The sequence below is a fragment of the Toxorhynchites rutilus genome, chromosome 2, assembly GCF_029784135.1.
Source record: "Toxorhynchites rutilus septentrionalis strain SRP chromosome 2, ASM2978413v1, whole genome shotgun sequence".
NCBI lineage: Eukaryota > Metazoa > Arthropoda > Insecta > Diptera > Culicidae > Toxorhynchites > Toxorhynchites rutilus.
The window spans coordinates 45,613,481-45,685,569 of NC_073745.1; the positions used below are offsets into that span (position 1 = coordinate 45,613,481).

Here is a 72,089-nt window from a genome sequence, read left to right on the forward strand (position 1 = left end):
CTCGACTCGAGGAATCCAGGATAGAATGGTCACTAACCGGCGCAATCATCAGTTCATGTAGAGTTGTCATGAGCGGTACAACCTTTGGCTCTTGTTGAATGATCAGTGGACTGCACAACCTTTGGCCCGTGTATCTGTAAAGAGTGTGTGTATGTATTGCCGCGACTAAGTAAAAGTTTATCGATCGGATAGGAGGGATATAACACGGGGACACAACGAAGGAAACATCATTAAACGTTGACATCGGCGTTCCTGAGGAACAGGTATAGATGAAGCAGAAGATCAGGATCACGGCTACCTAAGATATCCCGGACGGGGATCTCCGATTGTCTACCTTGTGCTCTCAGTGCTCTAGAGAGCTGAGAGCGAGCAGTATGGAACCGGATACACGACCAGACAACATGCTCGATGTCGTGGTAGCCATCGCCACAATCACAAAGATTGTTTGCTGCGAGCCCAATGCGATAGAGATGCGCGTTTAGGTTGTAGTGATTGGACATAAGCCGAGATATCACGCGAATGAAATCACGACCTACATTCAATCCCTTAAACCAAGCACTCGTTGAGACCTTAAGGATAATCGTGTGTACCCAACGACCCGAACTCATCTTCACTCCACAGGCGCTGCCAACTTACGAGCGTATACTGACGAGGAATGTGGAAAAATTCATTATAAGCAATTTGCCTTTCAAAAAGTGTGCCTTCTAAAGCGCCCACCTTAGCAAGCGAGTCCGCTTTCTCATTCCCCGGAATCGAACAATGAGAGGGAACCCATGCTAAGGTAATCTTGAATAATTTTTCGACCAAAACACTCAATAGTTGTCTTATTCTTGTTAGGAAATAAGATGAGCGTTTATCAACTTTCATTGAGCGGATTGCCTCTATTGAGCTGAGACTGTCTGAAAAAATAAAATAGTGGTCGATGGGCAATGTTTCAATGATCCCCAGTGCGTAGTATATCGCACCCAGTTCAGCGACATACACGGAACAAGGATCTTTGAGTTTGAAAGAGGCACTGGAATTTTCATTGAAGATGCCGAAGCCAGTAGACCCGTTTATGTATGAACCGTCAGTAAAGAACATTTTATCAGATCTAACTTTCCCATATTCTGCCGAAAATATCGGCGGAATATAATCGGAGCGTAGATGATCTGGGATTCCATGGATTTTTTGTCGCATGGACAGATCAAAAATGACAGAGGAATTGCAAAAGTATGGGAAGCAAACTTGGTTGGAGATGCCTGGTGAAGGGTGCACGTCGTGGGTAAGGTACTCATGGTATATAGACATAAAACTTGACTGAGGAATCAGTTGGAGTAGATTTTCGAAGTTATCAATCACCAATGGATTCATTATCTTTGGAAATTGTACAGGAAATTATTCAGAATTGGTGAAAGTCCACGATTATGAAGTTTCTCTGTGAGAATTTCCATGGAAACTGAATTTCCATGGAAACTGAATCAAATTGTAATATAATTGTCATATTTATATTTTTTGCTGTAAAATTTTCATTAAATATAATAAACGCTTACTTTGAATATCAGAACTCACAATAACGCATTGAGTAATGTAGCATACCTGGAGGCTATTTCTATATACTTCGGGTCGAACGGTACAAATGTCATCAAAACAAATGCAAGCAAGAATGCAAGCGGTTGTGCGTCGCAGGGATGCCAGGTGATTTTTTTTTCAAAAGTCTTGACATGGTACGAGAAAATGTCTTCACCATAATATCGGAGGAAAGTTCTCCACACAAAAACGGAACTGTGATAACTCTATTTGTTTATTTCAGCTTTGAAATTTTGGTTGTAACTGAAACCATATCCATGAAATTAATTGTAGAAAAGGTATGTAATCGGAAAACCTTCGATTTGTGAAGTGGTCGTTTGAACGATCTAGGTTAATCTATTGTATAGTAGGGCCAAAATAATAGAAATTCAATGTCACAATAATTCGAATTTTCGAGCGCAAATGAACTAATGTCTACTAGAGACATATGTATTCGGACCGCTTCGTTCGCTGAGACTAAAGCCCTACTTTTTTGACGATATTTTCGCCCAATAGTTAGAATTTCATGGAAATAATATCTTTTAAAAATCCACGTACGCTATCATACTGAAATGTATTCTCATATTTCATAATGTCTTCAAAATGAAGACATGTCTCCAAACCTGGCATCTCTGGTTTGCCACAAAGTGGAAGAGAGACGAAATCGCTAGAAAAGATTGTCTGACTAATTTTCAACGATGAGAATTTGAAATTTTCATTAATTTGTTTATTTTACTTGCTACATGATATTATATCACTGTTTTTGTTTTGATTGAATTAATTTATTTATAATGAAGGAAACTTTTAATGGAAAAACGCTTATTATTTGCTCAAAAATAACATGCCTATTATTGACCAATTTACCCCGTGTGTGGGGTTAGTTGGTCAATTTATTCTGAAATATAAAGACGTTAAATAAAAGAAAAATAATTGATTCTCTGGTTATTTTTTATTGAAAGGGTAAAAGGTAAGCTTCATTGTGGTACATAACATTCTAACGCAAAACTTCGTACTACAAAGGTATAGCCAAATTTATTCAAAAATGACCAACTAGCCCCGCCCTACCCTACTTGAAGATTCAAATGCAGAAATTTAGGTAAGTATAACATTAAAAAACACAATTGCTTCTCTTTGTTCATCGTGTACAGAAAAATAGTAATTATATGAGCAGCCTTTCAACGGTTTCTTGTATTCATCTATTAGGAAACACTAAGTAATAAGACACTATCGTGACAGACATTTTTGGACTCTACAAATAGTGTGATTCAAATATAGATTTAGCTTATAGCACATAATACTGACAATTTTTGATTTTCGAACGATGTATGAAAGCTGTATGAAACTACATGCGGACAAACAGTGATTTTTCGGAAACGTTTTTTTCAAAATTGCTCAAATGTTTTCGAACAAACAATGTTTGTTTGCATGTTGAGCAAACGTATTACATTGTGTAGAATGCGAAACAGTGAAAGAGTCGATTTTGTTCATTTTGTCGTTTACGTCTCCTATACAAATATGGGCATGACATGACATGACTACATTCAAGGCGTGTTATTCAGCATAGAAATATTAACTAATAAGTACAAAAAAACCAAGTAAAACTACGTTCAGACAATGGAGTTCCTCTATTGCCAACAAAGTACCTTTATTGCCATTAAAGAAGAAGTTTCTCTGATGCCAATACAGTTCCTTCTTTAGTAGAGACCAAAAAACCAAAAACTGGAGTAAAGATTCAGAGGACACTGTCTCATTTAATTGCGAGAATCTTGGATTTTACTACTATAGCTAACAACCTGGATTTGAAAGCAGCTGTTCTCACTGAAACATTAAGAGTATGAACAAGGGTGTGTTACGATGAAAAATAGGTCGAACAATAATGCGTGTAGATAGATTTATTTTTTTTAATTAGAAATATAAAATTATTTCTTTTTTTGAAGTCGAATAAGTATAACAAACAGTAAAAATATTCAGCTTAGTTATTTATATTTTTTACTAAATATATTTGAGTTTTTTGTATACCTTATACATACGACAAATACTGAGTGACTGATTTTTCTGCATTGACCGGGACCTGTGCAAAACTTCTCTCGACTATTTTTACTTTGTCGTTGCATAATTTGATATTGCTACCCCTCACAAAGTAATAGTTCGTCTGCTACTTATGCAATAAAAATAGTCAATTGAAAAAAGACAACAATGTGATCATATCTAACTGTGATGAAAGTCGTTTACTTCAATGAATGACTCATACATCTATACATCTCAGTTATGATAATCAAGGCGAAGCTGTCAACAGATAGAGCACCCATTCGTGAAACGTTTGCATATTCGTTAATCTCCAGCCGAGTTAATTGTATATCACTTTTCCGCTGACTGTGTTTACTTAGCGTTTACGTATACATCACATGGATGTGCGGGGCATCACGCTGGACAAGTGCTATCGGTGCTAAATCCGAACGGACCACCCAGCGCGAGTGTTGATAGCCGTTCGTGAGTCGGATACACCGGATGGGATGGCAGCTGGATAGCCGTTCGTAAGAAAATTCATACGAATGCATTCCTTCGAACCGATGAAATGCTCAGCATAAGCAGATGAATCCGATGCCTACAAATCTCAATTTATTGGCTTGATTTCTGCTGCTGCTGCTGCTGCTGCTGTGGCTGTTTAGTGGCATCTTAGCCCGGATGGTGGAGCTTTAATTCAACTTATTCAACTTATGCGCGTCAACAGGATAATCCGTCTTTCGGCCCCGGTCTCTGTCTTCCGTTCTGAACTCTGTGCAGCTCGAATAACTAATTCAAAGTTTTAAATTGGAATACCTCAGAAAATCTTCACAGCACCTGGCAGTTCTCGCTAGTGGCAAAGTTTCCATTTCACGTCCTCCACCGGGAAAGGGGTTGGAAACTACTGAGAATGTTCCCCATCCAACCCGAAGGTATCTTGCAAGTTTTCCCAGCATCCGTCGGAAGATCATCAAGTGCATATTTCGCATTTTATTCCACCCCTGGCTAATTTTCTACTGTTTCACCTGAACACTTGAGAGCTCGGATAGCGTGTGCTGTTGTGTCAGCAGGTTATCTTCCCGGAGGAAAAATTCCGCACGCCTACCGAGACCCCTATCGGTGACGGAATCGGTTATTTCTTTTTCGGGAGAGACATTTTGCAAATGATTAGTTTTTCAAATTTATATTTTAATCTTCTTAACGAAGCCCAGTTTAAGCTGCTATATGAAGAGGCCGAATGTCGTTCGTTCATGCTAAACACGAAGAGGTAATAAATCAGAACGTCGAGTTCAATGCCCGTAAATCTGGGCCATTCGTGGGGTGAAAATCCTCCATCTTTAATAAAATCCATTTCGGAGGAACACATTTTTCTAATTAACACTGTTCAGAGGAAATATCCACATGTCGTTTCCATTTATGGTTGCTAATATAGGCGCGGAATCGTGCATTATTTATTGTATTCTCGCGCGGCATACCCTCCCGAATGGGGCCCATAAATTACTCCACCGTGATACGCTTCTCGTATGAATATTGAAAGCCTCGAATTATGATCAATACTAGCCAGCGAGCTGAGAGAAAGAAAAATTAAATTCAAACGCCCGATAGCTCATCGGAATATGCCTCCATTAAGATAAGCCATGAGCGGTTACCTTTTCTCCTGCGTTCGGCGCAACAGCACGACGACTCAGGCTCAGGTAGTCCTGCAACCGAATGCTTAAGACGACAGTCGCAACCCATGAATTATGGACCCATTTAGAGTAGTTCTGATCGGATTTTTGCTTCCCCCCACTGTTTCCCTCGCCTCGGCCGTGGCCGCTAATCTGCCAATAAATTTCCGATTGAAAGCGTTCTTGATAGTGATGAATGGGACTCGAGTTTCGATTATGACCGTTTTCTGGCCGAGAAGGTTACGTGCCTTTTTTGTTGGAACTTTCTCGAGAAAGATTTTAATAACAGTGGCGTGGGATTAAAAAAAATGTTCGAAAGATACAGTTAAAATATTTGCCTGCTGATAACATGATTCCAAGATCATTCCACCCATCATATCTGTCGCACATAATTTGGAGAGACACCAGCAACACTATCCTAATTGAATTCACTCCAACCGACCGCAGTCGAACACATGTCGTTGTGAATCCGACCGAGTGGACAAACGAAGGATAACTCTGGCAGCGGGGTCAGATGTTATTCCCTATTTTTCCACCGTCAGAACAATACCTTCAGATGACATAGTTTTCCTCCCCCTTTCCGAACATGTGTGGCATGACATTCCGGAAAAATGTTAATGGATACCACCGCCTTTGTGCCAGGCTCGTAAAGTGTAACTTCATTTTTATCATAAAAGTGCAGCTATAAAGATGTGTTCTAGCAGATAAAATGGCTCGGACCCCGTGTAATGTGATTGCGATGGAAGTAAATAGTTTAGCTTCCGAGTACAGAGATACCGTGGCTAGGAGGGTACTTCTCGGAAGAACATTGAACGCGACCTGGGAGGGGGTTTCACGTTAGGAAGCACACACTTGCACATACACACTCTTCACAGTATTCTTCCATTTACCTATTGTTTTACGAGCTTCTAGATAAGGATCCAGTGCTACATGAATGACGTAGAGAGAAATGGTTTGTTGGATGGAATTAATGTGCATTAAAACGAGGGGATACGTTTAATCAGGAGTTTAATCATTAGTTTATAAGCTTGCTTGGTATAGATGACATTAAATGGGTGTAGTGTTGATGAAACAGCGTTTGTGAACGTTTTGCGCAAATAATTAAAATTATGTTATTCCCAAACTTAACACATCCACTAGCCATAGGGCCTGGCCGGGTAAGGGAGTAAAAGTGCCCCCAAACCAAATCACCAGCTGTATGGCAAATATTGTGTATGATATTAAATGAGAAATTTTGGCGGTTTAACTGAACCCCTATGTGGTTTAACATAGGATCTATAGTGAAAAACGTACTTTTTCGTTTATTTCACGCCTCAAAAGCTCAAAAGCTTCGAGATAAAAATTTGAAAAAAATACTGAATATGCATCTCACCACGGTGTATCATGAAAAAATATCAAAAAAAAATTTCATCGAATATTTAAGTACTAAAAAAAAATGTTTGAAATTTTGAAGTTTTTTTTAGGTTTAGTGATTCAGTACTACTCTAGTTCATATTTAAATGTGTTCCTATGGCTTTTCTAGATATGTGTGATTTTTTTTCAGTGTTGCGCGGTTCAAAAAATATTTTTTTTTATATTTCCAAAGGGTCTGGCTGGGTAAGGGAGTAAAAAGTCCCCCAAACCAAATCACCAGCTGTATGGAAAATATTGTATAGGGTACTAAATAAAACATTTTGGCAGTAGTATCATATATTTGAGTCCCATATATTTTTCACCATAGGATCTATAGTGAAAAATGCACCTTTTCGTTTTTTCCAATAGCTTTGAGAGAATAATATGAAAAAATACTGAAAGTACATCTTACTAATGTGTATCAATAATTATCTTCAAACTATTTTTTCATCAAAAAATCTCATAATAAAAAAAAACGCAGAACAAAATAATTTGGCATTTAGAAATTTTGAAAAAAAAAATATAACTTCGAGACCCACTTCTGCTCTAATTTTTATTTAAATGCTTTCGTATGTGTCTTTTTTCACATGTGGCGTAATTTTTTCTGAATTTTTAAAAGCATTGTGAGACACAAAAAATAATTTTCTTCATCGTCTGCATCATTATTTTTTATTTTTTTGAAATCGATTATTTTATTGTATTCGTGGTTTTCAATTGTAAGATTAAAATAAAAAAATAAAAACAGTTCGGATTTTTTCAAGTGTTCTTCTCATTAATCCGAATGATCTTTCCACAAGGAATTAATTTTTTTCTCACAGAGCTCCATCGTACTGCTGACTCCTATGAATTTGGTAAACCATCTAAATCCAATGTAAATATAATCTCATATATTTTAAGATACGAGAAAAAAAATCTTTGTACAGCACAATACTCTAGATATACCGACAAAATTTAGACATATGAAAAACAAAATTTAGAAAATATTAGAGCAGTATTTTTTTTATAAATTCGTTTATTTTTACAGGCTCAGTTACATAAGTTTAAAGGAGCCGAAATCTTAAATATATTTTTAAAACTATATATATGAACAATTTTCTTAAATCTATGGTTAGTAATGTGGGAAACCGATTACTCGCGGTGGACTCGAGATTAGAAGGGTGACATATTTTTCTCAGGAAAAGGATGGGGTATAAGGAAATTATTACAATGTTGATAATCACACACACTCAATTCTTAAATCTATTCGTACATCTATTGTGAATTTACATTTCATTCTCCTGTTTATAGCAAGCGGACCAATTACTCAAAGGAAGAAATGGAGGGTATAAGGATATAAGGATAATCACACACGAACATCGATAGATTTAAGGAAAACATATAATTGGGACATGTAATCAAGGTCTAACCGAGCCAACACATCTCTCACCGGCACATTGGGCTGCCTTCCTCTAGCCCGAAGGGAGTTCTCTAAATTCGATCTGGCAACAAGATACACCTCACACGACCAAACAACGTGTTCGATGTCGTGGTAACCTCGGCCACAAACGCAGATATTGCTGCCGGCCAGATTGAAACGAAAGAGTAGCGCGTCTAACGAACAGTTATTGGACATGAGTCGGGAGAAGGTGCGAATAAAGTCCCGACTCAATTCCAGGCTTTTGAACCACGGATTAAGGCTATCCTTAGGGATAATCGAGTGAAGCCACCGGCCCAATTCATCTTCGTTCCATTTGTGTTGCCAGTTAACTATGGTATTTTTGCGGACTAAAGAATAAAATTCATTGAAGGCGATTTGACGCTGATAAATATCGCCTTCAATTGCACCTACCTTTGCTAATGAGTCAGCCCTCTCATTACCCGGAATTGAGCAATGAGAAGGGACCCACACAAAGGTAATGACATAACAGCGTCTGGATAAAGCACTCAAAATTTCTCGTATTCTCTCAAGGAAGTACGGCGAGTGCTTTTCCGGCCTCACTGAACGGATAGCTTCGACGGAGCTAAGACTATCCGTTACAATGTAATAGTGTTCAACAGGTCGTGAGGCGACGCTGTCCAGCGCCCAGTGTATCGCTGCCAATTCAGCAATATACACTGAGCAAGGAAACTGAAGACTATGGGAGGTGCTGAAAATTTTGTTGAACACTCCAAATCCTAATATTAGAGCAGTAATGGGTCTCTAAATTCAAAATAAATTATAAATGCCCAAGGCCAAAAAAAAATTTTTTTTCGCGCAATCCCCTTAAAATTTCAAGAAAAAAATACGCTACATGTGGAAAAAACAACACATACGAACGCATTTAAATAAAAATTTGAGTAAAATTGGGTCTCAGAGTAATTTTTTTTTCAAAATTTCGAAATGCCTGTAAATATATATAATGCTTTTAGTACCGCGAAAAACACTCATAAAATTCTGAAAAAAATCACATATACCTAAAATAGACGTAGGAAAAAATTTGAATGCAAATTAGAGTAGTACTGAATCTCAAAATGAAAAGAAAATTTAAATTTAATTTAAAATAAAAATAAAAATTAATTTAAAATTTTTTTTAGTGTTTGATTTGCTGATGAAAAAATTGTTTGAAAATATTGATCGATACACCTAAGTAAGATGTACTTTCAGTATTTTTTTTATATTTTTGTCTCAAAGCTATTGAAAAAACGAAAAAGTGCATTTTTCACCATAGATCCTATGTTGTACCATAGAAGAACTCAAATATATGGTACTTCTTTCCAAATTTCATATTTAGTACCCAATACAATACTTCCATATAGCTGGTGATTTGGTTTGGGGGACTTTTCACTCCCTTACCCAGCCAGACTCTTTGGAAATATAAAAAAAAAATTTTTTGTACCGCACAACACTGAAAAAAATCTGAAATTAATCACACATGTCGACCCCCTGGGGTCGATATCAGTTTCCCGGGGGTCGACATGAACCAAAACTGAATTTGGGGGTCGACGAGGTCTAGAAATCGACCCCTATTGATTAACACAAGTTCTTATTAGAAATATTCAAGATACTGTGTAAGTTGTGTTACGTGTTCCAACTGGTTATAAGAATGACTAATATTTTAGTAGAAAGTATTATTCTTGAACTTTTCAAACTAAACAAGTTGATGAGCGTACACAAGTTCGTATAATATGGAAAGAAGTGAGAAGTAAAACAGGGTGAATAAGTTCGTGCAAGATAATGTGTTTAAGTGTACATGTCCTTCAGGAAGGTTTTGATTTGATCTGTATTTGCCACACATATGATTTAACCCTCTGTATCCGGCACGGTTCTGGTCGCAGGCTACCAGCTACTCGACGCTACTTTGCAGAGGAAACGTCGTTTTATCCTTTTACAACCCTCGCATTATTCACTTCAATCTTGGTACCAAGCAACGTATTATGATGATATTAAACTTTTTTTTGGGGTGAAATCGGTGACATCGAGGAAGTATATTCGCAAAAAAAATCAAATTTTTATCTTTTATAATTTTGTATAGTGTGATTAATCTGAAAACACCTTCCAATGTGCATTGCAGTCTGATTAATGCACGTTTGGCAATAATACGTTGTTTGACGCCTGCCATAAGGTGTTTTGGTGTGTGTGTGTGTGTGTTGTAAAAAAAACTATACAATCCCGTTATCTTTGTTCCACATCGGGATATGTAAAAATCCGGTGTTTTCAAAAGAAAAATAATCAGACCGTCGCTAGCATGTCTCTAGCGTTCTCGTCTGACACAAAACCCGCTGTCATTTCTTCTATACATCTTAGTAATTTTATTATATTTTGATATGACTTCTTATTTCATTTCAAAAGGAGACTTCAAAGAAACATTTATGTTATTTTAATTTGCTCTGAAATAACTCAATTCCCCGTAATCAGTAAAAAACTCATGGGATATGAGAGGGGACAGCCGAGTGTAAAAGGTCAATACAAAGAAAGTCATGATCGAATACATATTCAAACATGCTCCAGATATTTTACTGTATAACAACCTTTCATTTAGGTTCCAAGTTCCTTTACACTCTGGAATTCATTGGACCTTCAATGATAATACACTCATCTAATAATTATTAACGTGCTTACAAAACTAAATAAAGTAAACTAAAATAAAGTGACTGAAAATAATTTACAAAATACTTAGTTGCCGACGCGCCCTAGCCTAACCTTACATTTCTGCTGTTTATGAAACAAGTTGCAAAGTAGATACCAAAGTTTGTAAGTTTTTTTTAAAATTATTTCAGGAAACTTGTCTCTTGGTTCTGTTTTTACTCTGATTGGTAACTAATGTAAATTTTAAATATAGACTATATTCTATAACTATAAGTGTCTATAAGTTTATCTAAGGAGTAGGTTAGTGAGCATACTCAAAAAAACACCCAGTTCAAACATTGGTAGAATGTACACAAATGTCAAAATTGTCAAGATGGGATTCACCGGATATTACGTTCAGCAGCATCACTGCGGGAGGAATCCTAACAATTTCTTCTGTGCAAAGTTCTCCCTCTCAAAGTACGACTGCTGTATGCTTGAAGTGGAAAAAGTGAAAGATAAGCTCGACAGCATAGCAGCTGCGAAAGGCCTACACCAAAACTTTTTGATCAGGAGATTTTCGAATCTACCGAAGTCATCTACTTCGACGACAACAGAGATACAGTCTTCCACGAGTTGAAGGTGAAATCGGATGTTTTGTTTTCTCGTCGCTTTTGCGTTTCAGCTCGAATATAAGCTCGTTTGTAAATTTAACGGTTTTATTACTTTGTTTTTAGTAGTGTCTTAAACAATTTCTTTAACGTGCAGATTTACTGCGAATTTTATGGTGGCAGATACGAAGAAAAAATTCAGACAATACAGTTTGGACTACTTGTAGTCCATCTCTATCGAACCAACACTTGCCGATGTGTCTCATATGTGAAAAAGTATTTAGTAGCGATGCTAAGAAGCCTTCAAAAATGGAGAACCTTTTATCAAGAGTACATGGTGATAAAAAAAGCAAATACTTGTCATTCTTTCAAACACTCAAAGAAAAATTAGAGAAAGGTTCATCCATAAGATCGATGTTTGCGAGCATCCTACAATATATCTTTACTAATTGCGAAGTCGGGGAAACCATACACATTTGGAGAGCAATTTATTTTATCAGCCTTTGCGGAGGTTTTCAACAATTTATTGCACAATCCCGCATATGATATTATGAAGAGAATTCCTTTGAGCAATGACAGATTCTCTCTTCAGTTGGACGAGTATACGTTACCCGGCGATGAAGTTCTGTTGTTAGGGTATGTTCGATATATCAGAGATGGTGATATGTGCCAAGAACTGCTACATATTTAAATACTGATACAAGAAGAGAATCGATCTTCCAGGCCGTGCAACAGTTTTTTTCCGACAAAACTATTCCATGGAAGAACCTTGTTTCTGTTGCGGCTGATGGTGCACCATCTATGGTTGATCGTCATCGTTTTATAGCTCACTTAAAGCGACAACTGCCTGAGGTACTGGTCATTCACTACGTGATTCACAGACAGTATTTAGTAGCATTAAATTTGAGTCCTAGATTACATCAGTCTTTACAATATGTTATAGATGCTGCAATTCTTTGAATTCTCGGTTATTTACTCAGCTATGTGAGGAAAACGAAGTCTTTATTCGGTTACTTCTGCACACTGAAGTTCGCTGGCTATCGAGAGGATCTTGCTTAGAAATATTTTCAGCTATTCTTGAATCTGTATTTTACAATTTGGTATGCTGAACAAAGGTCATTTGCAGCTGCAAGGTGACGATCTCAACTTGATTAAAACTAAATCAATAATATCGGCATTTGTGAGGAAATTCGTTCTTTATAAACAAAATTTAAGCAGAAAAGAATGTTCCCAGTTTCCGCATTTGTTAAAATATATATTCTATTCTATTCTCATATGTTGCTCACTTGTATGCATTACACAAGGATTTTACTGAGAGGTTTGAGGAAATCCTAAATTTACAAATTCCTCAATGGATAATAAATCCGTACAGTATCTCAGCCTTGGAAGAAGTCAATGTGATAATGCAATAGATTACCGAAGATCAATCAAGGCTATCAGGAGTGCTGGTTGCAACGTAACATTGAAACACAGTATCCTGCATTGTTGAACGTTGCTGAAAAATACTTTATCGCTTTTCCATCATCATACCTTGTCGAAAAAGGCTTCAGTGTAGTAGCAAACATTTTGAAAAAAAAACAATGAAACTGATTGAAAATCAACGAACGCGGAGATTTAAGGCTTCAACTCATCAATAATGAGCCGAATTTAAAGAGATTGGTAGAAGGTCATCAGGTTCATCCATCACACTGAATTTTTGTATGTAATTTGTATGAATAAATATTAGTTACACTTGATATTTTATGTTGAATTTTCATCAAAAAAAGTTGACAAGTTCATTTATTCCAAAAAACGCAAAGTTTTCAAATTGGTATGTATATTGTGTGTATAAGAAAAAAACAAGAGATAGAATTTTTACACAAAAATTTGGCTATAGGGGTCGATGGTATCACTTCATTCTGGAAAAGGGACCCCTCTCACCCAAAATAGTTTGAGAATCCCTGTAGATCATATGTTAAACCACAAATAAACCGTCAAAATTTCTTATTGAATATCCTATACAATATTTGCCATACAGCTAGTGATTTGATGTGGAGGCACTTTTGACTCCCTTACCCGGCCAGGCCCTTTAAAGCAGTCCGATTTTCCACGATATAACCACTGATAATGAAAAATATAATATTCGTGATAACAAAATACAAAAAAGAAAACAAGTTAGAGTGAGAAAAAACATGGAATATTCTGATATAGATTCGTTTTCCTTAAATGGAGGTGAAAACCGTTTCAATTTCGAACACATCTCTGGTTTGAAGTATTCAGCCAAATTATTGTTGAAATAAAACTATTCAACAATTCGTTCCACCTGTCTGAATGTGCTGAATTATTCAATTGAAGCGCCTCTCAGCATTATATCCTGCCCAAAGGAGTAATTCATGCCAAGCGTATAATGGAAAACAAGCCCACGGCAAGACACAGGCTTGAATACCACATGTGGCGATCCTCACAGCTGGAGTAAAATGGCACGAGACGTTGGTCCAGCCAGAACACCTCATCTACAGTTGAAACCTGTGTTGTCCACACTGACGTCCTTTCGCGGACAAAGCCCATCGAATACGGCTTATAATAATCACGCTGCGCAAAGTGCAGATTGAATTCCTCGGCACGCAGGTACTGTAAAATATTGTTATTATTTAATTGAATGTGAGGTGATTTCTCCCCCATCGTCCGGAACTCCGGGGAAAGATACTGGAAATAAATCGGAAAATCACTGGAAGCTTTTTATTTGCGTTTTTTTGTCTCTTGTTGTTCTCTCGCATTGGCAAGCTCTTCAAGGGAGGGCCAACGCGTTCCTCGAACCGTCAAGCCGCGCTGCAATTCATCAAACGAAAGTACCACCATCCAGTGGGATTTTTAATTTGAAAATTGTTTGATGATGAAATATGGATCCTATCGCGTCCGGTCGATCTTTCTTCCGCTGGGCGCGGTCTTGAGTGAGGGGAGAGAAGTGAAAAAAAAAGAATCCGCCTCCAGACTCCCGTGTGGCCAGGAGGAGCCGGTCGGATTCTGATTGATGTCTGCTCGCACGGTCGGTTACCTATTTGGCACGGCTCGCTTTGTGGTTTATTCTGGACAAACAGGCTTAATCCACAATAAGCCGTCTGGTTTCATTAAGGTATATTCACGTACGGTTTCGAAACAGTGGAGCTGCGGCGGTAATAGATGTAAAGTTGCGGAACTGCCTAGCGCCGAAAATGGCAAATTTAGGAACTAAACCGAGAATGAGGGACCGCCCAGGACCGCAGAGAAGCCGACGACGCCAGCAGCGGTACGTGATTCAATCAATGTGTAAAATGTGAGCAGATTTTACGCTTGATTGAACTTGAAAATCATTACCGATGCGAGCAATTGGAACTGAAGCGAAAAAAAGTGTATCATGTGAAAATTGTTTCCCCGTATCGTCGCACTCCAGGGATGGAATTTGCTGGAGTCGGTCTTCCGCGGAAACGTCCCTAATGGGTAGGTAGCTGTGTGTATGTGAGAGTACGTATGCCAGGTACTTTTGATGTGCAAAAATAATATACAGCACAAAATACGGCGTTGAACAATTTGCTATCAAGCGAAGCGAGTTCACACGGTTTTATGGAAATACTAACTCACTTGAATGCCATACGAAGGGAGGGGGTAGGTGGATCGATTGAACCGAGAAACGGTACATGTTCCCAAGAACAGGATATAGACATCGTTTCCGGGTGGCACTCGTACAGTTCCAAGAACACATTACCGATTGATTGGTGAAATATGAACACATCAGTGTTTGTTTGCTTTACATCGATTAATTAAGCAAAACGCACCACATATCCATACAGCGAAATCCTTCGGGGGAAAAACCGGCGATTAAGAAAAGGTTTCCCACTTCTTCCATTTCAATTACTGTACAGCATCCCAGCTGGAGTTCAGGAAGGATTACCGGAAAAGGTACCGGTCTCACCTTTTTCCTGTCTGCTGATGCTCTAGCGTGGAAGCAATGATTTCCAACCACCGCAAGATATACCTCCTTAGTTCCGTTTCCCGTCCCCACGACCACATACACTTACATGCACAGCTACACGTTTGTATTTATTTGAGAAAACTCACTCGAATGAATAAATTATCATTTTGGTTGGATAGATTTACGAAATGCATAAATCAAAAAAAAGGAAGAGTGAAAGAGGAACGGAAAGAAAATAGGATTTACATTTTATAAAACGTGCTACAATCCCCGTGACTCTCGGGAAGCCGGAAGTGCAGCGCCCTCTTTACTCGGTAGTGTGTGTGGCTGTGGGTATGGAGAGGGAGGCGAGGGAGACTTTTATATGTCGACGTTGAGATAGCATCTGTGTGTCTTCGTAGACAAGCGAGCGCCATCCGAGGCTCTCCTCGTGTGGAGGTACTGCCGTAGCGATGTTCTGGTGTGCCGACTGCCGGAGGAATGGATGAGGAACGATGAGTACAGAAAAAAAATGAACGTGTGTAGGCGAAATGCAAATTCTGCACTAGGGAACAGTAATTCTATTACACGATAGTAAAATCGTTCAGGTGAAATAGGTGACTTGAAAAGGATCATTTGGGTGAATGTTATTAGATGAAGATATTTTCCGACCGGCGTAGCAATCTGGTTTGGGATTATGTGCTCTGTGCCCATAAATCTGTAGGCCGGATCCGGGCGCTTCCGAATGGTTCCTAATTTCAAATGCATATTCGTATTTGATAAATAGATTTGCTGTTGCTGTAGCTGTGGGTAACGGTTTTTAGAGAGCAATCTCACTTTCCTATTTTACGTCTGACTAAAATTATGTGTTTTTTTTAATAAATTATTGATTGAAATCGTGAAATCGTGAAGCCAATCCCGTTTCGATTCTACACCTATGTTGTACAAACATACGTTTTGATAGATAAAAATGCATTCAGCTTTGCTTCTAACAATCAAGATCTTTTCTAGCATAACTAATAAGCATAACTTTTGAATGAAAAATAATGGAAAGTGAAGGCTGTCGCAGGGCATGTTTTGAACGACTGGCGGAACTGTTCACACAGTTCACACCATCACAAATTTATCACAAAATTATTATCCATATTTATCTTGCCTCATTCGGAGAACCGAGTGTAGATTATGAAGAGGAGTTAGTTCCTTGAATCATATTCTTATAGAGGGTGTTACGATCAAAACATGGCCGACTTAAACTTGATGCATTTCAATATATCGTGCATTTAAAAAACTTGAACACCGTAGGCGTGTGCGTTCAAAATTATGTTTTTTTGGCTTTGGCTTCAGTTATTAAAATAAGATCTTAGCAAGAGGATCATCGTACCAAAATTTTTCGCGCGCTCCAAGAAAATCCGAACTATTCGAAACTAGTCATTTGAGAAATTATTAAAAGTGGGTAAATCGATCGCAACCAAGGTAATAATAGTATTCGGGAAAGGTTATTCGACAACCAGGAAACCTGGACCGGGAGCGAACCGAAAGTAGAAACAAACTGCGGGAAACCATTTTGATGAGGTGTCTGCACAGAATAAGAACAGGCCTTTCGTTCAAGTTCTGCCAATCTAATTCGGTAAACCGAAAGCTAATCTGAATTTTTGACGTAGGACTACGTCTAACCGGAAGATATAGGGGGTGAAATGGAAATCTAGGCACTGAACAAGTAGGAAAAAATGCAAGATTTGGAACGCTTATAACTCGAGCATTTCTCAATAGATCGCAAAGGTTTTTGCATCAATTGATAGGAAATATATCTACGCATCTATCATAATGAATAACATTTCATTTTTCTTGAGATAAATAATTGAATAATTGTGAAATATCAAGCATTGTCAAAATGCACTATGTGCCCATTTTCGATTGGTCCATTTTGTGCTCCTCAAATCGAACCGACCAAAACGGGCAACCAGAGCAGCAGCGAAATAGAATGAACCACGATTGGAAAGGAAAAAGAAAAAAATTAACGAAACATTGGTCGCAGTCTCACACATGCGTAATTCTCGAGCCAGCCAGTCAGCTTAAAAAACCCCGCTCCGCTGCCGTAACGATCATTCTCATTCAAACCGTACACCACATCGGTTCGCATCACAACACATCAACAAACCAACCCAAGCAGCCATGTCTAGACATGGTAAAGGAGGAAAAGTGAAGGGAAAGGCAAAATCCCACTCGAACCGTGTTGATCTGGAGTTCCCCGCAAGGGTAGCTAGGCCGAGCGCGTTAGTACCAGTGCACCAGTCCACCTAGCCGGTGTTATATAGTTTCGGCCGCCGAAGTGATCGAGTTAGCTGGCAAAGCTGCTCGCGACGATAAGAAAACCCGCATTCAGAACAGAACACATTCGGTTCGGTGGACATCAAGACAACAACAGGCAGTTGCAGCGAGTGGCGAGTGGCAAACGCAATCGCAAAACGGCATCAGGTAGCAGAAGAAAAAAGTTTGTTCTTTATACAATCTACTTTGGTGGCAAATCCAGAACAAGGCGGCATCGAGGGCGTTCGAAATGGTTTTTTTCAAAACCACGAGTACTAAGTTTTCTAAATTGGAACCATTCCATAAAACAAGGCGCTTTTCAGGGCCATTAAACCTTCCAAAAAAGAGTTTAGGAAATACAGTTCAATGCTTTCTAAAAAATTATCCAAAATAATAATAAAACACAAATTGATTTTTTCATCATTTGTTTGCCAGGATGTGATGAGTATGTGAATTTGGCAGTTGTTCTGAGCTTATTGATAGTTGGGGACTTTCCTGATTATTCAATGTTCACCAATTCTTAAATTGTTTCCAGATTGAAAGTACAGTAATTTACAATTAGTTCGACATTTAGCTAATTGGACGGACATGTAATGCGACTTATTTAGTTGGACATTTTTGTAAATATAGAGATCCAAATTATGACCCCACATTGAAAGTCGACACTGTACCACTCTCATCGCAAATGTTCAATTACAGGTTAAAATCGCCTCCAATGCGACACTGAGTGGCGCTTCGGCACGTCGCATTGAATGTAATTTACTGTACAACATGTCACAAAGCTGGATGGGAAGAAATTTTCCAACTGTGAAAGCTGTGGCGAGTGGCAAAAAATCGCTAAACAGGAAGCTTTAGCCGAAAAAGATGGGAATATCGAGTGATAACAAAACAATAAACTCTTTAGATTGAAGATAATTTTGTGATCCTGAAAAGGACCCGTTTTAGCCTGCATGTGAATCCAACGAGCGAACAAATCGTAATGAATGTATTTTTTTGCCATCGCTCCCTTTTAACGCTCATTCGTTCGTCTCGTTGGACTCGCCCCTCTGGCTGAGTCTGCCGATTTGTCTCTATCCTGTGAGTGCGTACCGCTAGAGTATAAAACACGCGGACCCCAAAAAAAATCTCTTATTTTCTTTCAAACCGTAAACCCGTGTGGTTGTACGGCATCGGCATCGTGGACATAACAAAGGAGGACAAGTTAAGGGAAAGGCAAAGTCCCACTCGAATCGTGCAGGTGTGCAGTTCCCTGTTGGTCGCATTCACTGATTGCTCCGCAAGGGTAACTAGACCGAACGGATTGGTGCCGGAGCACCAGTATACCTAACAGCGATTATAGAGTTTCGGCCGTCGGAGTGCTCGAGATGGCTTGCAAAGCTGCTCACGACAATCAGAAAACCCGCATCAAGAACAGAGCAGCTTCGGTTCGGCGCTCATCAAGGCAACAATTAGTTTCAGTGAGTGGAAAAGTGTTTCTCCGGCACGTCGCATTAAATGTAATTTACTGAACAACATGTCACTAGCTGGATGGGAAGAAATTTTCCAACTGTGAAAGCTGTGGCGGGTGGCAAACGCAATAGCTAAACAGGAAGGTTTAACCGAACAAGATGGGAATATCGAGTGATAACAAAAACACAACACCAAAGGTTCTTTTCAGAACCATCAACATATTCATAAAGAGTAAACAGTAAACTAATCCATTTTTCAGGTAGATAGGTAGGTATTCACGTAGGAGAAGAAAATAAAACAATATATTTAAAATATATATTTAACAAAAGCTGTCCCCTTTGTATAGTCCTACGTCACTCCGGTCATGTCCCCAACATTTACCATCCCGTCTTTTTGACGTAGAACTTCGTCTTTCATTAAGGGTGCCAAATCAGAAAACAGGTCACGTCTTTATGAAATAAAGTTTACGTAAATAAATATTTTTCCCGTGAACGGATTCTGGTGATTTACATACCAAACGAATCGAAAATTCCCTAAGATTTGTTGGATATGCTATACATTACAATCTCATAGTCTGTATATGGTTTAAATTGATGAAAATTGGAAGCATTCCCATTTCCTCATACATTTGTTCTGTCCATTTGTGTGCTTTCCCGAACAGAGCTGTCAATAACGAGCAACTTATCGACTAGTAACGAAGAGGAAATCGTAAGATGTAAAGTCTCCGTGAACAAAGGAAAAGAAGAAGAACGAAGAGGAATATTGGCCTAGAGTATAAACAGTAGATCTTACTGAGGCAAACTTTATTCTTCGTGAGGACTGCTGGGCGAGCTGGACGGGTAGAGGAGTAATATGAGGAAAGAGTAAAGTTTTCCAATGGCCTTTTTGAAGGCTAGAGACGAATGAACTGCAGAAGTTTATAGTCTCTTTAATTCAATAAGGAAATGAAGGAAAGGCAAACTTTCAGTATCGTTCTACATACGAAACAATGAACATCGCTTGTTCTTCCTTGTTTTGCGCCATCACATGTCTTCGTTTCGGACTGAGCTGTGGACGCAACCAAATTACTTACTCGCTGATATCTTTGGCATTGCAATCATTGCAATCATTGCTACACAATTGTGTGGGGAACCATCAAGCTAGGCTATCGTCAGCTCACCAAGAAAATAAATGTCCTGGAATTATATCAGTGATTTTGCTTCGCATGACGGTAGGAAAACTCTCTCCACAAAGAATGACAGCTAAGCTAATCTAGACTGGCAATATTCACAGAAATGGCTTCTGTCGAGAAGAGCGCGAAACGGAGATAAGTGTGCGTATATTTAGTTGCTTCAAGCCATCGATATATGGATATTTGTGTGCGTACGTGCGTGTTTCATAACCCGTACGTAAAAATAGTGCATCTTCGCTACGCTGAAACCCCATTTGCAATGATAACTATAAAAATGGAGGGGAGATAGCGGGAGGGAATTATTTACGCTAGGGTATTAGTAATGAATCTCTGCTGTGGCAAATATTCAGCCGTTTTCCAAGCAGTTAACACTGTTTCTTTTCTGTCATCATAAAGGCTGCGTTGGTGCCTTTGACATTGCATCAATGCATTGAACTGACGCTATGGTGAAGCAAGTATTAAGGTTGTGCATCAAACAATTATTTGAGGGATACCAAGTTATTCAATAAGTTAAAATACGTCATTAATTTATTTGTGTTCGCGTACAGATAGAGTTTATTTCGCTAATTTGGTCACCAAGAAAGTGAATGTCGTTATGGAATTTTGTATGTGATTCGGTTTCGCTCGGCAGTAATAAAACTTTATCCACTAAGGACGACAGCTGCGCTTATCTCGAGCATGTATTGTTCTGCGAGCAAAAAAATGAATCATCAAACAATTATTGTCAAATGATTATACAACGAAAAAAAACAATCCAGGGCGACCAAAAAATTAATCAAGCAAATGAAACCAAATTAGGCATATGGAGGTTTTAGGGTGCAATAAATGTGTCTATGGTGGTTAGACACTCCACCCCCCTCTCTAAAGCGGGGTTGCCATTCAAATGAAAAACAAGTTTCTGCATAACTCGAAAACTAATCTAGCAAATGGACCCAAATATGTTATGTGAAGATTTTAGGGGCCACGAAACGTTTTTATGGTGAACAGACACGCCTCCCCCTCTCTAAGGTGAGAAGAGGGGAGGGATTTTTCTTTATTCTATCATATTTTTTGTTTCAAACATTTATTCCATGTAAAGGAGAAACATGTTATTTGCAAGTGGTTGAAAAATCTTGAACGAGAATTGTGTCTGACAATCTGATATTCTAATGATGAGTTTTGGTACTTGAGTACTAGGAATTTTTTAGTAAAATGTAAATTCAACGGGGTCGATTAGAAGATCAATCAATGAACAGTTCTGTGATTGGATTCATGAACTTGCGCTTATTAAGAAAACGCAAATGTTTGAACGTATTGAAAACAAAAAACAAATTTTGGGCGGGACGAAGTTTGCCGGGTCAGCTAGTATACATATAAATTTATATTATCGCAAATAGGCCCCTTCTGAAGCAACACACTTTTTTCAAAAAACAATCCAGTCATCGAAACACTTTTATAGCTGTATTCAGGATCTGCCTTCAGTCCACACAGCGAATTTGTTTTTATTTCTTCATCGCTGTCAAAACGGATCCCACGAAGCGGTAATTTGTGTTTCAGAAATAGGAAAACGTCACACGGGACCATATCTGGATAGTATGATGGTTGTTCAATCACATTCGTGCTATTTTTGGTTAAAAATTCGTTCACTATGATCGATCGATAAGTTGGTGCATTATCGTGGTGCAAAATTCAAATCTTTCCACAAATCTGACCATTTACGACGAATTTTCTCTCGACTCATAACGCCAAGGTTGTGTGTCCCTGAGCGTCCGCGGGATAATCGAAAACCACCCGAAGCCGAACGATGTCACACACCTTCCTCCTCTCCAAAAAAAAAATTAATAAAAAAAAAACTAAAAGAACAAATGCATGTGGATTTTATTTCATTGTATTTTCCTTCACAGAAAACATTTGAAGCACCTTTGTTATATATAAGCTAATTGATGACTTTTGACTAACAAAATATCGAGTCAAGTTCTGTTCTCCATAGATCTTCCCGAGCCCGAACTTGTTCTGCACGGTTATCCTGATCCGCATATAATTTAATTTCATTTTTAAACAGCACGGTCTTCCCGATCCGCACTCTTATCATTATCATTCTTTCACACGGTCGTGCCGATCCACAAATATTTTTACTTCAATTTTACACAGCATGGTCATCCCGATCCGAACTCTCATCATTATATTTTTTTATACGGTCGTCCTGAGCCGTACTTGTTCTGCGCGGTCGTCCCGAGCCATAGCCGTTTGTGAGGTCCTCTCGATCTTATTTACTTACATTCTATAGTTTCTTCGTACGGTCGTCCCAATTCGTACGTATTATAAAATATTTGTCTATTTTTACCATGCTATATTTTAGAAAAAAGTTTAACGTAACGGTGTTAAAAATTTGTTTGTTTTTCTTGAGCATCTTTAGAGTAACGCTCAATATTAATGTATAACCCGTAATCTTGAGTTTCAATACGTTACTGCGAAGTAATATGTATTAATGCAATCAATTTCAAATCTGTTATCTGTAATATATCAGTTTTTAATATCGCCTACTAAACATAGGAACAAATTTTAAAGAAAAAATACCAAAGTATTAAGCTGCATTAATTGAAAAATAAATCGTTGTTTGTGGCAGCAAGTTTAAATTTTGCTATCATTCAAGTCAACCTGCAGTTTAACATGGATCATTAGAATTTCTGCCAACCATGCTGTTTTATTCATACGTTTTAACTACGTTCACGCAACAATCATCAGGGATGGAGATCGATCCACGGTCGAAATAAGATCGATTCATCCATACAACTGCTCTGCTCTGCAAGAAACATCGGGCTGCTGTTCTATAAATAACCCAACAATGATTAATATTAACTGTCTCCGCTGTCCGGTCTGCTGAACAATGGAAGAACAGAAAGAATACCCTTACGCCCAAATGGCTACTACTGTGTATTTACCATACTGTAATGGAACAGAAAACTTAACGCCTAAATCGCTACTACTCTAACTACTGTGTAATTTACAATTTATAGAAACATAAACATATGTACACGTACACGATTAAAACCCGGCTCTGTTACAGCTAAAATGCTAATGAGCCTAATAAATAAATAAATGGGATAAAAAAAAAATATTTACTGAAGATCTCCATGCTTCCTATGTTAGGATAGTTCTGCTACTTGTAGTCTTTCACTAACGGGGTAGTCCCGGAATGATAACTCATGTCTTCATATAATTTCAAGTTGTTCCTCCAAAAAGATCTACTGCCCTTTTTGCACACATACAAACTTTAACAGATTTCTCTAATCTATACTTGGAATATTTCACGCACGATGGGAATCACCCCAAATGCACTTCGGAAACGTGCAACTTCTGTGTCACTTACGTAGAGCCCCTGAAAATATTTCGGTTCAAAGGCGGTTTCCGATTATCCCGTTTAATTCTCGCTCCTGGCAGGATCGAAAAAAATTACCTTACCTTCAGAAAACAGGTGACGTTTTTATGAAATAAAGTTAATGTTAATAACTATTTTTGCTACGAACGGATTCTAACGATTTGCATACCAATCGAATCGGAAATTTTCTAAGATTTGTTTTACATGCTACACATTACAATCCCATAGTCTGCATATGGTTTAAATTGATGAAAATTGGAAGCTTTCCCATTTCCCCATACATTTGTTCTGCCCATTTTTGTGCTTTCCCGAACAGAGCTGTCAATAACGAGCAACTTGTGCAGCCGCTAGAATATAAACAGCCGGAGACGAATGATTCGTCGGATTTAAAGTCTCCGTAAACAAAGGAAAAGAAGAAGAAGAAGAAGAAGAAGAATAGAAACAACGAAGGGGAATAATGAAAAGAGTACATTTGCGAAGTAAATAAGTAAAGTGAGTAAAATTCTCAGAATCTTTCTGTGCCCGAAACAACAAAGGACGCTTATTCTGCTCGTTTTGTGGTTTATGTTCCCCCTCGATCTGTGAACGCTAGCGAATATTCACATGAAGTTTATCGCTGCAACTGTGTGCATCTGTTAGCCGCGTGTTTGATGCTTGTTGTATGGCAATGTACGAAAGATGTTAATACTCAGTGCAATGAGTGCATTGATATAAAGAAACAAATTGCGACATATGACCAATTAGTGTATTGTTCTCGCAAAGGCAAGAAAGAATTGTTGCTTCTCGAAATGATTCTACAAAACCACGCAAGCCATTAAACCCTTTCAGGGTTCCCGGAACTTTTCACTAAAGAGTTATTTATGAACTTTCGACGTATTCGCGAATGATATCCGATATGATAAACCAACAAATTAAAAAAAAAAAGATTGCGTAGTCCAACGTCCTAAGCGGTCGTGTCTCAGATACAACCTCTCGATTTTTTTTTCGGTTTCGACTTGTTTGCAGCGATCCATGTTGACGATTGTTAACTAGTTTGCATGTCATACTCGTACGCCCAGGTCTCGTAATAAGTAATGCGTTAGATGAAGTAATTATGCGTTTGATGAACGTAGGATCAGAATTTGATCGTTCAAGCATGTCTTCAGCCACTCGATTGCGATGAAATTTTTGGAGAAAATTGAGCTCTCTTGGTACTAGCCGGGCTACAACTTTCCTCATCCCCAGTACATCAACAAAACATGACGAATGGTCTCGTGAGAGAAATTTAATTTACGGGCTAGCTCTCTCAAACTTAAATGACGTTTTTTGAGCATCATTCCATTTATTTTGTCGATATTAAGTTGAGTGGATGGTCGTACCTCACGTGGTTTCACCCTTAATTGGTCGTTATCCGGATTTGTTCCAGGACTCGGGGACGTGCTGACCTTCCGGACGTGGTGGAGTAAGGGTAGTCTGCGATCGGTAGTCTTTCGTCAAGTTCGCAGCGCGTTTGGCGTGCACTGCGGGATACTGCGGATTTCCCGAGTATCGGTCGGGCGTCCGGGTTTACTCCCGCCCGCTTCGCCGTGGATTTTGACTCCCCGGAATTAAATCGCCCGGGATTGGAATGTGACAGCAAAGTCCTGTACAAACCGCCTGTTGAACAGGCTTTCCTGTTCATAAAGGGTTCAGTATAAGGAAGCAATACAGGAGAGAAGAGTTTGTAGATTCATTACCTTCGTTTCCCTAAAGCTATTTTGTCAACGGAGCACTTTCAATAAAACTGCATTGTTGTGCAATATATATAAAATTTCTAAAAGAATAAAGAAAACTATTGAAATGATTCACCACTGATTTAAACTCTGCCCTACCGAAACACACTAAGTAGCTAGGCTCGTTCCGTTCACCGACCGCTCCACAAACGAAATGGCCGAGAATCCCTAAATTCGGTTTAATCAGACCTCTGGTTATGCCAAGTGGCTGAAAACTCGAGAGTTGCTTAACATATACTTTTACAGTTTACGGCGAAATAATTTCCAAAATGGCTTGGAACATTCGAACGTGAACATGAATGGGGAAAATGGGGGTTTCAAGATGTTTTCCTCGCGTTTTATATGTGGACTAATGAGTTATTAACAAAAAAGTGTTTGTTCACGTTCACGAGAGCTCTAAACCAGCCTTTACCACGATCGATTTATTATTACGAACGGACTGAGGTTCAATCCTAATAAAGATACTGCAGAACTGAAGTTCTATCGAACTCGCCGAAAATTATCAACAAGAACGCGATATGATGGATAAAGCTTTCCGGTTCTTTTGGAAGACTGTGAAGCAACTACAACATCTTGTAGAAACTAGATCTCTTTATAATGCCTTTATCGCCTGTTTAAATGTATAATTATAATGTATCGGATATTTCAAAATAAAAAAAAATGTTTTTAATATCAAAATAGCAAAATTTATAGGGTAAGTCATATTAGTACTGATGATAGCCAAGTACACCGATTAGCGTTCAAAATTTTGGGTGAGTATGAGTTTAGTGTGATCCCAACTTCTTCATGATTTTTATGATGTTATTTAGCCTTTCGTAACAAGACAGATACGTTCCTTTTAAAAGTATAATTTATTCATTTCAAAAGTGACGGCGAAGAAGATATATAAATTGAATGATTAATGAAACTAATTCTCTACAAAGAATAATCATTCTCTTTTAAACCAGATTTTTGAATGAATCTGCTAAAAATTTGAGGTGAACTGGCATTTTTTCTCAAATTCCATGATGTAGAAACATATAACCTAGTTCTTCAAAACAAAAAAAAACAAAGGATCAGATTATTTGGAATCACATGCCATTATTTCGCTTTCCGACTATTTCCATATTCTCGCTTTCCCATAGAAGGATGAAGGTATGAAAAAATACATTCACAAAGTCAGCAACTCTTGCAACAAAACAGCAATGGAGTGCGCCCGCTGTGCAGGGATCATGAGGAGACCAACGCATTCAGAACAAAATGCAATTCTTTTGCTTATCAGGTCAGTAGCGACAACAACAAAACGTGAAACAAAGAACGGCAGGAAACGAGCCAGAGAAATTTTCAAAAAAAAAAAAAAAACATGCAGACAGGGCTCGATAGATCCCTGGATAGTGGGATAGGAAAAAAGGGGCAGACCATAAATCAAGAGTAGCCCGATATACCTCACAAGTCGATGCCCGGCTGGGTGCCAAGAAATATTCAGCATCCCATCGGGAGCGTGTGAGACGTGCCAAGCCAACCGAACCAGGATGCCGGGAATTCGGTGCGCTTTCGATAAAGCTGTCAAAACATTTCCACTTCACAAGCGTGTAACATGTCCGAATGGTTCAAGGCCGTTCGGTAGTTTAACTGCCAACCTTGAAGCGTAAGTTGTGTCCGTTGTTTTCGAAAATTGCGGTTTTCGGTTAGAGATTTGTTCCGAACGGTGGCGGCGCTTTGGTTTGGGGGTGCAAAGCAATCAGTCCAAGGTCACTCGGTGGGAAACTGGAACTAAATTGGCGCTTGAATTTAAATGAAAAAAATGATAGATTCTCTGTTCACAGAGGGACTGTTACTTTATTACGTTTTGTATCGATTATCGTTGATTGGTCAAGTCACATTCGCATCAAGGAATTTCTTTGATGGCATTAGTCATACTTATAGAATGAAAATTTGATAATGAAAATTTAATAATATTCGTAAATTATATTCGTGTGAATTTACAATTCTTCGTGAAAAGTCTTAAAAGAGAGATAGATTTAAAGTAGAATGGTTCGCAACATTTTACAGCGAATATAATAAATTGGATCGGCAAAAGGTGCCATAAGGAATGAACGTCGTTTCACCTTATGGCAGGGACACTTTCGTTCTCCTCCGCTGGGATCACTTTGAACACCGAACGAGGGAAGCTACAAATTCGGTCGTTACGAAGCGTAAACGCTGCTTCCTCTGGCGCAAGTGACGCGGATGCATATGCACTTGTTGGGTAAGTTATTTCCAGCGACAAACAGCGGAAGATGCATCGCATTCCTGCTGCACACAAGGAGACAAAACGACTTTGGCAGTGCGAAACTGACTCGAAAATGCAGTCTCACAGATCACACATAGTCTTCATTTTACAAGATGCATTCATTGCATAGTGTTGTAACACAAAACTCAACATGACAGATGATGACTCTCGTCGCTATCCCATAGCAGGGATGCTGCAAAAGAAAACAACAAAGAAAGGCCCAAAGCACCATCGGAGACTTCAACATTCATTTACACACCACGCCGCACAGCAGGAAGCGCAACTTAATGTCTCCGTGAAATCTTCCCGGGACGACCCGCAGACAAAAGGAGGAACCTCGTGCAGAACAACAACTCCTTCGCCCCGGTGCAAGTTCCGTTCCTTCTTTCCGTTGCTCTATCTCTCCGTCGGTCGTATGTATGTCATATCGGCTGATGCATTCTGATGGCATGTTCTTTCGTATCCCCAGGAGTTCTGGGTATTCTTTCCTCCGTCGCTCTGCCTTCGGTGGGATATTATTGTTTTTTTTTTGAAAAATAATATTACTGGTTTGTTTTGACACTGGCAGCTCTAGCTTATTGAATAAATCAATTCACTGTGCCTCATGCCGGCCCTCCGCCGGGGAAACTAGCTGGCGAACGGGCACTGAGAACCATTGAGTTTGTTTTCCAGCTCCAAATTTAGGGACTGAATAAACACAATTTTCCAGATGAACTATCACCCGCCGGTTTCGGTGCCACGGTGCCCCGCGGAGTTGCAGCTTCAGTGTTAACAGATTTATCACCGGGGTACGTCCTAATGAAGACACTATTACGGGGAGTGGAGGCACAGCAAAATGGTCCACTCTGCTTTCTCTAATTAAAATTAATGGATCTGATGAAAGACACGAACGCTTGGCCTGAAAGGGGACAGCGTGCGGCAAGCAAACTGCACTCCGGAGGATGCAGCTGAGAAAGCGTAATCAAATTTGGCCCTACAGAAGCATCCTCGGGAAGTCACTTTGGCTTTGATGATGCACTTAGAGGAGAGGGATGAAAAATGGACCGTTTTATTTCGATGCGCTCCAAGATGACTACTGACTGGACGAAATAGGGGTTGTAATTGTCGCGATGGAGTTTTCCCATCTTGAGATAGTAATCTGCAGAAAACCCATCAGCGAGCCTTTTCATCGGGATTACTTTTGGTCAACGGCCAAAGTTTCCGTTCTAGTTCAGTCCGTTCGAATCGAGCTGTTCTTTTGAAGAAATATAATTTTCAGGTAAATATACTGAGCAAAACTATTTCCATGATGAAACAAATCTGAAATTTAATAAAACTGTTAAAAATATCGTGCAAAAATTTTGAATTTAATATTGAAAACTGTTTTATCTGAAAACACTCACCTTCGAATGTTTTTTGACGTAGGACTACGTCTTTCATTTCTATTGATCCAAAAACTTGTTTCAATAGTCTTAAAATTGCTTTCAAAACAGGCTATTGAAATCACCAATCGGTATATAAGCGAGCGCCGCTCGGAAATCCACTCAGTTATAATTAAACAGCGATGGGAGCATGTTGTCGCTGTTCTGCTGAAGCTCTTCGTTTATCATGAAAGCGCGGATGAACGGTGTCACCAAGAGCCTGTTTGTGCACCTCAGGCCAGAAGGGAATCCATCAGGAGGAAAGTGATGACACAAACGGTTCCCCGGGAAGAGATCGGAGCAGCCGCCACACACACACATACACACATACACTTCATTTGGATGCCATTCAGCATCGAGAAAATTTCGGAAAGATTCAATCGTTGCTGAAAAATAATCTGCCAGTTCCCCTGAGAACTGAAAAATACATTCATGCGAAAGAGTTCATTTTAATGTTTTCTATCCATGTAACACTGCGACCAAATATTTTTCAATTAAGTGCTATTAACAGGTGGTTATCGAGTTAGCATTAACCACTGGTGGGCTTCGACTATCGAGGAAAATCTGGAAAGAACTAATCGTTGCTGAAAAATAATCTGCCAGTTCCCCTGGGAATTGAAAAATACATTGATGCGAAAGAGTTTATTCTAATGTTTTCTATCCATATAACACTGCAACCAAATACATTTGGTTTTGTGATTTTTCAATAAAGTGCAATTAATCAGCAGGAAAGCTTCTGAAGATAATTTTCCCCCATCAGTAGAATATTTTCGTATCAAATACAGTTTGCGCGCGCAATGGAAAATGTTTCCCATCACGAAAATCATATAATTTTCAATCAATTATTGCTCAGTCGCCCAAAGCATCAAACTCAAAGAGTTCATTCGCCTCTAGTTTGCTGGATGGTGAGGGATCAAGGGATTCATTACCTGGCCTGACCTAACCTGAAACGCATTCAGTTTGTTTGGGACTGTGACGGAGCGCAGAAAAGCCGATCCATGAGAAAGAGAAGAGAAAACGACCGAGAGAATACCAGCATCGAAAATTGGTTCCGCTTGAGACATCGGAGCAACCGCCGCACACACACACATAAACGCGCGCAACTCTTTACTTTTGCTGGTTATCGAGAAGAATCCAGAAAGAAGTGATCGTTGCTGAAAAATAATCTGCCAGTTCCCCTTGGAATTGCAAATTACATTCAAGCTCTTTCAGTTTATTTTAACGTTTTCTATCCATATAATACTGCGACCAAATACAATTGGTTTTGTGATTTTTCAATCAAGTGCAATTAACAGGTGGTTATCGAGTTAGCATTAACCACTGGTGGTGTACTTCGAGATGAATCCGAACGAATCCGTTTTCGAAGTTCTCCAAATATTCATTTATTCATTCATTCAGAATGGATTCAGATTCAACTTCAAACAAATGATCACTGAATCAACGATAGTCCTACGTCAGCATTGCGGTTATACCATAGATATAACCCACTTCCTGTTTTTTTATTAGATAATCATCCCAATTTTCTAGAATTTAACGGCTGGCACCACCAGTGGAACTCATTAAAAATGTAGATATTTTTTTTATCCAAAATATATATATATTTTTTAAGGCTCATTTGGCGTCACGGGGCCGAGAGTTCAATAGTTCGACAATGTTTACCTTATAACTGTGTTAGTAATATGTAACCGATTACTCGCGGTTGGCTCGAGGTTAGTATTACAAGTGTTTTCGTAATTGTGATGTTGCTGTCTCCAATGCTCTGTACGTGTGCCCGACATGGGATACTTCCTATTGGGATGCAGCTGACCATTAATCAATGTCAGACCTTGGAGGCAACCTCTCTGTGCGCGGGGTCAAACTTCGGCACCCTCGTCCCATTGGTAGAATGTAGATATTAGTTTTTCTTTAAAATAATAGAATTCCCACACTTTCCAAAATTCTAGATTTTTCAGAAAAGTAGCACAAAAGATAGATTTTGTTGTACTATTCTGTATTGACAACTATGTGAAGATCATCAAAAATTACATCGCTGAATCGCTAAACATAACAAATACCCATAAAGGGTGTGTCACATCAAATTGCATCACGGAAAAAACGCTGTAGAAATTTACTTTTTAGGAATTATATCTTCAGCTTTCGCTTATAATCAGATAAGAGTGTATAGATCACGTTGGCCATGCTTCACTGTCAATTTTTCGTATATTTGGAAAAATGTCGTCGAACGAAAAAGAGCGTCGTGAGTTAATCCTGCGCACTCATATCGAGAATCCAGAGTTGTCACATCGGGACATCGGTAAGATGCTGGGAATCGTCCAATCCACGGTCAGCAGAGTACTAAAACGATACATCGAGAACCTAACCATCGACCGGAAGGTGAAGAACGGCAAAAATGGATGCTCCGTCAGTGAAAAAGATCACAAGCGCGTAGTTAAGCATTTTAGACGTGATCCGAGAAGTTCGGTCCGGGATGTCGCTAATAAGCTGAATTTGTCAAGTTCATTCGTCCAGCGGACCAAGCAGCGGGAGGGCCTGCGTACATACAAGGTTCAGAAGGCTCCTAACCGCGACGAAAGGCAAAACATGGTGGGGAAGACGCGAGCCCGGAAGCTGTACACCGAAATGCTGACGAAGCCGCATTGCCTGGTAATGGACGACGAAACCTACGTCAAAGCGGACTTTCGTCAGCTGCCGGGCCTGTTGTTCTTCTCCACAGAGGACAAATTCAGCGTTCCGGAGGAGATTCGCAAGCAGAAACTATCCAAGTTTGCCAAAAAGTACATGGTGTGGCAAGCGATCTGCTCTTGTGGAAAGCGGAGCGCCCCCATCGTGATGACCGGCACGGTAAACGGGCAGGTTTACCTTAAGGAGTTCCTACAGAAGCGCTTACTACCACTATTGAAGCAGCACGAGGGCCCGACCATCTTCTGGCCGGATCTCGCTTCGTGCCACTATTCAAAGGACGTGTTGGAGTGGTACGAAGCCAACGGGGTCACCTTCGTGCCAAAGGAAATGAACCCGCCCAACGCGCCGGAGCTTCGCCCAATAGAGAAATATTGGGCGATTATGAAGCAGGCCCTCCGGAAGAACCCAAAAGTTGTCAAATCGGAGGCGGACTTCAAGAGAAAATGGATTTCTGTTCAAAAAAAACTACAACCTGACGTTGTACAGAACCTTATGGACGGGGTAAAGAGGAAGGTGCGAGCATACGGGCTTGGGCTCGAAGTATGAATAAAAAGAAAATGCCAAAAGTTGTTTAATAGTTTTTATTTTACTGTCTAAAATTTTCAAAAGGATCGGTCTACTGGGCGAATTTCTACAGCGTTTTTTCCGTGATGCAATTTGATGTGACACACCCTCAAAATATGATTAAAACCCTTTTTTACGCTTTCACACAATTTTGGAACCGTATATTTTAGCTGCAGTATGCATTTTCTATTGATCATTTTAAAACTACAAACAAAGTTATCCTCAAACACCGGAGCTGTCAGACTCATCCATCACTCGGATCATATGACGAAAAACACTGTCCACTCATATGGACCAATCTCAACCATCACAGAATTATTGACTTTTTCAATTTTTTATTGCTCATGTTAGCCTAGATCTCTATCTCAATCAAAATTAATCAAAAGCTGACAGTCTAACATATGTTGTTAGTTGATCATTATTTGAGGTGAAACTAAAAGATTCATGTTTATTTGTTTGTGTATTTAAAGGAGGTTTCAAAATGTTACAGTTCATTCGCCTCTAGCTTTGGAAAAGTTTTTTTTAGACTTTCGCTTACTCTATCTAGTGGCCTTGCGAAAAGCCCTTTGGGAGCCTCGCCACCGCTCACGGTCGGTCGGACTGATTATTCTGGCTGAAATATTGGGTTGGGGAATAAATTCTCAGTGTTTGTTTTTTTTTTTTATTTTATAACGATTTATTTGCTGTTTGGCAAAGGCAAAGTCCGATACAAATCTGTCTGCGTTAGTTGTATTTTTGAGTTATTTATTTTTATTAGTTTTGAGGCTCAGAAATCGAATACCTAAAAGGCAGCCTGGAATATTTACGATAGCACGGAAATTGTTTGCAAAGTTCCAAAATGGCGACTTTGACGTCGATGACAGGCCCCTTCTAAATTCGGTGAAGAACTTTTCAAATCACTTTTGAAAATCGACTATTCAGCAATGTATATGTGTTCTATGTGATGGAAACATCTTTTTTCCACGTGTTTGCCAAAACCATGAACTGAAATTGTGTTTCGAAGTGATTTAAAATTTATCGATTTCCCTCATCTATCTCTATCTCTCTCTCTCTCTCTCTCTCTCTCTCTCTCTCTCTCTCTATATATATATATATATATATATATATATATATATATATATATATATATATATATATATATATATATATATATATATATAAAAATGTTCTGTTCGTTGTGTACGCGTCAAAAACTCGAAAAGTGCGGGACCGATTGAGCTCAAAGTTGTACACAATATACAACCCTTTCTAAAGAGTGTTGGTACGGCACAACAAATTGGTAAATTGGAAGAAAAATGATTTTATATATGACCAGAGTGCGTTTCTGAAATTGAGCTTCTAATAAAAATCGACTATTCAGCAATGAATATGTGTTCTATGTGATGGAAACATCTTTTTTCCTCGTGTTTGCCAAAATCATGAACTGAAATTGTGTTTCGAAGTGATTGGAAATTTATCAATTTCCCTCATCTATCTATCTATCTATATATAAAAATGTTCTGTTCGCTTGTGTACGCGTCAAAAACTCGAAAAGTACAGAACCGATTAAGCTCAAACTAGGATACAATATACAAAACAACCAAACACATCTAGGATTGTTGTTACAACATAAAAAACAGGAAGTGGGTTATATCTATGGTATAACCGCAAGGGTGACGTAGGACTATCGTTGATTTAGAGATCATTTGTTTGAAGTTGAATCTAAATCTATTCTGAATGAATGAATAAATGAATATTTGGGAGACTTCGAAAACGAGAGCGTTACGTTGGAGGCACAAGGTTTTATGCATCCAATATAGGATACGAAAAACCTTGTTCTGAAGAATAATCTTCAGAAGCTAACCTGCTAACTGTACTTGATTGACAAATCACAAACCCAAATGTATTATATGGTGTTTTATGGATAGAAAACATTAAAATAAACTCTTTCGCTTGAATGTAATTTTCAATTCCAAGGGGAACTGGCAGATTATTTTCCAGCAACGATTAGATATTTCCACATTTTCCTCGATACTGGAAGCCCACCAGTGGTTAATACTAACTCGATAACCACCTGTTAATAGTACTTGATTGAAAAATATTTGGTCACAGTGTTACATGGATAGAAAACATTCAAATAAACTCTTTCACATGAATGTATTTTTAAATTCTCAGAGGAACTGGCAGATTATTTTCCAGCAATGTCACAAGTCACATATAATCTCGTATCAAATCACAATCGCATAAAATATCAATCAAAATATCGATCATATATATCTAAAATCGCATAAAATGCAAAAACACGATTTTTCATGTCATCGATGGATTGAGTGGTAACGTTGTCGTATCAAATCGCATATCAGTCCAAAAAGCATCGCATATCGTTATATACGGCTTTATATGCGTACAAAATATGGCATATACATATATCGCCTCCACTTTTGTGTGTATAAGCTAGTTATCTGCATCATATATCATACAAATGTGGCTTGGTTGTATGTATATCGCCTCCAATTATAGCTATTCATACGACTTAATGTTTGCTGGGTAGGCAACGATGTTGTCTTGTCGATGTCCTCACGAAAAATGAATGTGTCTCACCACCAGAATATCGCTTAAGTATGCTTTTTTGTGTGTGATTGAATCGAGAGAAGGTGTGGTTTACGATGGCAATTTGGAAGGCAAACTAGAGGGGAATGAACTCTCTGAGCTCGGAACTTTCGGCGACTGAGCAATAATCGATTGCGGGCGCATACAATATTGGATACGGAAATATCCTACTGATGGGGAAGAATAATCTTCAGAATCTATCCTGTTAATTGCGATTGATTGAAAAACCACAAAACCAAATGTATTTGGTCACAGTGTTACATGGATAGAAAACATTCAAATAAACTCTTTCACATGAATGTATTTTTAAATTCCCAGAGGAACTGGCAGATTATTTTCAGTAACGTTTAGATATATCCACATTTTCCTCGATACTGGAAGCCCACCTGTGGTTAATGCTAATTCGATAACCATCTGTTAATAGCACTTGCTTGAAACATATTTGGTCACAGTGTTACATGGATAGAAAACATTCAAATAAACTTTTTCACATGAATGTATTTTTAAATTCCCAGAGGAACTGGCAGATTATTTTCAGTAACGATTAGATATTTCCACATTTTCCTCGATACTGGAAGCCCACCAGTGGTTAATACTAACTCGATAACCACCTGTTAATAGTACTTGATTGAAATATTTGGTCACAGTGTTACATGAATAGAAAACATTCAAATAAACTCTTTCACATGAATGTATTTTTAAATTCCCAGAGGAACTGGCAGATTATTTTCCAGAAATGATTAGATCTTTCCGGAACTTTCTCGATGCTGAATGGCATCCAAACGGAAAGAATTCCGCGCGTGTATGTGTGTGTAGCGATGTCTTCCCGGGGAACCGTTTGTGGCATCACTCTCCTCTTGATGGATTACCTTCTGGCCTAAGGTGCACAAACAGGCTTTTGGTGACACCGGTCATCCGCGCTTTGATGATAAATGAAGAGCTTCACCACAACAGCGACAACATGCTCCAATCGCTGTTCAATTAGAACTGAGTGGATTTCCGAGCTACGCTCGCTTGTATACCGATTGGTGATTTCAATAGCCTGTTTTGAAAGCAAATTTAAGACTATTGAAACAAGTTTTTGGATCAGAAAGTAACAAGTATAGAACGCGTAGACATTTCATCTTTCGAATGAAGTGTTAATCATACCATTTCGTTTAGCTGTTTAGGAGCTATTAACGCTCAAAATCTCGGTCTCCGGCGTAGCGCTTTCGTTTTCGAAACTTTGATTTTACACCCCGGTATAGAAATGAAAGACGTAGTCCTACGTCAAAAATGAAAAATTCAACTCAACCATGCAACCGCAATGTGCCACAGCAAAGCGTAGCAGGGTGCAGCTAGTTTGATATAATTTTTGAACCGGGAATAAGTGATAGTCGCTAGGGGCGAGGTCTGGGGAGTAAGGAGGATGCTCGAACACAGTCCATTTGAATTTTTTCAATTGCTCTTGAATTACGCGAGCAGAATGGGGCCGCGCATTATCGTGGATGAGGAACACTCCTTTCGTCAATAAACCTGGCCTTTTGTTCTTAATCGCCGTTCATAATCGGTCCAAAACTTCAAAATAGTTCGGTGATGAAACAGGCGTTCGGCGGTCAACGATTCGAAGAAATTCGTGACGCAGTTCAACTCGTACATCAAAAAGTTGGACGCTACGCACTTCGCGATCGGAATAGAAAAACTCGTGCCACGCTATGAAAAATGCCTCGAAAATGCCTTACGGCGATTATGTAAAAAAATAGAAAATAAAACGTAGATTACGAAAATCACCTTGTTTTTTGTCCTAACTTTATTTTTCCGTGATTTCTGAGGCACTGAAACTTATTTTTTGAACAATCCTCGTATTTTATGCTCAAACTAGTTCACTAGTGTGGCAACATACCACAGAAGAGATTTCATCCAATAGGAAACCTTGAAAACAGATTTTTTCTTTGCGTAAACTTTAAACGAAAAAAAAGAAAAGGAACAATACTAGTGATAAGAGAAAAGGTATAATTAGAAGAGAGAAAAAATAAATCAAGGATTAAATTAAACCTAAGATGAATACCGAAAAAACAAGTGAGAGTATAAAGAGAATAAGAAAAAATAATTTACAAAAGTAAATAATATAGAAGATAAAAACAGTAAAACATGAGAGGATATAGAATATTAAAACAGAAGACTTTAGGAAAAAATTAAAGTAGATTTATAATAATGTGAAGAAAACAAAGAAGTGGTTTTAGGAAGAAAAGTTACATGGAAATATAAAAGAAGATGAAGAAAATGAAATGTGAAAACACGGAGGCGCAAAATGGAGAAGAACAATGAGTGATGAGAATGAAGGCAGCAATATAAAGGAATGAAGAAATCAAATACAAAAAAAAATATAAAAATAATATATGAAATGGAGGATGTAGGAAGCACATAAAGAGGAAAACAAATTGTTTTGAGTACCAAAGTATCGAAAAACAAATGGATAGAGGACAAAATGGAAAGGATAAAGAAGAACTTATAGAGGGAATGGAACAAAATGTAAAAGTGAATAAAAAGCAAAGAACATAGAAGATAAAATAGAGAGTGAAACATTGTATGACAAAGAAGAAGAAAATAAAGATAAATTTAAAAAATTGCTATTGCCCACAGATAACTTATAACAATTAATGTGTCCATCAAAGTGGCATTTTAACATAATAAAATTATAGTTGTAACGCAAAAAGCTGGAAAAACCAGAATAGCTTTGCTTTTTCTGCAACAATAAACGTGATTCACAGGTACAGGTAAACCTTTTTTTTGTGCGGGGGATAGGGACCTTACAAAAAAATCGTGCAAAACTTCACCAGTAGCTTTAAAAAGTCGTCTTCGGTCAAGTATGAAACAGTTCATTCGCTCATTTCTCCACACCTAATTATAAATCACTCTTGTATCTGCTTGGAATAATCATGGCGAAAAGAATGCAGCAAGCAATCGTGAGATTGCACGATGAATCATTTTACACTCCCCGACCATCTTCATTTGGTACTGATAGTGAATATAACAAAACAAAGAGTGGAAAACAACATTCAATGAATGAATACTACTTTGGAAAGATCGCACGAAACAAAATAACAAGTGAGTCAAAATAGACTGAATCTGCGTGTATGTATGATTTTATTTTCCCTTGTACCCTTTTCCTTGTCAGCATTCAAGTGCACATGAATCTACCTTCCCTCTCACCAATAACTTGCGTTAATATGGTCTTTTGCGTTGGCTTAGATCGTTTCATACTAGAAACAAAAAAATGTCATTGCAATAGTGCACAGGAAACAACTCGATTTCAACTATCTACCTATATTTTACTATCGAAATCGAGGCTAATTGATTACTATTTGAGTGAAAAACGAATGATTTTACAGTGACATTCGCTGGCTCAAGCAAAATTTTCCTGTTCCCATACCTGTGTTCGGTACACAATTTGCAAACAAAACTTTTTCTGTGTGGTGGATAGGGACCGCATAAAAAAAGTTTCCCCCCAGAAATTAACTCAAATCCACGCCATTCACCGTTCGATTTCCTTTTGTTTCCCTACACAAACAAAAACAGGTTTTACTGTATATCAAGTAGGAGGAATCATTAATAAAGAAAAGAAAATATGATTCAAATAAAGACGAGATGACAAGATGAAATAAAGGTAATACACAGTGAATGGGATAGACAAGAGGAATAAAAGGTGAAAACAGAAGATAAATGAAATGTAAGCTAGTAGATATATATACATAAAAATAAAGAAAATAAAGAAAATTAGGGTATATACAGGAATAACCCATAAATAAAATAAAAGAACTAACAGGAAGAGAGTAAACGGTAAAAAAATGCACAATAAAAATAAAAGGTATAATAATAAAAATATGTATAATAAGGAAATAGAGCATAAACATGACATAAAGATACTGAGGATTGAGGGGAAAAAGGGTTGAATTGTTCAAAAGAATACAGAGGAAGAATGAATTAAGCACAAAAGGAAAAAAAAATACACAGAACAGTGATTAAAATTCGAATAGAATAAAAGAGAAAAGAGGGAAGAAGAAAAATAAAAGGATAGAGGAATAGAATAAAGGATTGCAAGGCGTTGTAATACGCATTAGAAAGAGATCTGAGAGAACACAACGCGGAAGTAGACAAGCAGTAACCCACAATTGGTATCAGAGACCAACCAATTGATTAGTCACAGCGCAAGGTAAGCAGTCAATCAGCGGAGTGAGGGTGAGAACGAGAAAAATGGAACGAGAGCATGAAGTGTATTCGGAGATCGAGTGTGTAGTGTAGCATAAAATAATGTATTTTTTTTATTTATCAAATCAAATCGCGAAATTGAATATATATGAAGAAAAAGTATAAACAGATGAAAAAGTAATATAAAAGTAACATAAGATTAATTTGAAAATGGATTAAGATAAAGAGAGGAAAGAGTGAATATAAAAAAATAAAATAAATAAAATTCAAAAAAATGAGCAATGCCTTTCAAGATGTAAAGGAAAAAAACAGCAAATGCAAGAAGATGTATGGAGTAAATGATTCGCAAGATAAGCATAAAGACGTTATGGAAAGGATAGATAAAAAATAAAAATTATGTATTAGATGTCCCGGTAGGTTTCTTTGGTTTTACAACAGATGGCGTAACTTGATTATTATTCCAGTGAATCAAATTTCCGGACATTCGCTGGAAAGCTACTGTCATTGTGCGTTTTTTTCAGTATATATCTTAAAGTTGAAGCGTAAACAACATGGTTTTTTGCCATTTCGTATATGTCGAATTTCGTACCAACGAGAGTGTTTTTGCGGGGAGTGTTACTTCATTACATCAATATGAAGAAAAAAGCTGCGGAAAGTCATCGCATTTTGGTGAAAGTTTGTAGTGACCATGCTTCAACTGAGCGAACGTGTCAGGCATGTTTTGCACGATTTAAAAATGGTAATTTTGACTTGGAAGACGGAGAACGTTCCGGACCGTCAAAAAAGTATGAAGATGGTGAATTGGAGGCTTTACTCGATCAAGATCCGTAACAAACAAGAACTGGCAGATACACTTAGCTCAGCAAACCATATCCGATCGTTTCAAGGCAATGGGAATGATTCGAAAGATAGAACACTGGGTGCCCGTATGAATTGAAGCCACGAGACGTCGATCGCCGTTTTTTCACGTGCGAACAACTGCTCCAACGGCAGAAAAGCATCGAATCGTTACTGGTGATGAGTAGTGGGTCCATTACGACAATCCTAAACGTCAGGCAACGTATGGATACCCCGGTCATGCATCAACATCGACGGCCTCGCGGAATATTCACGGCCAGAAGGTTATGCTGTCTATTTGGTGGAACCAGCTGAGTGTGGTGTACTATGAACTGCTAAAACCGAATGAAACCATTACGGGAGACCTCTACCGACGACAATTGACGCGTTTGAGCCGTGCACTGAAGGAAAAACGGCCACAATACGAGCAAAGACCCGAGAAAATTATTTTGCATCACGACAATGCTCGGCCACATGTCGCGAAACCGGTCAAAACATACTTGGAAACGCTGCAATGGGAGATGCTTACCGGTACTCCTATTAATAATACAACCATTCCATGCAAAACCGATAGAGTGGTTCTCAGATTTTCGTAAAAAAGATGTAGTTTTGTTCCTAATCACAAAATATCACACTTGTGATTATGTCAACAGCCTGAATGGAACATTTTTTATCCGAAAAAGAATTGGTAGAGAGAAAAGAAACTGTTGAAAGAAACTATTTTTTATCCTGCATCCTACAGTGGAATGATCCTAATTTCAGGGTAGTTAAATGTTTTCGGTACTAAAAAAATAATAATTATATAACCAAGAACGCGATAAATATACTTCATTGATTTATAGCAATTGGTTTATCATTTTCAACAGTTCTAACTGGTTACTATCTGAGATTATGTCATATTCCAGGATAATGGAACGTTAGAGACATGAGATCACTTCAAAACACAATCGTAATCGCGAATGAAAATGAGCTGCTCTCAATTGAGCGACAAAATGAGCATTTCCATTGAACTATTGGTGTGGGAGTAGCATCCATCAATTACTGTCTGAAATGGTTCATTTTCACTCTGGTATTTTTGAATGTAATTTTAATCTATATTTCAATTTGTCCAAATGATATGCCTCGATGCGCAGTTTGTCTGTTTTCAGTTTTATTCGTGCACTTGTTTTGATTTTGATTTTCATATTTTGTTAGTGTCTAGCATGCAGAATTTATGTGTCTATAATGATTCAAACGTCCAAAGATTTCCATTCGATACAAATAACAAATGAAAGGGTGTAAGTGACAACATCGACTACCTTTTTTGGTCATAATTTAGCTGAAAACACGTTCCCAGCTGTATTTGACAATGTGGAAGATAGGTCAGAACCTCACCTATCGGATTCTATAGCAAACTCAAACTGAAACGTTTTACAGTTGAGTTATTTACTAAAGCAAAAAATATTAAGAGAAATCGATCAAGTCACTTGCACTCCTTTTCTTTTGAGCCCCTCAAATAGTAATTCTGAATGTTCGACAATGGAAAAATCACAACATTTCAAATGTTCACAAATCAAATTATTCAGCTGGCCCCCATTTTCCCTATATTTTTCAATGTCACACAACATGACACTGTTGTAACGTGAGCCAACGCGGAGTGTAGGGTTATATCTATGAATGGATTCAACCTTCACCTATCAATCACGACATATTCAACAATGTCATCTCCGGACTACTCTCAGCCAAGTCAGAAGTAAGTCATCAAAGTTGGGCTGGAAAAACAAACAACTGTCGGATGGATGAAGAGTTCCACTGAGGTTAAAAGTGTGCTCGAACTCAGGTATCAGTTTTCTTAACAATCAGCACGCGTTACCTATTTCCCATTTCACATTTCTGTGTGCCTAAAGTTCGTCCGTGGACCCTTAGGACCCTCCTCCGAGCTTGGGGAGGGCGGCCTCGGAACAGCAGATGACGTTCATCCGCTTATCTTCGTACGACTGCAGGCATTATCAAATTTCAATTTTATAATTTATTCAAATCCATATCCCCGACTTGAGTGCCACATTTAAACGCTATTTATCGAGAACGAACAAGCCGAGAAATACACGTTTCTTTGTCGTTGCTGCCATTGTGGTTCGAAAGTGAATGAGCGAAGCGCGAATTGCTGCTGCTGCTGTTTGACAAGGAACAGCTTCCGAAAGAAAGGGCCAAAAAACAGAAGACAACAGCTCCATCAAGATCGCTCCTGGCTTCTGGTTTTGCAGAACCAAATTATCGCCACTTTCACAACGTGCCGCGCGGACCGTTTCCTGTTCTCCTCGACAAAAGCGATCCGTCCGCAGCGGAGGTTTGTCGCGGGATTTGCCTAATGTGCTTTTGACAGCTGGAAGAGACGTTGACGTCTAATGCTTACTTTTTGGGAGCATAATTTATGCACGCCTTAATGCTTGTTCCATCCGAGAGCCGGAGGAACCGAACGGGAGAAGCGAAAAAAAAAATGCGGAGATAAAGCGGAAAATCTCCTGCAGCTAGCAGGAGACGTGCAAATCAGTTTATCAAGGACGAAGGGCCGTCGCATGCTTGCCGGGCGAACATTTTCAGCGGGAGGTGCTCCGGACTTGAGTGATAATCAATCATGGGAGAGACTTTGTCATAATCAGCTGAAAGTGTTTGATTCCTTGGGGAGCCTTTTTGTTGTACACTCGTTGTAGGAATAGGATTCAATGTTCTATTGTGCTGGATCAAACATTAAATTTCCCGAAAAATTGGAAGATGTATGGCCCATATTGATTTCAAGATCGTCAATGTATCATTCTTTGTTAAAAACAGGTGCTTCGACGGACACCAAATTACCGGTGTGGATTCCAGAAATAAATAAACTGGTAAATGATCATTATGTTGTGTGCTTTTTTACTCCCTGCAAATTTACAGCCGCCCATTCACCGAACTCATGTACACCTTGTTAACCGATACGCCGTAAACTGTGAAATCAGCACGTCTCCTTGGTAAAGCGCTCGCAGCTCAATTCCGGCCGTTGCAACCAGCGGGACGCACTTCAAACAGATCGTAAAAATGCACTCTCCTCGCAAACGCATACAAACTGTTGCTGCGGTAATCGAATCGCACCCCCAGTGCTGCTATCGTGATTGCCAGTGAGACATTTCATTTTGAGTCCCCAAAAAAAAAGCATCGATCGGTGGCAGAGGCGGAGGCAGCCCCGAAACGATCAAATAACACATGTTTTTTGGCCCCGAATACCTGCGCCGATCGTTAAATTAAGCATTGTGGCTCAACGCGGGTGGGAGACGAGTGAAAATTTGCAGGCTCGTAAAAATCAGCAGTAAATTGTCCCAATTTAACAAACCGATTAACGGCAATGCTCCGGCTGAATCGACAAGCGGAAATTAGATTTCTGGTTTTATTGGTGGAGTAATGCGGATTAATTGGGACCCCGCAGGGTTTGAATAACCAACGATGATGATTTGCATCCATCACGGGTGAACTATGTGTTGTAAATCTTTCCGATGGTTGCTTTCATTCTCCAAGCAAATACCACCTTCCCATAGGTATCCCGTGAGAACCGTGTCGCAGCTGCACCACGATAAGAAGCACCTTGCCAATTTACTAACCTTTCGTCGACCGCGGAAGAAGGGAAAAGAAAGTTCGATCCACGAAGCACTTTGTTCTATTGAACACTTTCATTGGCCGTGACCACGACTTGTGCAGGTCCTGCCCATCCGACCAGCCATCGTGATATTGGCATCGTCAAACCGCTGTTGTTTGATTGAACCCTGCCTCCAGCGTCGTTTCTGCTTTCACTGCCATTGCTGCTGCTGCTGGTGGTAAATGGCATTTCAATAACTCATCTTCAACCAGCCAGATCACCAACTGTTGATAACACAGCAGCCCCAGCAACCGCTCATCATCATCAATAGTGGAGGAAACCAGCGAAGCTGGCAAGCGATTTAATACTCTTTTTTATTTGTTTCGAATCATGTAAAAATAAACGAAAGTCCCGCGCACCAGAGCGAGGGGAAAGAAAGAAGAAATGATAGTTTGGTCCAGCCATAAATCCCCTGGGGGGACTCCGTGTACACAAACGACCGACAATTGTGGAAAGGAAGCGGCTCCAAAGGAAAGAATAATACACCATTGGCACGGATGCTGCTGCTGCAGTCAACTCCGCGGAAGATCAATACACAATAGAAAACGGTTTCCCATCTTCGCTATCTGAAATTTGTGTAGTTGCCGCGGGTAATTTCGCTTGGACTTATAACATTTGATGGTGGGGTTGCGTTGCGGCTTGTTTGTCAAACACAATTGCTAGAACCATTGAATGGGGAGCTTTCGCCCACTCAATGCCAATTGAATGAATCAGCTGGTTGCACATCTGTGATATTTTTCTTCGAAAACATGAACATTTTAGGACGTTCTTGTTTAACTGCAATGGATTTTAAATGTCTTCCTAACAAACATCCGCTAAACGCTAATAATTTCTGAGTAAAAAAAAATTCTAAGAAACGAAACTCGGGGCTCTCGCGAAATAAGTCCCACATTTATTGTTTCTAAGCAACCTTTTTTTCCAAGTTTGTAATTTATCAAGATGTGTAAAACAATACAATATGATCCTAAATTCTAATGTACAACAAACATGATAGCAGGAAACAATTTTTTGGATTGAACCCCCAACCACCGAAACTAAAGAAAACAAAGGTACGAAAAACCAATTCAACTAAACGTTGCTTTTGACACTTTCTTCATATGATGGTAGCTACCAAAGATATAATTTTCCGTTTCCATGTGCAGCCATTCCACGCCAAATTGATATAGCGGTTCACAGATTTTCGTGAAAATAGGTAGTTTTGTTTTTTATCGCATTTTTTTTGTCATTATGGCGATTTTTCTAGGGTGGTTCGAAAAATATTTGTTTTACCTTTTTTTCCAAATGTTCACCAGCATTGAAAAATCTTAATTCACAAACTAAACAAAACGCCTTTTCTCAAAATCGTGTTTTTTTTAACTCTCAAAGTAACAGTAGACTTTTTGGTAGTTGTATGGACTATTCATATAATTTTCGTTCAGAATTTAAAAAAATATGGTTTTCAGATAAAAGAATTTTAATTTTTAAAATATTGTTTTTTTTTTGAGAATTTGTTTGCCATTTTTCAATAAAGCCTTGAATATCCTATATTCCATTGTCTAACCAAAATTCAGTATTTATAGTTTTTGAGTTGGAATTTTCATTGAAATTTTAATTTTTGCCCACTTTCTTCGAAAAAAATTAACTTGAAAACTTCAAGGTCTACAAAAAAATGTAAAAATTACACTGACAAAAAATATTTAAAAAATTGAAATTCTTTTTTTAAAAAAAAAACTATGGATGGGTTATACCTATGATATAACCGTAAGGTTGACGTAGGACTGCCGTTGGCTTAATAATCAATTGTATTTCTTCAATTAGCAATAATCCCACCTCGGATGTTCCTCATTGGGTACGATGTCGCCGCTGCGCAGAGCTATCGTTTGTGTTTATTGATTAAATTATTGTTTAAACTAGCGAATGAATGAAACTATTTACGAATTCAATTGCAAACAAATACCAATTTAGCTCAATTCATGAATTATGGTAGTAGTTAGCGCAGCAAATAGTTATCAAAATTTTGCCTAATCATGAAACGGTATGCGTAGAAGTTCAGTGAGCTGGCGACATGAAGATATATGTTCCAATGCAGTCTTGAATAATCGAGCCAAAGCGTTGCATTTGTACCCACTTCTGTAGACCGTGTTAGCTAACGAACTCCGGTTTGCAAAAATGCAAGCGAGTACAAATGTACCCGTAGTTTGCATCTATTCTACAATGCTAATTTCCCCAGGCTCCATGTTTTTGAAATCTGTGTTAGGGAAACATTCCAATTTGCAAAAACGCAAACGAGTACAAAAGCACCCGCAGCTCTTATCCATTTTGCAATGCCGATTTCCCAAGGCTTCATGATTTTGGAGCCTGTGTTAGGGAAACAATCCAAATTGCAAAAATGCAAACAAGTACAAAAGTACCCGCTGCTTACATCTGATTTACTATACCAATTTCCCCTGGCTCCATGGTTTTGAAGTCTCTGTTAGGAAAACATTCCGATTTTTCGAAACGCAAGCGGAGACAAAATTACCCGCAGCTTGCATCTATTTTGTAATAGAGGCGAATGAACTGAAAAGTTAAAAGCCTCTTAAATTCAACATCATCATCATCATCATCTATTTTGCAATGTCAATTTCCCCCCGGCTCCATGGTTTTTAAGTCTGTGTTAGAGAATCATTTCAATTTCCAGAACCGCAAGCGAGTACAAAAGTACCTGCTGCTTGCATCTAATTTGCTATTTGGTTTTGAAGTCTGTGTTAGGGAAACATCCATCCATTCCAACGATCGTACCTCAATCGTTGCGCAATCATAACTGAATGGATTTCCGATCTCTCACTCACTTATATACCTATTGGTGGTATTTCAACAACCTGTTTTGAAAGCAATTTTAGGGTTATTGAAACAAGCTTTTGGATCAAAAAGTAACAAGTATATGACGCGTAGACATTTTATCTTCCGAATGAAATGTTTATAATACCATTTCGTTCAGTTGTTTAGGAGCTATTAACGCTCAAAATCTCGATCTACGGCGTAACGCTTTCGTTTTCGAAACTTTGAACTTACACCCCAGTATAGAAATGAAAGACGTTGTCCTACGTCAAAACTTTTTGACGTGGGACTACGTCTAACCGGAGTATATGGGTGGTAAAATGAAAACCTAAACACAGAACATGCAGGAAAAAATGAAAGATTCCGAATGCTTATAATTCGAACATTTCTTACTGGATCGTAAAGATGTTTGCATCGATTGATAGGGAATATTTCTACGCTTCTATCGCAATCAATAAAATGTTATTTTTCATTAGATAAACAATTGAATAACTGTAAAATGTTAGGCGTTATCTAAACGCCATAACTGCCTCATTTTGATTGGCCCGATCTACGGTTTCCCTAACACAGCCTTCAAACCCAAGCAGCCTTGGGGAAATCGGCATTGCAAATACATGTAAGTCGGGGGAGTTTTTGTTCCGACTGAAATGTGTTTCCCCAACACAGACTTCAGAACCAAGGTGTCTGAGGAAATTGGCATTGCAAATTCATGCAAGTGAGTGGCATTTTTGTTCCGACTGAAATGTGTTTGCCTAACACCAAGATGTCTGGGAAAATCGACTCTACAATAAATGCAAGCTTCGAGTACTTTTGTACTTGCTTGTCTTTGTGCAAACTAGAATATGTTTCCTTAACACGGTTTCCTATACTTAGGAACCTGGGAAAATCGTGCAGACACGAGAAACGAATGAACTTTCAAGTTTATATCCTTTATAGTATAAAATTGACCTTAAATGGCATTATACAATCTTTTTACTCACAAAGCAAATTGAATTCAATTGAATTCGGGAATTGTTTCATTCCATCAAAAATTTAATCAATACAAACAATACAATCAATGATTGCTAAGCTAAGGTAGTCCCACGTCAACCTTGCGGTTATATCATAAACATTACCCACCCATTTTTTTTCAATTTTGAACGAAAATTGTATGAATAGTTCATACAACTACCAACAAGTCAGCGGACTATGTCGTCGCCTTCGTATTCAATTGGAAATGAGTTCATTCTTCACCGTCAAATGGGATTCATTGCATTTTGAAGTGACTCCTTCCTGGCTGAATTCGTTTTTCTCTATTATGTATCACGTATGCATGTATTGCTGTTTGAGTTCAGCGTGGTTTGACATATACTACAGGTGAGCTAGATTTTTTGTATCGTACACGAAAATTACTTAACATATAAAATAGCGGGAAGTGTTGTGTTCAGAAACACTGACAAATTTGTGAAATTTGTTGATATAAACCCGTTTTTTTTGTATGTTTTTTTTTGACAAAATTGAACTCGAAGACAAAGTGAATAAAAATTTTGTTTAGACTTCCTCCCAAACTGCACGCTATTTACTACTACTAACGCGTGCACCTTTATAGCATACCTGATAACTGTCTAATTCGTTGGTTTGAGTACACGGTAGACAATAAACAGTCCATCAATGGTGTAACTCATTTTTGACGTAGTTCTACGTCTTTCAGGAAGGTTGCCAAATCAGAAAACAGGTCACGTTTTTATGAAATAAAGTCAACGTTAATAACTATTTTCACTCTGAACGAATTCTCATGATTTGCATACCAATCGAATCGGAAATTATCTAAGATTTGTGTGATATGCTATACATTACAATTCACTGATCTCCAAATGGTTTAAATTCATGAAAACTGGAAAAACTTCCTTTTTTCCCATACATTTGTTCTGCCGATTTGTGTGCTAAACCTACCCGTATTTCTATTGCTTTTAACTCGAACATTTCTTGACAGATCGGAAAGATGTTTGCATCAATTGATAGGAAATATTTCTACGCATCTATCACAATTAATAAAATATTAATTTTTATGAGATGAACAATTGTATAACTGTAAAATGTCAAGCGTTATCTAAAAACCCTAACTGCCCAGTTTTGATTGGCCCGATTTACGGTTTCCCCAACACAGACTTCAAAATCGATGTACCTGTGGAAATCCGCTTTGCAAATATACATGCAAATCGGAGATATTTTTGTTCCCACCGAGCTGTGTTCCCCTAATACGGACTTCAAAATCAATGTGCCTGGGGAATCCGCTTTGTCAAACTTTGCAAGTCGTTGGTATTTTTTCCCCATTGAGCTGTGTTTCCCTAACATGGACTTCAAAATTATTGTACTTGGGGGAGTCCGCTTTGGAAATACATGCAAGTCGGGGGTATGTTTTGGTGTTGAGTGCTTTTGTACTCGCTTGTTCTTGTGCAGACAAGAATATGTTTCCCTAAAACGTAGTTTTGAACTGAGAAGCCTGGGAAAATCGTCATTTCAGATACTAGAGGTGAATGAACTTTCGCGGTTAGCGAACTACGTAAACATGAGATGTGCAATAATTTCAGAGGGAAATGTAAAATACAATGATCGTTTGACAATTTTTCCGTTCACATATTTTGGTAGTCCTAGGCATCATTCAAACGAAAAGTACGTTCATCAAATTACTTTGTGACGAAGAACATAATCTATTACAAAAATTTCGATGCAATCTATAATAATATTCGAAGTGGTAAACAAGTGGATTGCAAAATATAATTGCGTAGTTCTACGTCGAAAATATGTGGTCGTGTCCTAGATACAACCCCTTACATTTTTTTTTGCTTCAGAAATCAAGTTTTAAGATATGGTCGTAAAAATAAGATTGTGAGCGCGGGTAAAAAGATTCATGTCAGGGGAGTAGAAGTATGAAGAAAAACTGGTTGAATGAAGAGGCAAATTTGTATTCATTAGTCACTTAAATTAGAATAAGTATTGATTAGAATAGTTCATCAGTCATCCTCGTTCTCAATGCTCGTCAATTCATTTTCACATTATGTTGACGGCGAATGCCGAAGTAGTCCTAGTCAAAGTGAAGCTACATAGAGGAGAGTCGATCTTCATTTTTCATCTTCGAAGATTTCGGGCCCTGATGAAGGGAAACATCATGAAAAAGGTTGGCTTCACCTTCTAGTTGGATTTTTTTATTTATTTTATTTTTTTTACTAATTCTACCCAAACAGCATCATAACAAAGTAATATGAGCTATTTTTCTAAGTTCTCTATCATGCTTCGATACAACATACAATTTTGAAAGTTCCTTATATCGAAGTTTTTCTTTATTGGTTTGGCATGGAATGGCTGTATGGTTCAATATGATTAAAAGAATTTATTAAAATTAAATATGATTGAAAAAAAGAACATCAAAAAATTACTACGGATATATTCAAATAGAGTGGGAAATATTGACCAAATTTCCTATGTTGTGGCATACAGGACCGTATTCACGGTTGTGGGGCTTCGGAGCCAAGTTAGAAAATGTCATATGAAATAAGAAAATTAAAGTGTAAATAGGGCGATTAGGACATGAAAGATAACGTTAATACAATAAAAAAGTGATAGTTTCATTTAAATTTCAAAATGTGATGAAGTCTGCATTCAAACGGTGATTCGATTACTTAAGTACATTATTTTTATGACACGAGACATTTATTTCATCAACACAAATTCAGATAATATTTTTTTATCTTTCATCTAATCTTGATGAATTTCGTTTTGGAAATCGATTTTTTCCTAAATGCGTTTGACACCATTACACTCAGATTGAACTGGAATGTAACTACATCATTAGGAAAAGTGGATCGCATGTTATGTTGATTATGCAAGTTCCGATTTTGCTGAGTATTCGCACATTTACTTAGCACATACTAGTTCTATTAGTTAATTGTGAATCTCTGGACCATGTTGTAGGAGATGCGAGAAAATCCGATTAAAAATCAAACAAGACATAAAAAGTAGAAACATATGAAATATTTTATAAGAAGAAAAATATTACAAACAATGGTAACGAACGAGGGCAACTTATTAAATGGCTCTGGTATAAGCGAAACATTTACAGTTTCTATTACACAGTCTTGCTCCTGCCAGCGAGCAGTCAACATTAAATCGCGTTGCGATTTGGTTCGTAACCTCAAATCCAAAGTGTTATCCGATGAAACAATACAAAATGTTGGTTTCCATTCCGCCTGGTGGAGACCACTTGTATGTTTTGGAATCATACGCACAAGTAGTTGTTTTTTTATGCGTTATCAAATATCACCATTACCTCCGAGATGGAAAACAACGCTTATGGTAACAAATAATTAACCATTCGTCTTCAGTTGATTGCGCAAATTCAATCGAAATATCGACTCTTTTCAGGGCCCTTGATGGCCCTTCTATTGAATATTTATCTCAAAAGATGCATTATAAAATAATTCTTCTTATACGGCACTAATGCTCCTGAGGAGATTCGTCCTCGCGATGTAGACTATTAACGATTCGTTTTAAATTTAATACTTAGTTGAGATATCTTTTGCTAAATAATACGCATGAGTGTATTCAGAAGTGGTAGGTTGCGTGACAGTGTAATAGTGCAACATTTTCGTGTCAAATGAGCACGTGGACATGTACTAGATATAATTTTAAAGCTGTTTAAAGTTTTGGGATCTACTAGTTGTTTCAAATAGCATAATGTGTGTATGTGTAGAAAAAGGCACACAATGTTCTTTCTTTTTTCTGTTTATTACCCAACTTTGATTGGCCAAGGATATATATTTTTTCAATCATACCATTACGAAACTTATTAGTCCAATAAGGCAGCTTCACTTTGCTTCATAAAATGTTCCAGTGGGCATTTACAGCACATTGAAAAATACTCGAGACTCTATACAAGGGTCAATTTATGCTTCCAGAAATGGTTGTGTCCAAGAAACGACCGCATTACTAATTAGGACTACGAAATTTTTGCTTTCAAATATATTGTTTATATTTGTATATTTATTATAAAAAAATGCAGTGTAAAAAGAAAAAAAATGCTTTGTTTGAATTTCAAACCATAATCAATGAGAGAACTGAAGCAACAGAGTCAACCTGCCTCATGAACAAAGGACGAATAACATTGGAACAATTCTGGTTCGTACTCTCTAAAACACGTTAACCTTTGCATCACGATACCTTTTTTTAAACTTTTCGGTACATTGCATTTTTTATCCTCAACATGCATTTTCATTAAAAAAAATTCATATACATTGCATATACATTATCAGAGTAGAAAATTAACACCTTCCGCAAATGAGAATGTAATTCAAGATATGGTATTTTCAATCGAGAATAACGTTATGTTACGTTAATTACGTTACGTTATGAATTACGCAAACATGGACCGTCTTCCCCCCAGAGCACCTTTTGCATTATTTTGCACTTTTCACGCATTTTATATTACATTTTACATACATTTTAACGCAGAAAGAACCGGAGTGAGAACTGACAGGATTGGGACACTAACAATTAACTGGATACACAGTTTTGCTGGTCCCTATTCTGGTTGCCTTGAAAATTAGATCGCTTGCAACCGCAATGGACGAAAACTTTTTTTTGTTTACAATTTTGATATTTCGTGCACTCAAGTGTTTCGAAACGACAAAAATAGGCTGCTAATGCTTCTTGCGTAACATGTTTGCCGAAAAACTGAGTATTTCTTATAAAACTAGAAGTGGCCCGTCTTACCTCGCCGGACGGTCTTACCCCGTCTTCCCCTACTGCAAACAAATGAAGACAGCAGCTGAGACACGTCGGATTCTTGTGGAAAGTTACGGCAATCGTACTCTGTGTAGTCTGTACCAACATGCAGAGCTTAGTTTCACCGATTCAAAAGTGGTAATTTTGACTTCGAAGATGAGGAGTGCCCCGATGCACCAAAAATAATTCGAAGATGATAAATTGGAGAAGTTACTCGATGAAAATCTATGCCAGGCACAAGTAGAACTTGCAGAAATGTTGGGAGTAACACAACAAGCAATTTGACATCAGATGGGATAAAAAAAATTGAAAATGTGATGGAGGCTAATGAAGTGTCCTAAAACATTTCCTATTAAGAGGAGACCTCTGTCTGGAAGGTCGAAAAATAACGAACTTTCGTGATCTTTTTTTTTATGTAGGGAATAAATCGAAGTGATCGGATATTTTGGTTATTGCTTAAGGTATATTCAAAGATGTATTTTCCCTTTTTTTTTTGAGTGCACGAAAAATTATTATTACACCGTTGACAGCGTAATAGTGATTATTACGTAGATGCTGTATGAAAATCGGTACCTTGCTGAAGTAACGGGATGACGCAGAAAGAATTCCAATGACTATTTTGAAACTTTAGGACAATACCTAAAGTGTTGAATAGTGTTTTAAAAATTCGAAAAATTGCCAAAATGGTGAACCTCTTTGTTAAAAATGAGTTAATGTTCATGAAAAATCGTTCAAGAATCGAAATATGAAAAAATATCAAAAAACGTCTATTTGACGCTTTGTAATTCATTTTACATTCTGATAAAAAAATTCAGTCAAATCGGTGGAGTAGATCCTGGATGGATTTTCAGTTAAGAAACGCACTCTTATATCTTATAACTATATACAGGGAGACTTCGATATAATGTACCCTCGTTATAACGTACCCTCGATATAACGTCACTCGATATAACGTACATTTTACCTCGATTTTACGTACACATTATCCAAAAAAAAGTCCAAAAAAAATTGTTTTTTCCATATTTTTTTTCTGATACAATAAATTATCTGTATTTTGATACTACAGCTTGTGTTGCAACTTTAACCAATCCCGAAATACAACTATTTTGTGATTCCGGATTCTAAATGCTTCAATCAACAGAACGTAGGGAAACATCATGAGAAAATTTGGCTTCGTCTTCCAATTGAATTTATTCATGAACCTTACTCAAACAGCAACACAATAAAGTAATATAAGCTACGTTTCAGAGTTCTTTATTATGCTTCGATATAACGTACAATTCGATACAACGTACAATTTTGAAAGTAAAATGTACGTTATATCGAAGTTACCCTGTAAATAAGAACGAATCGCCAAATGAGTTGCTAAGCGCAAAACTCGAGATAGCAATCGTCCAATTCGAGCTGTCTTTATTTTATAATATTTTCTGTTTCAAACATGTATTCCATGTAACGAAGAAACATAGTATTTGCAAGTAATCAGGGTTCTCTAGAATTGTGTCTGAAAATAATTTTATGTTATGATGAGTTTTGCTTAAAGTATTAGGAAATTTATAGTAAAAGGAAACTGTAAAGGGTCACTTCGAAGATCAATCAATAAATAATTCTGCAATTAGATACATGAACATTCGCTTAGTAAGAAAACGTGAATGTTCGAAAGTATTGATAACAGAAAATCCATATTGGGCGAAACGAAGTTTGCTGGGTCAGCTAGTACAATATAAGTAGCATCGATTCTGAGTTGTATGTTTGTTATTTTTAAATTGACATATTTAATACGTTCTGTCATGCTAAATTATGTGAAGAATATGTTTATTGTTAATTGTAATAGGTCAAATTCGGAAAATATTGGAAATTGGTAAAACAAACAGAATTTTGTGAAATTTCCAAAATTGATCGAAATTCAAAATCTCAAACCATTTTTAGTTTTGGTGATTGACATGGCACCACAAAGTTCAGTTTAGAAACCCTCAATGATTGAATACTTCAGACTATTCAAATTACACAAGATAAAGTTTTTGTCAATTGTTTTCAATTCACAAAATTTTCACCTAGAGATACCAACTATGTTTTGCAGTTATTTGTTCAACTACCTCAACACAGCTTACGAAAATATCAGAACTCTTGAATCGCTCGGGATGGAGGATACAATGGGACATAGTTCGAATATCATCACGTCGTCCATCGCAACACAAGTCGTCACGAATAATCAAGGCATTTAGATCCGCAACGGTGTGCGCTTGAGCGCTACGTGAATTGTAATTTTATTCAATTTCGAACCAAACATCGATACAAGTGTTCCATAAAAACTAAACATTTATTGTGTGTGCGTGTATGTATGAATGCGTGTTCAGATTATTCCGGCCACGTTCTCCGCGTAAAGTTCAACAAGGGATCAACTAAAACAATAAAACAACTAGACAGGTGATTCAGTGGAAGACCTATTAAGATTCCTCTCCTTCACATGGAGGGGTTTTCCTCCAGAATAACCGATTCGAGGCCCGATTAATTATGCATGGATGTTCTACAACTATCGTCCCAAATTGATTCGGTAACGAAAAGAGTTTTGTTTTGGCAAAAGAATATAAAACACAACCTTCGGTGAGGCGAAAGCGGACCTCACACCCTTGTATGGGAAGGAAAGTTAACATTATCAATGTGTATTTTACGAGGTAAAAGAATAAAATAGGCTATATGATGAATGGTGAAGTTGAAGAATATGCATTAATTGATCGTAAAGTATGGTTTTATGAACAGTTTCGTCCACATTCGATTCGGGGTTGGTCAATGTTCCGATAGGCACAGCGTTGTCCAAAAAACCAATGATCGTTTTTCATTTTCATAATTCGAAGCTTGTTAGACTGTTATGACTAGCAAATGAGGTGTCCTATCAGCCTCCCCGCAAGATACATCCGAGTCTCATCACTGACCACTATCACATAATTTGTGCTGTAATTTACGACACGCTGCCACAGAGCGGTCAATCGTGACTGGCCAACAAAAGTGCCCCTCAGTGTTCCGCGAGCTCACCGCCCCAGTATGTGGTCTTTTCTGACATGTTTGTGCCTCTTTTATCTGTCATCCCGAGAAGAACTAGACCCGATTTTAGATAACGAGAATTTAGACATCGTTGGGATGGGAGCGCCATCTCCGACCACATTATGGTCCTCTAATCTCTGTGGCACCTTCCGCGAGATCCACTCCGTCGAGGCGGAACTCAAGCGCAGCAGTTTCACCTTGCTAACAACTTCCTCCACAAATTGGGCTTAATTAGTGGAGCTTTTTTCATCTTTCTTTCAAAACGAAAGATGCTAAAAATTGAGGAAAAAAAATCGCGCCGAGTTATCGCGTTGGGTAAAATCAACGTTACGATGTACGTCCGGGCCGGGATGATTTCGATTACGTGATACATTACGGAGCGTTACTTTCACTCGGAACCGCGCTGCAAGCCGGTGATTATCTGCCCGCGAAGCACGAATGCAGAAGGTACAAATCGGAAGCCCAACGCGATTCGGAGCAGCCGCACGATTTGCACGGAGCGGTGTCGTAATCGGGCGATTCTGAGATGGATAACTTACCGCGGTAATCCGCTGATTATTGTTTTTCTTTCTTCTTTTTCAATGAAGAACGAAGCCTTAATTTACACAATCGCGAATGGGTGTTTAATTGATCGAAAAATCTTTCGTTTTTGCTACAAAAGTTAAAATCGATCCATGCGAGCGCTTCATTGTCCAATAATCACACCATTTAAACCGTGGCTGGACTCCGTGTTGCAGCGGATCGTGGTAAGATCATCTTCATTGGTTTCACTTTTCGCCAGCGCGAGTTTCGTTCGGTTCGATTCTCACCGTTGAAGAAGCTGAGAAACGCAATAGATGGACATGACATGTAACCTTTTCCTTTCGTTCACTCCCCCTAACTCTCCCCACGGGCATTTGGCGATATGACGATACTGATCTTCTGCTGGAGTGAAATGAGCAAAAATTGAACTTCTTCGAACTTTGGTTGGGAGAAATTTTTACTTTCTACCGAATCGATTCGACAGCTCGGGGGTATCATCGTACGTTTCGAAACATTGGAAGTAGTAACAAGATAGTTTGAGGATGAATATAAATCGAGAATGTGCAGTCTGCTAGTAATTCTTCGCTGGAAGTCATCGAACAACATTCATTTGCGTTTCACTTTCAAGGGAAGGGAAATGATTGATTTACTGTACACTTATGAAATAAATAGACATAGCAGAATAATTTAGATCTTCATGGGCAACGTACATTCCATCTACAGAGTGCCACGAATTGATTATTTAGGAACTGTTATGTTATTTTTTTTGCCATCCTGTCTAATCTAGTACAACATTGACACAAAACTTCAAACGCGTTTTTCTCGAAACTAGATATAACACGATATATTATGCACTGTTGAACCAATTTGTTTCAAATCCATAATAATATAATCCTTATACATCTCTCTATCGCATGAATCAATAAAAATGTTACTTTTTAATTTAACTATTTAAAAAAATGGAATCGTCATAAAAACTTCCTAAAAGGCATTTTTTCTGTTCAAACGTCTGTCATTCTGATTACTGATTCAGAATCTGTTTGACTTTTTTTTTGTTCCCGAGACTCAGAAGAGCTGAAATCATGTACACCATGGCACAACTTTTCTTCAAGTCCTCACTTCACTAGCTTGTAAATATTCTAATTTTGAATATGTTTTTTTTTCGTTTAGTTCTAGTTGTATTGCTAAAAGATAAAGAAACAAATAATGAAATAATGTATAGTGAAAATATTCTTTGTTTTATTTGTTCAGAGCTCGAAGAACCGTCAGAAATTCCTGCTTCTACACTAGAATACCCCCTTTAAGTGCAACAATGGAAGAAGTAGCAGAAGAAGAACTAATCTAATACTAAACTGAATCTAGGCCAAGGAAGAAGGAGTTCACGCGGTTCATAATACAATCAAGCAATTCTGTACGCATAATCCATAATAGGTCGCGGTTGTGGCCAAAAAGTTCTTTGAAATCAGGTCTTCAGGTCAACAAGGGAATGCAGAAAATTGCGTGAAACATCAATTGAAATGGTTCGACTGACTAAGACATGTAACACTCTTAAGACAAGCTGAAAACAAAAATGTCCTAAGCGCAGCATAATTCAGGAATGTTCCGTGATAACTCGAGCACGTAAGTTGTACTGTTTGAAATGTTTGTTAAGCTGGCCTAGTAAACAGTCAAAGGAGATGTCCACAGCGAATTTAAGTTCGTTCTTGCTGATAAATTTGCCAGAATTTTTAGGATTTGGGATTTGCAGCTGTGGACAGAAATCAAGGTTCACGTCACAAACGAGACAATGGACTCGAAAATGTATAAGGAAGAGCGCCTGCAGTAACGTCTCATTCCGTTCATGAGGGCTCACAAAGGTCCGGTGATGTTTTGCCCAGATTTAGCAAGCTTCCACTATAGACGAGAGATGCTCCGTGGTACCGTGATAGTGGGTTCGATTCCTCCCAATTGTCCCCAATTCCGTTCAATCTTAAAATTATAGGAGGTTGTGTCCAAGACACGACCGCATTGTTGACTTAGAACTACGCTGTAGTTTAATTCAAGTGGCTTGTTTATAACTTCGGATATTATTTAATAACGCTACGAAGATTTAGAAAAAAAAAACTGCTGAGTAGAATTTTTTTATCAGCTGACGATAATTGATTGATGATTCATACTTGTCCTCGCAGAACAATACACTAGCTGATCGTATGTTGCAATTTTTTCATGTCAATGCATTGAAAATTTACCTCGAACGCTATATGTTATTTAGTATTGCCTCAGTGGAATCTCATCTCTAGACATGATTCGTACAACTAAAATCAACCAGCGCGAAACAAGCATTCAGCATAGCATGCATACGGAGCCATATAATGGTGGCTTGAAGCGACCAGGAATATAAGCACATCTCATCACTTTGCGTTATTCTCAAAGGAAACGCTTTGGCCTCGAAAAAAGGTGAATTACTTTCTCATGCTCGGGATAAGCGTCATCCTTAGTGGAGAAAATTTTGCAACTGGAAAGCGAAACCAAATCACATACGAAATTCCAGAACGACATTTATTTTCTTGGTGACTAAATGAACGAAATAAACTCTTCCTGTTAGCCCCAATAAACTGAAACTGAAACTAGCGCAAATGCAATCCTAGTTGATGACAGTTTTGCAACTGGCACGCGAACCCAAATAACCCTAACATTCCAGCATGACATTCACTATGGTTTAGCTTGATATTCCTCGAATAATTATGTGGCGCACAACCTTAACGCCTGCTTCACCATAGCGTCAGTTCGATGCATTGATACAATGTCAAAGGCACCAACGAAGCCCTTATGATGATGGAAAACAAGGGATGTTAACTGCTTCGATTAAAGAAATAGTCCGAATATTTGCCTCAGTAGAGATCCATTATTCAAACCCTAGCCCAAATATTCCTCTTCCGCTACGTCACTCTTTGTTTATATTTATTATCGCGGCTGCATAATTTGCACCACCGAACAATCTTTCATCATAGCATCAACATATTAGGTGATTGTTGCATTGCGACAGGACCACTCGGATTCGGTTTCAGCGTAGCAAAGATGTAATATTTGTACATACGGGTTATATATCGATGGCTTGAAGTAACTAAATTGACATACTATTCTCTCCGTTTTGCGTTCTTCTCAGCAGAAGCCCTTTATATTGATATTTCCTGTCTCGATTAGCTTTGCTTTCATCCTTGGCGGAGATAGTTTTGCTGCTGTCATGCGAAACCAAATCACACACAAAATTCCTGAACAATTATTTTTTTTTTGGTGAGCCGATGATAGCCTGGCTTGATGATTCCCACACAATTGTGTAGTTCAGAACCTTAATGGGATGGCGTCAGTTTGATGTAATGATTGCAAAGCCAGTTAGTAATTTGGTCAGCTCAATGCGAAACTAAGCCATGTGATGACATAAAACAAGGAAGAACAAGCGATGTTCATTGCTTTGTATCTAGAACGAAACTGAAACTTTGCCTCAGCGAGATCCAATATTTATGTTCTAGGCAAATATTTCCCTTCGTCCTTAATCTTCTTCTTCTCTTTGTTCACGGAGACATTAAATCATTCCCCTTCATTGCTCGCCGATAAGTTGATCGATATTGACGGCACGGGGTTGGGAAACTCACAAATGAGCAGAACAAATGTATGGGAAAATGGAAATGCTTCTAGTTTTCATCATTCTGAACCGTTTACACAGCAGGGGATTGTAATATATAGCATATAAAACAAATCTTAGGGGATGTCTGATTCGTTTGGTATGTAAATTGTCAAAATCCATTCGCGGAAAAATAGTTATTAACGTTAACTTTATTTCTTGAAAACGTGACCTGTTTTATGATTTGGCACCCTCAATGAAAGAGGTACTTCTACGTCAAAAAAATGACCCAAAACGAGCCGTAACAATACCTATTTTTTCATAGTGTAGACTCCTAACCAGTGCCACTAATTATCAAATTTTATTAACGCCAGTAAGAATTAACTTTTTCCCAATGTCAGATGACTTCGCTTCTGCTGAAACACAGCATCATATCTCTCATGGTGAGTGTAACGCAAGAATTCATTTCAATCTTGTCAATGACGCGTGAACTATGTTTACTATATTGAATGAAAACAGTACGAATGAATTTCGATAAACCTGCATTCGCGCACCTTCCTTACTGTCGATAATTTGAGATGATTATTACGGAAGCCAAATTTATATTCATCACTTACAGTGAATTTTGATTGAAAACTATTCTTATACTTATTCCGGAAAAAAAATTGAAGGACCAGTGCCAAACAAATGTCATAAAGCGTCGCAGCGATGGCTAGACTCTACAGAAAGTTGCGTTGTCTTTCATCCTGGTAGCTGAGAACAACGAATGCTCCTAGGTATAGGAAAATTTGAATGTACGTAATTTTCCCCGCCGCAAAAATAGGTAGGGGAAAAGGGGGAATTTGGACCACCTAAGCAAATCGCCTAATATTTCCAAACCAATGCGGTCTAAATAAAAAATGTCAAATTGTATACTAAGCAACACTTGTTTTCTCTCAATCAATAATGTTTAATCATTATACCAAGCTTTAAGCTACCAAATATATCAAAAAATAAAAGAGATTATTTTTGGACATTAAAGTTTGATGCGGGGTGATTTGGTCCAGTGTGTGGAATCAATTAGGCCAAAGAAAAACCTCAAATCTGTAGGACCAATTCACCCCACAAAAACGTGTCCATGTCACCCCACACAACATGCAAAAATTAAAATGCAATTAATTTCATTTATTGTTATTAAACTTACAGTTTCGCTGCATCAAATTGTTCCTCTTCTGTAGGCGAAAAGAACTTTACTGCACAATGCACGAAAAGTTTGTTTAATCAGCGGGAAAAACCTTAAAACCACGATCGGAAAACTCACATTTTTTGACAATCAAAGTGCTTGATGTGTTCATGCTACCATTTCCTCCCACCTGTCGAATTTTATCATACTTTTTTTACGTTATTTACATACGGTTCATTAATAAAAGAAGATGACATAATAAAAAAATCCAAGTGAAGCCGTACTTTTTGAGATAATGAGGTGGTCCAAATCACTCCATATGCCCAACTCACCCCGTGTTACTACTGCTGGTAAATGTGGCTTGTTGAATGAAATCGATTTAAATGCGAAGAAGCCAAGAATAGTGACGAAGCATCCTTTGGCCGTCCCTATTTCACGAGCTTTATTTACTTTTTAATTTCAATAATTTTCTTTACTTTATATAAATTTTGTATTCTAAAATGATCAAAAAACAGAAATAGAATAATGCATAATAAAAAACATTATTTGCTCAAAAACACATAAAAAAAAATCATGCATCCACACTAGCATACCCCCTAGTCGATTTAACTCTCAATTGGTTGACGTTGAATTTTTATGTTTTGATTCTCACTAACACGCAATGATGTTCAATTCTGATATTTGAAATATTAAGGCGAAATAAAGATATAATAAAAAACGTTCACGTTGATGTTCATTCCAATTGTTTTCATTGATAGTATTGTTTCATTCTTATCGACAATCGCTGGAGCAGTATGCGAATGTCGTGAACTCCTGACTGATGTGCGAAAAATATAAGGGGTTTGCTTTTCTAGAATATTAATGGAAATATATTTTTAACAAAAGCCGAAAGAAGTTGAAATTTTTCAAAAAGTCTGTTCCGACTCAAATTAAATCATTTTCAAATGGTTGTAACTTCTTACCCATTGAATATTTTCTATTGAAATTTTGGGTAAAATTAGTTCAATGTATTTTGTGTACATTGTGTAAGTTTCAAAAGCGATCGTTCAATCGTTGCGAAAATGGAATCGGAAGAACAGAAATTTTTCACAGTCATCGTTATCCAGCAAAAAAAAAAAGATTATTCCGTCGTGAGGAGTGGTGTTGGTGGTTACGTCAAACGTGCATACTTGGGCAGTGATGGTGTTGGAACAAAAGTTTTTTATTTGGTGGTACAATAAACGCAGCCCTTTCAAACGACGGCGTGGTCAGGACAAACAAATCAGCTCAAACCAAGCCCTTCCGAGACAATTTTCGCACGAGTATCAGCGAAAGATGAAAGAGAAGTACCACAAGATATGTCCTGTGGTTTCTTCCTTAATACTTTAGGCTATGCCATTGAAAGCAAGTTTGTATTTTTCATTACATCCATCTATTAAATCTTCTATTCTACTAATTCTATTAAAAGATAATAGATAATATTCTTTAATGTTGTTAACTTTAAGAACACAATCCATTGGTACCATACGATAACGATGGTGCGACGTCATTATTGCGTACGAATGGCTGTTACGTCAACATTGTTTTTTTTTAATAATTCTTAAATGATTCAAAATATATGAAAATTATTATACTTTAACTGAATGACTTACTCACGGATACTACGAATATTATATATTGATATATATTGTTGAATGCTTAGAATACAGTATATTTAAGGTCAATTTCAATCGAAAGAGTTGTTTGTTTATTTATTGTGCCTAAATATGATAATTTCAGCTGTCCAGTTTCTATGAGACCATTTCGAAACTCATAAGTATTATCAATGAAAAATTCAAAACGATCGACTGATTTACACGTCAATAATTGGCAACCATGCCATTTCTGCTAATAACCTGGAAAACTCGTGTTGTAATACTGTTTACCAAATTCTGCTGAACTGATTTCTTGATATTTTTCAATATTTCCGAAATTGCGACCTTGAGCTCTTCAATCGTGGTGTACCGTTTTCCTCCAACGTAGATTCTGCGTAAGATTTTCAACAGGATTCATGTCTAGAGAGCGAGCTGGCCAGTCCATAAAATTAAGTTTTTGGTCCTTAATCCATTGCTTAGTTTCCTCGCTGGTATGAATAGTAGCATTGTTTTGCTACTATTCGTCCGTCCGTAAATCACGTCAGTACCCGTTGAAACCATCAGGACCATCAAAATTGAACCTTTTTCGTCAGTGAAGATAACCTATACATTGAAGAACTTTTCGTTAAGGTATATAGCAAAACGTATTCTTTTGGAAACATTCTTTGTCACAACATACCATGTCCCACAGTCGGTTCATGTGAGCTTTGGCAAAACTCAGACATCTTCCGATATGAGATGGTGTAAGATGAGGAGCTTTAACCTTTTAAACCCTCTTTATGTGGGGATTTTTTGACAAAACTTGGCGAATTGTCACCCGAGTAACATTTCAATTGAGATGTTACCTTATTTACATAAGCGATTTTGAGGTATTTGAAGCTGTTCTAGCTACTTCCCGCTTCTCCCGGTCAGAGAGCTTCGATTTACGTGGAGCTCTCTCCTTCTTACCTTGAGGATTCGCCAAACAATTGAGCACTACTTGATAGGATCGTCCAATCCGACGAGCAATTTCGCTGATACCAACATTTTTGTTGTTGAAATGCATCGATTTCTCTTTCTTCTCTCTCGGTGAGCACTTTTCCCTTGGGCATTTTCCAGATTTATGGATCAAAACAACAAAAACAACGTAAAATGTAACTGGTCTTATAGAAACTTGGCGCTTGAAAAATACAAAAACATTCGTTTACGCTCAGCGCTGGCACACACACATATGAAAGTTATGCAGTGTATGATAGTCTCCAATACCTACACACTAGAATATAAGTTGCAGCATTGTTTGTTTACAATGACACAAATCAGCAAGATCATCAACTGGTCTTATAGAAGTTGGACAGAGTGTATTTTATTTATACCGAGTACCGCTACCTATTATGCGTAGAAATTCCATATAGATTCGTGGAAAAGCTCAATAGACATTTGAATTCGTTTAGAAAGAATGTAAACTATGACACCGTTGAATAAAGTATTTAGTATGATTCCTTGCTATGGTGGCTGAGAGCAGACAAACGACCGCAAAGGGTTAAAAACCGGCAGATGGGTTTATGAATGTACATTCATCAACGGTCAATCATACAATTGGAACACAACGTTGGTTATAAAATTACTATACCAACTATGCGCACTATCGGAGATATCATAGTTTCTGTTTATTCTAAACGCAGTGTTGTTAACAGTGTTGTCACATCTACTGATTGATCTGCAAATATATAGATATCAAATATATATCTATTCATTTTTATACTGTTTCTGTACATTACAGATTTCAGATTTTTGTCCTAAAGTATAGATAGGTACATTAGGGTGGCAATGGCTGTATGGGAAAAATTTCATCCTCGAATTTCAAAAACCGACCATGTACTTTTTGTTTATTGGCCCATAAAAATTATCTGTGCAAAGTTTCAGCTCGATCGGACATGATTTAGGGGTGCCTCAAAGCGCCTTAAGTTTTGATTTTTTGATCCTCGAAAATATTCCAAGGGGGGAGTAAAGGAAATTTGGAAAATCGATGTTTTTTTCGATGCCTAATGACTTAAAAATGCATGAAACGTCGAGATCTAATGTCACCCTGAAAAAAAATTTTGGCTGAAAATCGACCTCCCCCTTGGAACATTTTCGAGGATTACAAAATCAAAATTTTGAGCGCTTTGAGGCACCCCTAAATCATGTCCGATCGAGCTGAAACTTTGCACAGATAATTTTTATGGGCCAATAAACAAAACGTACATGGTGGGTATTTGAAATTTGACATGACCATTTTCGCTGCCACCCTAAGGTACATTTTGTTTAGAGTGTTAAATTTATAACACGCGGAGTTGGCCAAACAGATGAGAAAGAAACTTGATTTCGATTTGTCGACTCTCAAGACTGCTGCAATGTTAAATCTCAGAAACATATCGAATCTAAGAAGCATTAATGTAGTATTGGAACCATTTCCAGGTTTCTACTACTATGACTCACTCTTGGGCAACCGTCAAGTATTTTTTTTTCGATTATGGTAACAACAAAACTAAGCTTATCAAAAATGTATGACGCATTATCATGTAGAAAAACCCAAGTTTCTGAATTGTAATATTTGAGTCGAACTCGGCGGTTTATGGACATTAAGTGCTTCAAAATTCGAGCTTATATTCTCCAGTAACCGTTTGGGAAGTTTGATAGACTTTGAGTTAATAAATTTAGTTGACACATTGTGTTTGAGAGGAAAGTACAAAAATTTGGAAGATAGCTCAGAGATGATTTTTTTCTTTCTAACTTTCTCGTTGTCCATACGAACAAAAATTAAACCGAGTCTGATATGCCAAGAACTATTTCGCTTTCCGAAGTTTTCCGAAGAATCTACATCGTCAATACTTTAATCATAGTTCTCAAAGGGTCTTCAAGTATCCGTCGACCATTAACTTCGTAAAATAAAAATCCTACATCTTGCAGGGAAAGACGTGTCATTTTGAACTTGCAAACAAAAATACTACGATTGTTAAATGAAAATTCTATAGGAACGGGCCATTGAGAAGAAAATTAAGGAAAAACTGAGAACAAGAAATTCATTGGATTTAACAAAAAAATGTTACAAAAAAATTCACACCATTCGTCATTTCAATCTCATCCTCAATAATTTGTCCAGAACCTGTCTCCATTTCCCTTTGTGCATGCTTTAAACCCAGCTGTACCCCGCTTCCTACGGGGACATCCATTTAGCGTCGAGTCTGTACAAGTGCCGCGGAAAATCTACGGACATAAATCCTTACTTCTATGCACCACACCGCATCATCCAGACAGGTAAGATCCCGGAATGCCCAGTGCTGGATGAAGTATTCCGCACCATTGGCAGATTAACTCTATTCAGGCTGAATGGCCAGAGGCACTTGGCGGCGGCCCTATTTGCGGGGCGAGATTGCACCGTCGCTGCCCTCGCGGACCAGTGTCCGGACCGGTTGGACAATTTTTCATTCATGATTGAGTATTATTTTATTCACAAACTTCTTTCGCCACTCACGAGATCGATAGTGTGTGTGCGTGTGTGTGTGAGTGTTTAGTTGAGCTTGCGGTAGGTCCATCCCGTTGAAAAGTTGCTGCGATCGTGGTTTTTTTTTCTTCAAAGCCTGAATGCATCCGATACATGTTCGACTCCGTTGCGTCCGCGGCAGTATCAGCCGAGAGTCGAGAGTTAAGCGCTAATAGCGAAAGATTGTGGTTAATTTGTTTATAAGGGTAAATTTATTGATGTGATGTTGAGGTTAACGGGGATGGCTTGTTTTACTTCTATTTGCGGGAGATAATCGGAAGAAGAGAATCAAATTTATTAGTTACGGACAGAAACCCGGCCGAGGAAGAGGAATGGTGCATCGTTAATTGGCAATATTGACATTCTCGCCAACTGATGCTACGAATTAATTGATCCGTTCGGTTACACACGCACGATTCCGAAATTCCAAACGTCACTCACAACTAACGTGGGATGATTTATCGATACCGATATTCGCTTTGAGCGTCCGAGCTTCCCATCCAGCTGTAACTACGCCCCGACAGATGACCCCGTTTCCCAACGGCACTATAATTGCCCTCATCAATTATACAATTAACTCCCCAAATAATGCCGCCTAATTCCTGTACACTTCATAAATCACGAACCAAAAGTTTGATAACCATCATCAATCAAAAAGACGCTCATACTCCCGAAGTGCGTTTGTCTCGTTAAATTTGAAAAGTCGCCTCCTTCCCTCCCTCCGCCAATTCCGATGGATGGTCTTTCATCTTTTTATCAGCTAGCAGACAGCAACAGCAGCATTGATTCGCGGTTCGCCGCAATGTTGAAATCACTTTTGATCCCTCGGAAGCACAAAATGTTCTTGGACGCGATAAAAATTCCAGCTGGGAGCCTCTCTCTGTGAGGAGCGAATGCTGCGGCAGCGTGTGCATGATGATGATATGAGAGAAAAACAAAACAAACTTTTACGAGTGGGGATTTGATCGGCGGGAGCATAAAAAATTAAGTGTTTATTGAAACTTACCAAATGTTTATGCTGACGAGTGCTCCACTGGTGAACCTCGTCAGAATTTCCATCGACTTGAACCCATGAACTACATGCTTGGCTCAGTGTCAACGCCACCGATCACCATCGTGCTCAGTATGACCTGCATCGATCGGCAGTAAAGCTGAATTCTCCGATCTTGTAAGTTCTTCCCCAATCTGTCAGCGATTAAACATTCTTTATGGCACTGCATATAATTAAGATATACAGAAACAAACACCCCGGATGGCCGCGGGAAGATTTGCTGCGTCTGGCGCAGATTTGTCGTAAACGCTCGTCGGAATGCTTAACATATTTTCAAACAGTAAAAATGTCGTTAAAATGTTAGCTCCGGTCCGGCCGTTACGAGCATTGAACTAGACCAACGCCATGTTCGCCATCCGCGACCCATCGCACCCCAGAGTTCGAGTCCGACGGAGAAACGGTAGTAAAAGTTCGAACTATTACTTCGTCCCAATCTGTATCATATTTCCTGCGAGCTCGACTTTATTATAATCAGATTAAATCGGAACAATAAAAGTCTGTCGGATGATGCGTACCGAACGCGGATGGAGCCACAGTCGATGAATCCCATTTTCCCTCTCGTGGATTCATTCCGTGACAGATCGTTAAACCGGGTAGTGAGATTTCAAACAAAATGTTTCACAGCTCTATGAAGATTGATGGTCGAGCAGCCCACCGGTCAGTCGCAGTTTGGCTTTATTTTTTGTACATTTGTACAGTGGGCTAGTGCTTTGGGGAAAAAAATATATTCAGAATGTTTTTCTCCAAATGATATGTAGATACAATATTCAGTTTCAAGCGGAATATGTCCGATATTTATGAATGGCGGTATACTTTTCCGCAATGATTTTCCAACAAGAAGAACCATTTCTCTATCACAATGCTCGAGAGGAAACCAAAGAGATGGGTCAGTTCTGTCCAAACTCTTTGGCAGAGACCAACGTAGGATTGGCTACCCCGGTAGTAAAAAAAGTAAAAAGTATTGGAATGTTTTTTCAAGAAATTAGAGAAACATAATGCGTTTGACACACCTTTTGAACAGTGGATTTCAATAAATCTATGTAATTTATAAAAACTCGAGGAATCAGTAGACAATTGTTTATCATATTTTTTGTTAAAAGTTGAAATCCACGTAATTTATTAAGGAACTGCTTGTAATTGTAAAGTTGTAATAGTTATGCTTTTGTTATTTTTATGAGAGTTATACATTTATTATCCAAGATGCCAAATTTCATCTCATTGCACAATGGTCCAGGAGATGCATTTAAGTGGAAATTAGCATTCAGAGATCGACAGTCATTTGCTAGACAAAAACTGTCTTCGATAAAGTTGTTACATATGATAGAACGCTCATTTTTATGTTATTTTTTTGTTTTTTTTTATCCGTATTATAGTGACTTTCAACTCATTTTGCTGGTTCGTCACTTTTACTTCCATTTTCGGAAGAATGTCGGGAGTGAGAATTGAACTCGTGACCTTCATCGTGAGAGGCATGGATGTTACCACTACGCCAGATCGCCTCCCCCCTTTATGGTATCAAAAATAGGGTAACCAATATTGTCGACGAAATTAAAAATCTAACTTTCTTATCTTCATAGACAGAGATAAACATAGTTCGACAATGTTGTAGTCCTAGTTATTTGAGACATCTTTGTAGAACAAAGTTTTTTTCTATCCCTTTAAATAACCGATATAGTGCCTTTTTCTAAGTTACGTTAGGGTCACCATAAAAAAAAACTGGTTGTTGTTTATTTTTTGCTCTGACTTTTATATGTAAAATTCTACATACAAATTGTCTTTTGAAGACTTTTAGAGCTTACTAATACAAATATTTTTCGATAGAGATCTTGTCAATATCTCAATTTTACTCAAAGTTATTATTATTCCTTCCCAAAAATGGTTCGAAAATACAAAAAGAAAGCCGATAGAACCAGCACCCTAACGTAACTTATAAAAAAGGCGCTATATCAGTTATTTCAAGTAATAGAAAAAAAATTATTTTACAAAGATATCTCAAATAACTAGGACTACATCGCCTCTATCTATAAAGATAAGAAAGTTAGTTTTTTTTTTATTTCATCGAAAATTTTGGTCACCCCATTTTTGATAACATAACAATGAGTGCTCTATCGTATGTAACAACTTTGTCGAAGACAGTTTTTGTCTAGAGAATAACTGTCGAGCTCTAAATGCTAATTTGCATTTAAATACATCTCCTGGACCATTGTGTAATGGTGCAGATATACCAGCTTCTGAAGTAACTGGAAAAATCGAAAAAAAACTGGCAAGAATCGATTTTTCTTTTTTCTAAATTTAGTTTATATCAGCAATAGAAATTACGATATACATTTATCGTGTCAGTGTGTATCATTTTTAATTTTCGTTATCCTGTGTGTGATCATACATTTTTAACTTATGCAGAAATTCTCTAAATCGGCATCTAACTAATGGGACAGACCTGTAATGCGACGCGAATAATTGAACATTTTCGCCTCTTATTTGACATGTTTGTAAGCATCCTTTGTGCATGTTTCTACAACACGATAAAATCTTAGGAGTGTTTTTAACCTATACTATGCGTTTTGCGCACCTTTCTAATGATTATTTGTTAGATTTTCAATGACTTTTCCAGTTCTTATGTTCATTGAATACTTCTTAATTTATATTCCAAAAACAACCACTCAACGACTGCTAACGAATGCGGCAGATTCATAATTGTTGTAATAATTGTTTCCAATTTGAGCAAAGCAAAATTATTGTCATACCTTTCTAGTGATAAAATTTTACTCTAAAATAAATACACATCCTTGTTTTCGTTTACAGTGTCAGTAAAATCCAGGTTCCGGATCACGCTGAATTCATCAACGATACCCTGAATATAATTTCGATCACAAATACAGGTCGGACTCGATTATCCGGAGTATTTATTTTTTTTTCACTCCGGATAATCGAATCCTCCGGATAATCGAGTCGAAACAATTTTTTTTCTTTATTTGGTTTTTTTTTAATTTATTTTTCGTTTTTTGAAAATAAAAGAGGAATTTGATTTTTTATTCATCCCCTTAAAGTCAGAAAACACCTTTCTCACATGAAAAAAATTAGTTTATCCAGATTCTCTCAGGAGGTGATAGACGATCATATTTGATGAAAAAAATCCTCCTACGCATATGAATTTCAACAATGACAGAGTTACAGAACTTTTTTTTGTTTCGGACTCTGTTGCTTCAAACTGGCTCTACATTAAAAAGTACGCTACGGAAAACGATTCTGATGCTTTCATTTTAAGGTGAGAAAAATTTAGTACAGGATAAAGTAGTGGAACAAATAAATTGGTGAATGTTAATAACATTTTGGAAGTGAAACATTTATTAGTTTATAATTTTTAATGCGTTATTATTAATTATATCCTAAAAATATATATAAAACTAGATTTTTTCTATCAATTAAAATGAAGTTCTTTAACCGCTTCACAATTTGTTCTTTGACGCATAACTTCTATCTTTCTTAATTTGGCAGCAATATCGATATAAACAATTCCTAGTGGAAATCCAAGCAAAATCTTCAAAAATCACGACTTTTACCACACTGTACATGTAATAGCTACTTGAACTTCACCTAAACGTTGAAAGGTTGCATTTCTTCATGAAATAAGCCATATTTGAAATATAAAAAAAAAATTCCAAACTGAATATAATCGAGTCCAAAATTGGATATAATCGAATCAAATATAATCGAGTCTGTATATAATCGAATCCGACCTCTACTGTATTCTATTAGTCAAAGCATTTCATTTGATACCAATATTGAGGGGATTGCAAAAAAATACATAGTCGACCATTTTGTGGCGGCGACCTTTTCGAATTTATGTTGTTCATAGTGTAGTGTATTCTCCAAATCAAGCCATTCAGCCATTTTTTTTTTTGCGGCGGCCAAATTGAATTTTTCAGGATCATGGAATACGCAGTTTCATAATGACAGTAGAATTAAATGTATGTTCCAAAGGGCCTGGCCGGGTAAAGGAGTAAAAAGTGCCCCCAAACCAAATCACTAGCTGTATGGCAAATATTGTAAAGGATATCAAATAAGAACTTTTGGCGGTTTATTTGAACCCCTATGTGGTTTGACGTAGGATCTATAGTGAAAAACGTACTTTTTCGTTTATTTCACGCCATCCTCAATAGATTCGAGATAAAAATTTGAAAAAAATACTGAATGTACATCTTACCACGGTGTAAATTTAAATTTAAATTTCATAAAAAATGTTAGTACTAAAAAAAATATTTAAATTCTCAAAAAACATTTTTTTGGGTTTAAAGATTCAGTACTACTCTAATTCATATTTAAATGTGCTCTTACGGCTTTTCTAGATTGATAAATATCTTCAAACTGCTTTTTTTTCAAATATCTAATAATAAAAATAAAATTAAAAAAAATACACAGTACAAAAAAAATGTTATAGATTTTCTGGCATTTCGAAATTTAAAAAAAAAAATATAACTTTGAGACCCACTCCTGCTCAAATTGTTATTTAAATGCGTTCGTATGTGTCTTTTTTCTACATGTGGCGTAATTTTTCATGAATTTTTAAGAGCATTGTGTGATACAAAAATAATTTTCTTCATCGTCTGCATTATTATTTTTATTTTTTTGAAATCGATTATTTTATTGTATTCGTGGTTTTCAATTGAAAGATTAAAATAAAAAAAAAACAAATCGGATTTGTGGTCTCAAAGTTATATTTTCAAATTTCGAAATGCCAGAAAATCTACAACATTTTTTGTACTGTGTATTATTTTTTTTTTGTTTTTAGGCAGACTTATCTCACTTCTTAACTAGGCGAACCTAGCCAGAATTTTCACCTGCCCCCGGGCTTCTGAATGCCAAAGGGGGACTAGGCTCTGCGGAATGCACGTATCTGCATGCTCGTGCTGTTTTAGTCCTGACCGAGGAATTGTCGGACAATCGCGCAGGTGCTAAGGATGACCGACTTTTGGATGCCGGCCAAATCCTTCTCGATGTTCAACACCTTTAGCGCTTCCAGAAGTGTCTTCAGGATAATTCCAGTTCCAGAGAGAACGACTGGAACAATTCTTGGGACCTCCCTTACCCCCCACAGTTCCTTGAGCTCCACGGCCAATGGTCGGTACTTGCAGATTTTGCGACCGTGGGTCTCCTCCAGATTCTGGTTCAGTGGAATAGCGACATCGATGATGGTGACTTTGCGGTCGCTCTTGTCGTAAACCATTATATCTGGGCGGTTGTGGTGGATCGAGAGGTCGGTCAGTACAGTGCGATCCCAGTACAGCTTGAAACGGTCATTTTCCAGGACAGGTGCAGGCAGGTACCGGTAGTTTGGTACGTTGTCTTCCAGTAGAGCACATTGGAGCGCCAGTTGTCGATGAACAATACGGGCCACGTTGTTGTGGCGCTCGGTGTAGGCTGCGTTGGCCAAAACGGGACAGCCTCCCATAATGTGCTCTATGTTTTCACCTGGTTGATGGCACATTCGGCAAATGTCATCAACGTCTTGATGCCAGACGTACCGCCTGCAGTTTCTCGTCGGCATTATCCTGTCCTGGATGGCTATCATGTCGGCTTCTACTACTGAAGAGAGTTCACCACGCGTTAGCCACAGATTAGATGCGGCCTTGTCGACGTGTGGCCGGTCCAGTTGATGGGGGTGGGCACCATGCACTGCCTTCTGCTTCCAAGCTGCAA

At 37.9% G+C, this 72,089-nt stretch overlaps 1 pseudogene; it reads right to left on the bottom strand.

Moving 5' to 3' along the window:
• Window positions 1-44,999: 44,999 nt before the first annotated feature.
• LOC129772415 (U4 spliceosomal RNA) lies at window positions 45,000-45,197 on the bottom strand (annotated as a pseudogene).
• Window positions 45,198-72,089: the final 26,892 nt, after the last annotated feature.